Raw genomic sequence first — 72,089 nt, forward strand, 5'->3', positions numbered from 1 at the left:
GGAGCTTCCTGGAAAGAAATGCATTTCACAGGATGATAAGAAGAGCACAAATTTCATAATTAGATGATTGTCCTACCTCACAGAGGTAGGTCACTGAGATAAACTTTGGCTCTGTTAGTAACTCTTACTCTGGGAAATATACCTCAATTTAGATTCTTCTGTATGGTCAAGGAAGGGATAGTAAGGTTCTCTTGACCCTGCAGGTTCTCAAGTACCTTCATCTCAAATTATCCACAGGACACCGTGGCATATTGTGGCAGTAGGAGGTGGAAAGGCTGTCCTAAACCCCTTCCATTCCCCCCATATGGAATTTCCTTGGGAGTTTCATGTAGTAAAAGTTGATGTGATAGATTCTTTCATGTCAATGATCTAGCATTTTAATCATGACAATAGATACGTTAGTCAAACTCATTTTAGGAGGCAACGAGATAGGTATATTTTCCAAGTTAGCCCTGTGGTTCAAGTAATTTTAATAAATGATGCATTTATATGAAAACAAACCAAGAACATTAGATCAACAGTTAACCCAGTTTCTGACTTCTAAGGGTAACCAGTAGAGCAGATATCTAGATGTCAGACCTGAACCATCTTCAGATACAGTGAAGGCAGGCAGGGGCAACCTGACAAATCTTCCTGGTATAGTTCAAATGTCTCTGGCAATATAGACTAAAACTGTCTATATTTGAGCTATTACAGCAATTTCTTTAAAAATTTTTACTTTTTTTTTTTTTTTTTTTTTTTTTTTTTTTTTTTTTTGAGAGAGTGAGAGCAAGCCAGGAAGGGCAGAGAGAGGAGGAAACACAGAATCTGAAACAGGCTTCAGGCTCCAAGCCCGATGCAGGACTTGAAATCACAAATCATGAGATATGATCTGAGATGAAGTCAGACGCTTAATTGACTGAGCTACCCAGGTGACCCCGTGGCAATTTCTTTACATAAAATTACATATATTAAAGTTTTCAGAGCTTCAGGAAAAAAGTTTTAGTTCTCAAATGATTCCAAGTCAGAAAGGTAGGAGACAGGGGTGCCTGGGGGGCTCACTTGGTTAAGCATCCGACTTTGGCTCAGGTCATGATCTCGTAGTTAGTGAGTTTGAGCCCTGTGTTGGGCTCTGTGCTGACAGCTCAGAGCCTAGAGCCTGCTTCTAATTCTGTCTCTCTCTGCTCCTCCCCTGCTCACACTCTGTCTCTCTCTTAAAAATAAACATTAAAAAATTAAAAAAAAACCACAGGAGATAAATCAAATGTTACTTTGGGGGGTTTCACATGGGTGGCTCAGTTCATTAAGCATCTGACTCTTGTCTTTGGTTCTTGACTTTGGCTCAGGTCATCATCTCACTCTTCCTGGGATGGAGCCCTGCTTTGGGTTCTGTGCTGACTGTGGAGAGCTTGCATGGTAACCTCTCTCTCCCTCTCTCTCTGTCCCTCCCTCACTCCTGCACTCCCTCGAAATAAATAACCAAATATACTTTTTTAAATGTTACTTGGGGATCTGTAGCCAGGCATTGGAGGACACTAGAAGAAATCGGGATCTCATCCAGTTTATGATAAATAGTATTGAAATTATTATCTACAGAGAGGTGTTATTGAAACATTTTTCTGGGTAACAACCCCTATTCTTAACAAACATAGTCAAATAAACAGTAATTTGATTGCAAACTAAATTTAAGAAAAAACAACAACAACATAGCCTGCTTATTTACGTAAGTGCAGCAGAAACAGATGTTTGACCTATTGAGATTCTTTAAAACCTGCTTTATGGGAACTTTTCATAAGGAATCACTAGGTTGATTTTTTTTTTTTTTTTTTTATTTTATTTTATTTATTTTTTTTTTTTTTATACACATTTTGTTTTTATTTTTTAATATATGAAATTTACTGTCAAATTGGTTTCCATACAACACCCAGTGCTCATCCCAAAAGGTGCCCTCCTCAATACCCATCACCCACCCTGCCCTCCCTCCCACCCCCCATCAACCCTCAGTTTGTTCTCAGTTTTTAACAGTCTCTAATGCTTTGGCTCTCTCCCACTCTAACCTCTTTTTTTTTTTTTTCCTTCCCCTCCCCCATGGGTTTCTGTTATGTTTCTCAGGATCCACATAAGAGTGAAACCATATGGTATCTGTCTTTCTCTGTATGGCTTATTTCACTTAGCATCACACTCTCCAGTTCCATCCATGTTGCTACAAAAGGCCATATTTCATTTTTTCTCATTGCCACGTAGTATTCCATTGTGTATATAAACCACAATTTCTTTATCCATTCATCAGTTGATGGACATTTAGGCTCTTTCCATAATTTGGCTATTGTTGAGAGTGCCGCTATAAACATTGGGGTACAGGTGCCCCTATGCATCAGTACTCCTGTATCCCTTGGATAAATTCCTAGCAGTGCTATTGCTGGGTCATAGGGTAGGTCTATTTTTAATTTTCTGAGGAACCTCCACACTGCTTTCCAGAGCGGCTGCACCAATTTGCATTCCCACCAACAGTGCAAGAGGGTTCCCGTTTCTCCACATCCTCTCCAGCATCTATAGTCTCCTGATTTCTTCATTTTGGCCACTCTGACTGGCGTGAGGTGGTATCTGAGTGTGGTTTTGATTTGTATTTCCCTGATAAGGAGCGACGTTGAACATCTTTTCATGTGCCTGTTGGCCATCCGGATGTCTTCTTTAGAGAAGTGTCTATTCATGTTTTCTGCCCATTTCTTCACTGGGTTATTTGTTTTTCGGGTGTGGAGTTTGATGAGCTCTTTATAGATTTTGGATACTAGCCCTTTGTCCGATGTGTCATTTGCAAATATCTTTTCCCATTCCGTTGGTTGCCTTTTAGTTTTGTTGGTTGTTTCCTTTGCTGTGCAGAAGCTTTTTATCTTCATAAGGTCCCAGTAATTCACTTTTGCTTTTAATTCCCTTGCCTTTGGGGATGTGCCGAGTAAGAGATTGCTACGGCTGAGGTCAGAGAGGTCTTTTCCTGCTTTCTCCTCTAAGGTTTTGATGGTTTCCTGTCTCACATTCAGGTCCTTTATCCATTTTGAGTTTATTTTTGTGAATGGTGTGAGAAAGTGGTCTAGTTTCAACCTTCTGCATGTTGCTGTCCAGTTCTCCCAGCACCATTTGTTAAAGAGACTGTCTTTTTTCCATTGGATGTTCTTTCCTGCTTTGTCAAAGATGAGTTGGCCATACGTTTGTGGGTCTAGTTCTGGGGTTTCTATTCTATTCCATTGGTCTATGTGTCTGTTTTTATGCCAATACCATGCTGTCTTGATGATGACAGCTTTGTAGTAGAGGCTAAAGTCTGGGATTGTGATGCCTCCTGCTTTGGTCTTCTTCTTCAAAATTACTTTGGCTATTCGGGGCCTTTTGTGGTTCCATATGAATTTTAGGATTGCTTGTTCTAGTTTCGAGAAGAATGCTGGTGCAATTTTGATTGGGATTGCATTGAATGTGTAGATAGCTTTGGGTAGTATTGACATTTTGACAATATTTATTCTTCCAATCCATGAGCAGGGAATGTCTTTCCATTTCTTTATATCTTCTTCAATTACCTGCATAAGCTTTCTATAGTTTTCAGCATACAGATCTTTTACATCTTTGGTTAGATTTATTCCTAGGTATTTTATGCTTCTTGGTGCAATTGTGAATGGGATCAGTTTCTTCATTTGTCTTTCTGTTGCTTCATTGTTAGTGTATAAGAATGCAACTGATTTCTGTACATTGATTTTGTATCCTGCAACTTTGCTGAATTCATGTATCAGTTCTAGCAGACTTTTGGTGGAGTCTATCGGATTTTCCATGTATAATATCATGTCATCTGCAAAAAGTGAAAGCTTGACTTCATCTTTGCCAATTTGGATGCCTTTGATTTCCTTTTGTTGTCTGATTGCTGATGCTAGAACTTCCAGCACTATATTGAACAGCAGCGGTGACAGTGGGCATCCCTGTCGTGTTCCTGATCTCAGGGAAAAAGCTCTCAGTTTTTCCCCGTTGAGGATGATGTTAGCTGTGGGCTTTTCATAAATGGCCTTTATGATCTTTAAGTATGTTCCTTCTATCCCGACTTTCTCAAGGGTTTTTATTAAGAAAGGGTGCTGGATTTTGTCAAAGGCCTTTTCTGCATCGATTGACAGGATCATATGGTTCTTCTCTTTTTTTTTGTTAATGTGATGTATCACGTTGATCGATTTGCGAATGTTGAACCAGCCCTGCATCCCAGGAATGAATCCCACTTGATCATGGTGAATAATTCTTTTTATATGCTGTTGAATTCGATTTGCTAGTATCTTATTAAGAATTTTTGCATCCATATTCATCAGGGATATTGGCCTGTAGTTCTCTTTTTTTACTGGGTCTCTGTCTGGTTTAGGAATCAAAGTAATACTGGCTTCATAGAATGAGTCTGGAAGTTTTCCTTCCCTTTCTATTTCTTGGAATAGCTTGAGAAGGATAGGTATTATCTCTGCTTTAAATGTCTGGTAGAACTCCCCTGGGAAGCCATCTGGTCCTGGACTCTTATTTGTTGGGAGATTTTTGATAACCGATTCAATTTCTTCGCTGGTTATGGGTCTGTTCAAGCTTTCTATTTCCTCCTGATTGAGTTTTGGAAGAGTGTGGGTGTTTAGAAATTTGTCCATTTCTTCCAGGTTGTCCAATTTGCTGGCATATAATTTTTCATAGTATTCCCTGATAATTGTTTGTATCTCTGAGGGATTGGTTGTAATCATTCCATTTTCATTCATGATTTTATCTATTTGGGTCATCTCCCTTTTCTTTTTGAGAAGCCTGGCTAGAGGTTTGTCAATTTTGTTTATTTTTTCAAAAAACCAACTCTTGGTTTCGTTGATCTGCTCTACAGTTTTTTTAGATTCTATATTGTTTATTTCTGCTCTGATCTTTATGATTTCTCTTCTTCTGCTGGGTTTAGGCTGCCTTTGCTGTTCTGCTTCTATTTCCTTTAGGTGTGCTGTTAGATTTTGTATTTGGGATTTTTCTTGTTTCTTGAGATAGGCCTGGATTGCAATGTATTTTCCTCTCAGGACTGCCTTCGCTGCGTCCCAAAGCGTTTGGATTGTTGTATTTTCATTTTCGTTTGTTTCCATATATGTTTTAATTTCTTCTCTAATTGCCTGGTTGACCCATTCATTCTTTAGTAGGGTGTTCTTTAACCTCCATGCTTTTGGTGGAGGTTTTCCAGACTTTTTCCTGTGGTTGATTTCAAGCTTCATAGCATTGTGGTCTGAAAGTATGCATGGTATAATTTCAATTCTTGTAAACTTATGAAGGGCTGTTTTGTGACCCAGTATATGATCTATCTTGGAGAATGTTCCATGTGCACTCGAGAAGAAAGTATATTCTGTTGCTTTGGGATGCAGAGTTCTAAATATATCTGTCAAGTCCATCTGATCCAATGTATCATTCAGGGCCCTTGTTTCTTTATTGACTGTGTGTCTAGATGATCTATCCATTTCTGTAAGTGGGGTGTTAAAGTCCCCTGCAATGACCACATTCTTATCAATAAGGTTGCTTATGTTTATGAGTAATTGTTTTATATATCTGGGGGCTCGGGTATTTGGCGCATAGACATTTATAATAGTTAGCTCTTCCTGGTGGATAGACCCTGTGATTATTATATAATGCCCTTCTTCATCTCTTGTTACAGCCTTTAATTTAAAGTCTAGTTTGTCTGATATAAGTATGGCTACTCCAGCTTTCTTTTGGCTTCCAGGAGCATGATAAATAGTTCTCCATCCCCTCACTCTCAATCTAAAGGTGTCCTCAGATCTAAAATGAGTCTCTTGTAGACAGCAAATAGATGGGTCTTGTTTTTTTATCCATTCTGATACCCTATGTCTTTTAGTTGGCGCATTTAATCCATTTACATTCAGTGTTATTATAGAAAGATATGGGTTTAGAGTCATTGTGATGTCTGTATGTTTTATGCTTGTAGTGATGTCTCTGGTACTTTGTCTCACAGGATCCCCCTTAGGATCTCTTGTAGGGCTGGTTTCGTGGTGACAAATTCCTTCAGTTTTTGTTTGTTTGGGAAGACCTTTATCTCTCCTTCTATTCTAAATGACAGACTTGCTGGATAAAGGATTCTTGGCTGCATATTTTTTCTGTTTAGCACACTGTAGATATCGTGCCAAGACTTTCTGGCCTGCCAAGTTTCAAAGGAGAGATCAGTCACGAGTCTTATAGGTCTCCCTTTATATGTGAGGGCACGTTTATCCCTTGCTGCTTTCAGAATTTTCTCTTTATCCTTGTATTTTGCCAGTTTCACTATGATATGTCGTGCAGAAGATCGATTCAAGTTACGTCTGAAGGGAGTTCTCTGTGCCTCTTGGATTTCAATGCCTTTTTCCTTCCCCAGTTCAGGGAAGTTCTCAGCTATAATTTGTTCAAGTACCCCTTCAGCACCCTTCCCTCTCTCTTCCTCCTCTGGGATACCAATTATGCGTATATTATTTTTTTTTAGTGTATCACTTAGTTCTCTAATTTTCCCCTCATACTCCTGGATTTTTTTTATCTCTCTTTCTTTCAGCTTCCTCTTTCTCCATAACTTTATCTTCTAGTTCACCTATTCTCTCCTCTGCCTCTTCAAGCCGAGCCATCGTGGATTCCATTTTGTTTTGCAATTCGTTTAAAGCGTTTTTCAACTCCTCGTGACTGTTCCTTAGTCCCTCGATCTTTGTGGCAAGAGATTCTCTGCTGTCCTGTATACTGTTTTCAAGCCCAGCGATTAATTTTATGACTATTATTCTAAATTCACTTTCTGTTATATTATTTAAATCCTTTTTGATCAGTTCATTAGCTGTTGTTATTTCCTGGAGATTCTTCTGAGGGGAATTCTTCCGTTTGGTCATTTTGGAGAGTCCCTGGCGTGGTGAGGACCTGCAGTGCACTTCCCCTGTGCTGTGGTGTATAACTGGAGTTAGTGGGCGGGGCCGCAGTCCGACCCGATGTCTGCCCCCAGCCCACTGCTGGGGCCACAGTCAGACTGGTGTGTGCCTTCTCTTCCCCTCTCCTAGGGGCGGGATTCACTGTGGGGTGGCGTGTCCCGTCTGGGCTACTTGCACACTGCCAGGCTTATGTTGCTGGGGATCTGGCGTATTAGCTGGGGTGGGTAGGCAAGGTGCACGGGGGCTGGAGGGGCAGGCTTAGCTCGCTTCTCCTTAGGTGATCCACTTCAGGAGGGGCCCTGTGGCAGCGGGAGGGAGTCAGATCCGCTGCCGGAGGTTTGGCTCCGCAGAAGCACAGAGTTGGGTGTTTGCGCCGAGCGAGCAAGTTCCCTGGCAGGAACTGGTTCCCTTTGGGATTTTGGCTGGGGGATGGGCGGGGGAGATGGCGCTGGCGCCTTTGTTCCCCGCCAAGCTGAGCTCTGCCGTCCGGGGGCTCAGCAGCTCTCCCTCCCTTTGTCCTCCAGCCTTCCCGCTTTCCAAGCAGAGCTGTTAACTTATGACCTCCCAGACGCTAAGTCGCGCTTGCTGTCGGAACACAGTCCGTCCGGCCCCTCCGCTTTTGCCAGCCAGACTCGGGGGCTCTGCTTGGCCGGCGAGCCGCCCCTCCACCCCGGCTCCCTCCCGCCAGTCCGTGGAGCGCGCACCGCCTCGCCGCCCTTCCTACCCTCTTCTGTGGGCCTCTCGTCTGCGCTTGGCTCCGGAGATTCCATTCTGCTAACCCTCTGGCGGTTTTCTGGGTTATTTAGGCAGGTGTAGGTGGAATCTAAGTGATCGGCAGGACGCGCTGTGAGCCCCGCGTCCTCCTACGCCGCCATCTCTCTGGCCTCCCGCCCCGCGCGCCTCCGACCCTGACAACCCGCGCAGAGGGATGACGGGGGCCGGGGCTCCTGGCGGGTGTGTCTGGGCGAGTGCCGTTGTCGCGCGCTCCCCCGGAGTTTCGAACGCAGTTGGCCCTCGAGGCAGAAAAAAATACGAGAACGGCGGCCAATGGCGTGGCAGAAAGGACCCCTAGGTTGATTTTTTTTTTTTTTTAAGTTTGTTTATTTGAGAGAGACAGAGACAGCATGAGTGGGGGAGGGGCAGAGAGAGAGAGAGAGAGAGAAAGAGAGAGAGAATCCCAATCAAGCTCAGTGCTGACAGTACAGAGCCTGATGCAGGACTTGAACTGAGGAAACCATGAGATCATGACCTGAGTGAAAACCAAGAGTGCGATGTTTTACTGACTGAGCTACCCAGGTGCCCCTAGACTGAACTTACAATAGCCTCTCAAGGGCAGAAGTCCAGCCAAACACTTGCCATCAGACTTTGCCTGCAACACCTATAGATTTGGGTGAATTCCTGTATTCTTGAGGTTCCAAAATAGCCCAAAGTTAGTGAACCTACTAGGAAATGATGTTCTCGATTCACCTGGTAAGGCTGCTGGGAATTCTGTATCATGTTCTGTATCATGAGCAAGGTATCATGCTCATACTTCCAAGGGGGCTTTATTAGGTCCGTGAAGTCAATCAGAGATCCTTATAGCTGTCTCCTCATATCTGAGTCTATTCAGGTCTTTCTCAGCTATGATATTCTAGCCAAAGTCTTGGTTACCTAACAGTGTTTCCAACTGCATCTTGTCATAATGAGAACAGATTCATATTGAAATATGGAAATACATATATTGGCATAAAAGTATAAGAATAGTCACTAAGAGGTTTTGAATTCTGGAAGAACCAGGTAGGGAGGAAAGATGAATTTTTCAATTTGTTTACCAAGGTATATTTTTTTCAATTGCAAGTCAGAAAGATACCTTAATCTGTAAAAAACAGAACATTTTAAGGTTCTTATTTAAATTCCAGCTAACATACACTGTTAGTTTCAGGTGTACAGTATAGTGATTCAATATTCCATGGAACACTGAGTGCTCAACAGAAGGGCATCCTGATTCCCCATCACTTATTTAACCCATCTGCATACCCATCTCCACCCTGGTAACCATCACTTTGTTCTCTATAATTAAGCATCTGTGTCTCGGTTTGCCTCTCTTTTCTTTCCCGTTGCTCATTTGTTTTGTTTCTTGAATTCCACATATGAGTGAAATCATAGGTTGTCTTTGTCAGATTTATTTAGCATAACGCTCTGTAGCGCCATCCATTCATTGCACGTGAAAGATTTCATTCCTTTTTTGTAGCCTATTAACGTTCCATTATATACACACCAAATTGTCTTTATTAATTCAGAAGTCAAGGAACACTTGTTTGAATCAGAAGGGCTCACTGCCTCTCACCGTGAAACTGCTGCTCCAACAAATCTGAGCCATGGACAGAGCAAGAGTCCAGGACTATACTCATCGTGGAGCTGACTGGTGACAGGAAGGTCCCTCACAGCAATGAATTATCATTCCTGAAAGGTCACCCATCTACCCTGGATCTAACCTTAATTGAGGTTATATGCCAGGGACATTAGTGCTTGGGTACAACCACAGCACAGGTCCTACTAATCCTGCCTATGACAGTGTCCAGAAGTCTTCTTCATCTCCAAAATCTACTCCACCATGTGACATTTTAGAGCTATGCCCAAAACGTTTGCATCATCTAATACCCCTCCTCCATCCACTGCCACTGACCTAGCCTGGGAAAACCAGTAATCCTTGTCATCTGACAGCTTCTGGGCCTCAGTAAGACAAAGGAATTCAGTGCAATCATGAAGATAAAGGAGGACACCCCCAATCTTCAGAAACCCACCACATTTGCCAATTCCCTATCTCCATGACATTTATGCATCCAGTGGCCCAGTGACACCACCAACAGCTGCCTAAGACTTTGGGTGACTAAAGAGAGCCACCTCCAGTTACCTCCCTGCCTTGGAAAGAGTTCTTCATGTTTTCTTTCAATAGGTCTTGTCTTTCTAAGGATGATGACATCATCACGTTTTACTTATATTCCCATTCCCGCATCCCAGTGTTACGTGTCTAAATTCCATTGGCTTTACATCTCTAATCTCAATTAAGCAGTTCTTGAGGATGCAGAAGAATGTTTGTGATATCTATGTAGCTGGAACCAAAAGTGAAGAAAAACAACTGGAGATCTGGAGATAATTAGGAAATAAAGCAAATAGAAATTATGTTTCGAAATCCAGAGAGTCAGTTGTGCAACCCCAGACAGGTGTCCTCCTCCATATGAAGAATTCATTATGCTAATTCTTCACCTTGTATAGTTTCTATGTCTTACCTGGGCTACAATACAACTACTTCTGGAATATGTTTCTCCTACTGATGGTGTATCTGTTACCCAGCATTGTCAAAACTACAGGCTATACAAAGTAGTTGCCCGATAGAAGTAGCAGAGTACTTTAGCTAAAAGGTCAACAGTATCCCCTATATAATCTGTAATGTATCCATAATAATATCACAGTATTCACAAAGAGGAGAAAGTGGTACATAGATAAAACAAAGGGAAAATAATGACACATTATTTGAACCTTAAGGCCCCAGAGAAAATGGGTTACTAGGTATGTTATGCCGTTGCGATACCAAATAAGTAATAGATTCCATCAGTTACTTACAACCTTAAGTAAAAGGAGACAGGTTGACATTAGTGGTGCAGTCACACTTCGTTCATTACACATCCATGTTTAACACGTTAAAAACCATTACATTTTATTAATGAAAATTTATTAAGTTCACACATAGACTACTTTATGCATCTCAAATCCACTCTACTGAACAAATTCTTGTTCAACACACAGAATAAAAACATTAAAAAAGCATTCATGTGCTGACATAATGACAAGGGAGTAGTGATTTCCATAAGTGTCAGGCTGGAGGTAATTGTTGAGAGATGTGGATGTACAATTTATGCCATTTGGGGGAAGAGTTAGCTAGGCTCTGGCTGCCATCTGTGAAGATTTCTTCATTGCAGACACATCAACTCATGTACTCTATTGCTGTTATAAAGATCTATCAGTTCACTTGACTACCACCTCTTTTGCCTTTAAAACCATTTAGTAAAACATTTTATTTCAATCTTCAGGCAGTTATTTAGTATTAATAAACGGAGAAGAATGGTATTCTGAACACCTATTTCATGATAACTTACATCAATGTTAAAACCAGAAGAGCATCTCCATTTAGGTTTTTTTTTCATAGCTTGTATATCATACTATCCTTTATCCATGGCAAATTAAATATGCATGAGTCCCACCTAATGAAGAAGGGCATCTCACATCTTCTGATGCAGCAACAATCAGCCACAGAGTTTCACACACCCACTAGGAATAAATGAGTATTCTGAGGTGATTTGAGAGTAGATTTGAGAGGTGATTTGAGAGGTGATTTGAGAGGTGATTTGAGAGTAGAAATACATTAATATTTGCTAGTCACAAATTCCAAATAGGGTTAATGAAAAAAAAAGCACTTAGAAAAATTAATTATACCTATGCAAAAATCCATCCACTAAATCTTTTGAAACATTAGAGCATATCTGTTTTCTACGTATTTAACTTTGTGTTATTCAATGTAAGTATTTTGATGTAATGTCTGAATAGAGTGACTAATGTCCTACTTTCTACTTGATCTCTGTAACATTTACTGACATTTGATGCTCCATTAAATACTTTTCTAGATCTATCTTTCCAGTTACTTCCTTTTATGCACTGTCCGGTGTTGCTAAATTGTATATTTAAAATGAGGGTCTTTCCTCATTCGTTACATTTCTAGGGTTTGCATCTAGTGTGCATTTTGGGATATTGAGTAAACACTGAATTCCAGTTAAAGGCGTGGCCACTTTCTTTCCATTTCACAGTTTTGCTCCTGTGTGATAAGTAGAATGTGGAGTTAGTTGTGACTTGCAGGGAGAGCTTGCACATTCTTTGCATTTGTACGGTTACTCTCCAATAGGAATTCTTCGATGTCTGGTAAGGGCTGAGCACAACTTAAAGGCATTGACACATTCGTTTTACAGTTTTAAGGTTTCTCACCTGTATGAATTCTGTGATGTTTGGTAAGGTGTGAGTGCTGGTGAGAGGCCTTGCCACATTCTTTACATTGGTAAGGTTTCTCTCCAGTATGAATTCTGTAATGTTGAGTAGGGTTTGAGTGCTGGCTAGAGGCCTTGCCACATTCTTTACATTTGTAAGTTTTCTGTCCAGTATGAATTCTGTGATGGCCAATAGGGATTGAGTGCCTGGTAAAGCCTTTGCCACATTCCTTACATTTGTAAGGTTTCTCTGCAGAATGAATTCTGAGATGTAGAGTAAGGTTTGAGTGCCTGGTAAAGGCCTTACCACAATCTTTATATTTGTAAGGTTTCTCTCCAGTGTGAATCCTGTGATGTCGAGTAAGGTTTGAGTGCTGTCTAAAGGCCTTACCGATTCTTTACATTGGTAAGATTTCTCTCCACTATGAATTCTATGATATTGGGTAAGGTCTGAGTGCCCTTTAAAGGCCTTGCCACATTCCTTATATTGGTAACGTGTCTCTCCAGTGTGGATACTGTGATGTCTAGGAAGGTAGGAGTGCCTGCTAAAGGCTTTGCCACAATGCTGACATTTGTCAAATCTCTAATATGGATTTTCCCATGTCTATTTAGTAATGAGCAGTCCTTAAACGTTTTACCAAATTCTTCACATTTGTATGATTTCTCTCCAGCATGCATTCGCTGATGTTGACATAGTGCTGAGTGCCAAAGAAAGACTATGTCACAGTCCTTGCAAGTGTACCTTTTCTCTCCAGGACCGATTGTCTTATGTATATTTAATCTTGGTGACTGACAAAACATTTGCCCAGGTTTATTACATGAGTATGCGTTTTTTCCCTCACAAATCGTCTGATGATCACCAACACTGGAGGACTGCTTCAGATCTTTCCCACATGCATTATATTTATAAGGATTTTCTCTCATATGCGTACTCTTCTGTATAATACGTTTAGATCTTTGAGACAAAACTTCCTCACCTTTATCACATTCAAAATGGTTGTCTGGCAAGTGAGTATGCAGACATTTGTTAACATTTGAGCCCTGGTTAAATTTTTTCTCAGATTCACTGCAAGGGGCAATTCTGTGTCCATTGAAAATACTCTCGTAGGTTTGTAGGGTTGACTTCTTTGTGATGTGCCCCTCAAATTGACAACCCCTAACACTTTGTTCTTCATTTTTAAATCTATGATTTCCAGAAACAGTTGACTGAAAGGTCAATCCAATCCTATTTTCAAAATTGGTTCAAATACTTATTTTCCACCTGAATGAGGTAACTTTCCAGATTTTCCAAATTTGCTTTCAACAAATATTTGTATGAGTTTTTGTTTACTGAAACACACTGCTTTGTAGAAGTAGCTAACTTAAAGAGGGAGGTTTTGCAAAATACTTTATACCCTTCACCATATGGGGAAGTGAGATCCTCCTTATGGGCAGTTGTCTCCATTTGGATATGTCCATCAAGGTATGTTTGATGCCCTTCACTCTCCCCATCGTTATCCCAGTCTATCATTAAGTGTAAACTCTCACGGGTACTATGTTCACCCATTGACACTTTTTGAAGAGAAGGTTCTAAACATGGCTTTAGCCTGAAACTCTGGGTGCATTGTGAAGATACAGCTGAAATATACTAAATAACAGAAAAGTAAAATCATCCTACTTACTACTCTCAGATGAATATACTGAATATTTCTATTATACAACCTTAAAGTCAATCAGAAAACATCAGCCAAATGTTTGAGAAGGAATCATCAGGACTTCATTCCTCCATGGACACATAAACTTGCACACAACACACTGACCATATAGCCTAATCGATAATTCTGTAGTATTGTCAGGCTATAGTGCAAATCATTCTCCTATACCTCAAATAATCAGGAAAAGTACCACATGAGTCCCAAAATTACCACAGAAGGAAAGTTAAACATCAAACTGAAATCAACAAAATAGAATACAGTAAAACTAAGACCATATCAACCATAGAAAGTGTTGGCTTCGGAAAAGATAAAAAAAAAAAAAATTGATAGTCCTTTCAATCAAGTAAGAATGAAAGAGAAAAGACCAACTAAAGTCGGCAGTGAAGTGAAAGCAGACACATTATAACTGATACCGTTGAAATAAAAATAAGCATGAGAGGCAAAAATGAATAACTATATGCCCACAAACTGATACCAATAGATGAGAATGAATGCGCAAAAAGGTATAACCACCTACACTCCATCATGAAAAAAATGTAAAAAAATCACTCCTGCCTACGACTAAGTCTACTGAAAAATTAAAAACAAACAAGCAAAAAAAAAAAAAAAAAAAAAGAACTCTAAACAAGGAAAAGTGCTATGTCCGATAAATTCAGTGGATCATTCAAACAAGCATTTCATGAGAAAGTATTTTAAATCTCAAGTATTTCCAAGGAGTGAAGATAAGGGAAAATATGAAAATACTCTCTGTGGTACCAGCATTACCAGGTTACCAAATGAAAGGAATAACTACTATAGAGAAGGCTACAAACTCCTAAAAAAAGTTATCTCTGTTCACAGATGACACGATCTATAGAAAACCCTAAAGGATCCTTATTTTTATTTTGTATCATTTTGGTCATCGCTTGAGTTATTTCTGCTAAGTTTTCTACTGCTTTCGAGTTTTCTATTTTTTAATGCCATAAATACTTCAGTTAAGAAAAACATTGAAATTAACAACATTACACAAAAGGAACTAGAAAAGGAAGACTTAGCTGAAATTTAGTAGAGGAAGAAATTACAAAGCAAAATCTGAAATTATTTTATTTAGAAGGAAAAATCAGAAGAATATAGAGACCAGAATAAAAAATAACATAGCATTCAAAGTAATGCCCAGTTTAATGAGAAAATAACAAAATTTTTAATGCTTCAACTACATGTACAATTATATCCTAACAAATTAAATAACTTATAAAAGAAATCCACTGGCGTGCCTGGGTGCCTCAGTCACTTAAGCGTCTGACTTTGTCTCAGGTCTTAATCTCAGGGAGAGTGAGTTGGAGCCCTGTGTCTGGCTCTGTGCTAACAGCTCAGAGCCTGGAGCCTGCTTCCAATTCTGTGTCTCCCTCTGTCTCTGCCCCTCCCAGGCTCATGCTCTGTCTGTCTGTCTGTCTGTCTCTCTCTCTCTCAGAAATAAACATTGGGGCACCTGGGTGGCTCAGTTGGTTGGACGTCTGACTTCAGCTCAGTTCATGATCTCACGGTTCATGAGTTCAAGCCCTGTGTCAGGCTCTGTGGTGACCGTTCAGAGCCTGGAGCCTGCTTCAGATTCTGTCTCCCTCTCTCTCTGTTCCTCCCCCACTCACACTCTCTCTCTTTCTCAAAAATAAATAAAGATTAAAAGATTAAAAAAAAGGAATAAACATTAAAAATATTTCCACTTAATTGCTAAAAATGCACAAGTTACTAAGATTGAAATAACACCCTTACACCCAAGAATTCAGAAAACTTCTTATACCCAAAGAAGAACGAAGTTGAATTCAAAATCATAAAACTCTCACCACAGAAAAGCGCAAGATCACATGCATTCATTGGTCAATTCTAACTAACATTTAAAAAATAATAAAGATAATCTTTTCAAAATCCTACAAAGGGTGGAAGAGCAGGAACACATTCAAAACTATCCTGTGAGGCCAGCACTACTCTGACACCAAGCAGGATAAACACAGTAGAAGAACAAAAATGTCTGGTTTGTCTGATACAAGTATTGCCACTCTCACTTACTTTTGACATCTAGTTGTATGGTATGTGTTTCTTCATTTCCTCATTGTCATCCGGCAGGTATCTTTATGTCTATGAGTCCTTAGAGGTGCATACAGTTTTTTGGTTTTTTGTTTTTGTCTATTTTGATACTCCTGGATCTGGAGGTCTGTTTCCTTCCAGGATTATGGAAGATTTCTGCTAATATTTCTTGAAATAACGGTTCTTCCCTCTTTTCTCTCCCTTTTGCTTCTGAGACTCCTATCATGCAAATATTATTACATTTGATGGAGTCTCTGAGTTCCCCAAGTCAATACTGTTGCCTGATTCTTTTCCTGTCTTTTGCTTAGATTCATTATTTTTCTTTATTATTTTTCTTCTAGGTGACAAAGTCATTCCTCTGGTACTTCCAGCCTGCTCTTCACTGCTAAGTCTGTTTCCAATCTTTTTTTTCTTTATGTAAAACAAAAAACAAAAAACAATTTATTTTCTTAGATACAGAGAGTGAAAGCAGAAGAGAGACAGAGAGAGAGGGACAGAAAATCCCTATCAGGCTCCATGCAGTCACTGCAGAGAACAAGTTGGCGCTCTATCTCCCAAACCTGACTTCATGACCTAAGCCAAAATCCAGAGTTGGATGCTTAATCGACTGACCCACCCAGGTGTCCCTCGATCCCCTTCATTGCTTTGTTCATCTCTGTTTGATTCTTTTTTAACTTCGTCAGCTCTCTGGTAAGGTTCTCACTATTCTTTTCTCAACCCAGAGAGTATCCTTATGAATGTTGCCTTCAATTCTCCATCAAGCATGTTACTTATAACCATTTCACTTAAATCTCTCTTCAGGGCCATATCTTGTTGTTTAACTTTGGGTAAGTTCTTTCCTCTTGGCATTTTGTCTAAGACTCTGCCTTCCTCTTTATGTTAGAAAAGACAGTTATGTCTCCTGTAGATCATTTAGGCCAGTGGCCTGCAGATGTTCTCCTTGACTGTTATGCAGTGTAGGGTCCCTAGTCTGAACATGGTAAGCTATAGCTAGGTGTGCTGTGAACTGAGACCTGACATCAACTCCACCAGAACTGAGGCCCTGCAGAACTGTCTGGTCAGCAAATGTGGTGTGGGCAGCAGCTTGTGCAGGTCTCTTGGGGCAGGGGCAGACCTTGCAGGGAATGAGGCAAGCTTGACAGAGAAGGACAGTCCCAACAGAGCATAGGGAGGTGGGAGCTTGGAGTAAGCAAGGCGACATCCAGGGTCTCTACTGAGCTACTTCCCACAGGTGGCTCTGTGTTTATGCTGAGGGGCAGGGGAGAGAAGGGGCTCCAGCTAGGTCTTTAGTTCCTCTACAGGCATCTCAGTGAGCATTGCCTGTCAGGGCACTGCTTCTAGTGTAGTGAATAGTCTCCCGCCTTATGTGCTCCAGGCATTCTTAAGATGGATTTGCCACATTGACTGACCTCAGGTTGTTTGCCTGTCTTGTGTCAAGAAGCAGCACACTACATTCTTGACACTATCCTGGCCAAGTCTGATGATCTTTAAAACTCCAGGCTTTATGACAGGCTAGTTGCCAGAACTCACGAAATTCAGTCCTTCTCATTTTCCCAGCCAGTGGCTTTGGGGAAACTTTCACCATATGCATTCTCATGTGTGCTCCTGTCTCACATGACCTTCTCCTTGACCACTGCTCCCTGTCTTCTGCAGCACTGCAATCCTTCTCTCCTTAAACCATGTCTCTAAACTTTCTACCATTTTCAGTGTGGCCTCTTCTCACCCTTAAATTGGGGATTTTGTTCTGTCAGTGTTCAGGCTCATTTCTGGGATTTTTAGAATGATTTGTCAGTTACCTAGTCGTATTCATGAGATATGAGGAGCCTAGGGTCCTGCTACTCCACTGCCATTTTTCTCCTCTCTGAAGAATGCCTATTATAAAACACACACAGCTCACAAATTTGGATAATACAAACACAAAACATAAAAACTAGCTGTGTTTCTCTACAAAAAAAATGCTTACAATTCAACATAATGATCGAAGTCAAAACTAGTTTGATTAACACTATGAGATATTGTGCAGGAATTGAAGGAAGAAACAAATGGAGGCTTGTGGACTGGAATACTTATTATTATTGAGTTGTCAATAGTACTCAAAGTGCTCTACTCATTTAATGCACTATCAAAATCCCAATGTCATTTTTGGCAGATATATCAAAATCCATCCACACATTCACATGGATGACACAGGGTAACATATACCCTGAATAATCCCAGAAGGGCACCTTGGTGGCAAACACTTCCTAATTTAAGCATACTACAAATCCATAATTATAAAAATAACATCCTACAGATATAAAGACAGGCATAGAATAATGGACAAGTGATGCTGAGCTAGATGTGTACTTCACCAATGTTAATGTGTAGGACAATGAACTGAAGATCTCATTAAATTCATATTCTGACTTGGATTTCAGGCTGAGGTCTGAGTTTCCACATTTCTCTCAAGTTGCAAGTGATGCTAATACATTTATTTCAAAGACATGCTTTTAAATTCTAAAACAAAACAAAACAAAAGAAACAAACAATAAAAAACAAACAAAAGAAAGAAAACAGAAATCATGATGACTTTGAACTTAAAGATTGCTGGGGAAATTACAATTTGTAACCTCAACAACAGTAACAACAAGTGTTCTTGAACATTTACTACACACTACAAACCATTGTAACACTTTTTCATAAATTCCCCAATGAATCCACGGTGACTAATGAGAACGTTAGATGTGATTTTCATCTTTCCCAAGAATGTCTTGGAAAAACTGTAGTCATAGTGGAGCTTGAGTTTTAGCTCAGATTTTCTGACTTTGCATTTGTCTAATGGAACACACTGACCACTATACAGATGAAACCCTTAAAAGAAGGTTCAGAGCAGGTCTCAAAGTGAAAAAGGTAATAGAAACACGACCAAATCACACAACTCATCAACTAAAAGAGGGGAGTAAGGAAACACAAAATATGAAAATTACAAATCTAATAAAAAAACAAATGTGATAGAATTAAACTGTTTTGGTCATTGAAACCAAGAAATGTTTTCAGGGGCTTAAAATGTACAGATCTATTTGTGGTGGAAGCTTTTTGTGTTCCCCAAACACACCACAGAGAACAACACTCACATTGATATAACCCACATAGCTATTATTTGTGAATTCCCTAGGGTTTTCAAAGTTCTCGCCCCATTGATCTTTTCTGCTGAATTATATTTTACATATTTAAGACAGTTGCGTATATATGATGCATTTTTTTTCTAGAGCAACAGAGAACTGATAAGGAACAATATATCTGTGACATGAGTATAGAATCAAATGGAAGCTTTCAGCAGCAAGGCCTGATTTACAATTTCCACTTCAAACACTAGTATCTCCATCAAACATAAGAAAGAGCCTTCATTTTCTAAAGAGACTAAAAACAATATGACACATAGAAGCAAATTTCCAGATTAAATGGGGTGATTTATGCACATCTTTCAGTAAATCCTCCCAAGGAATTTAATGTTGTACGGGAAAAAAATATTAACCTATTGTGGAGGGAACTTGCAGATAGCACAGAGAAAATGAAGTGCAGGGACCCGTGATGATTCACAAAGGTGTCAGATGCCTAGCATTCTTGAAAGGACATATAATAACTGCTGGGAAATACATGTCCAGAGCCGCAAGTAAGTAAATCACAGTCTAAAAGTAAACATGAAAACATGTTGACAGGAGCCCTAGTCCTCCTGCTGACTGATGTCCTAACTTTTTTTCTTTCAAGGATGATGTTCTTGTATTCCTTCCCGAGAGTGCCCAGAGCAAGGTACCTCTCCATACAAACGTTATTCATCCAGTAAGGTAGAAGAGGGACAGGCAGAGTCCCCTACCCCATTTATCTCTAGGAAAGAATGATAAAAATGTGAATCCTTTCGAGGTGGTAGAAAAAGAGAGGGAAGAGGAGGCACACCTCAAGTGGGAACCAACAGGTTGAATCAAGTGTCCACAAAATCCAGCTTGAGTTCAGTCAGAGGCACTAAGTGTATTTTCAAAATGAAACAAAACCACACAATACTTCTATAATCGAAAGCACACTGACCCTTCTAGGCTGTAGAACGTATGCCCCAGGTAAAATTCCAGGCCTGCCTCACAGGAAATGAACAGTTTCAAAGGATGCTTAAACACAGGGAAGAGGACAAAATAGGTGAGCCTAAGGCCCTTCTCTCTCCTCTTTTCATTCAAGCTGCCTCCACCCTTGCATGGAGAACTTGGTCAACCACTTTTATTTCTCCTTCTTCTAGTCACCATTCCAAACATATTCTTGGGAATAGTTGCCTCTTTTACCCGTAATGCAGGTACAACTGCTTCTGATTGCAAAGTTGCATTTCTTAGCTCGGCACCCATCGATTCCATAGCCTTTAAAAATATCAAGTTTTCTCTGTCCTTTTAGTAACTCCCACAGCTTCATGCTACAGGATGTCTTGTGTTTTCAACTCAGGTTTCTTCCCAAAATCTGACTTTGACTAAAATGAGCATAGACATGAAGTTTAGTTGCTCTTTGGCATTTTCCCAAAAGGACCCACTTATACAGAAAAGCCTTCAGAAGACATGTACCCATTATTACAGGCACTTTAGGAGAGTAGAGATGAGACAGAGCACACGTCAGGGCAAGCAGTTTGAGAAGCTCTCACAGAAATGACTGTTCTTCATGTATCTCCTGGGCTGATCAGCCAGTGAGGACTCCAGACTCCTCTAGATGGTCCTATTCACCCTTCCACTCAGCTGCGCACACTCTCCTCTCTCCCATGTCCTACCTTTCCTCCAGCAATTTACCTTTATCTCCATTTTGATAAAGATAAATTTGCCTTCCTAAGTCTGCATCTTACTATAAACACCTAGGATGAGCATGATTTGGAGAGGTCAGCTTTCGTTACAGGCAACTTCTTAACAAAATAGTTTAACCTGTACATGTACATGTGGATTGGTATCTAGTTTTTCTCTGTTTTCTCTTCAAGTATACTTGACTCACAATGTTACATCAGTTCAATATACAACTTTGTCATTTGACAGCTCTACAGGTTTAATTATGCTCACCACAAGCGAGCTGCCATCTGTCACCATACACTGCTGTTATAATACCACTGAATGTATTCCCTGTGTTGTATCTTATATCACCATGACTTATTAATTCCCTAACTGGAAACCTGTCCTTCACTGTCCCATTAACCCATTTTGCCCGCTCTCCCTCCCTGTTCCACCATGGTAACCAGATGTTTCTGCTTTTGTTGTTCTTTCTTGCTTTTGTAACAATGTAGATAGACTTAGAATGTATTATGCTATGTGACATAAGTCAAAGAATGATAGTATGTGATATCACATAAATGTACTAATAAATAACAAAACAAATGCACAAATAAAAGGAGAAGCCAACCCATGAATATCTACTTTATTTTGATAAAGTCCATGGATACTCTCAAGACCTATAAAAATTGTATGATTCTGCACATTCCATTATGTAACAAGTTGGTGTGTAACATTTTTCCAATCTTGGCTGAAGATAGGAGACTCCTAGATCAATATCCAATGATCTTATGGTTCATGACACGGCAAGTACCAAAACTTCTTGATCACTCTAATATCACTTGTCAGCCCCCATCCCCAACTCCTACAGGTAGATGCTGCACATACAGTGAATTTGTGAGACCCTGGACATAGGAAACCCCAGTATGTTCAAGGAATATCTAGCATATCTGCTCAAACCTTTGCCGACAAAGGAGACACGTGTTTTTGTGTCCAAGAAACCAATCTGTCCTGTATCTAAAAGCAAGATACTATCACTATATTCCAAAGCTTTTTTTATACACAAATATAAGTGGAATGGCATAGAATAAGAACTTTCAATGCTTGTATCCATGACATATGAAAAAACTTAAACCCATAGAGAATCATCTAACAATATTTTCAGCCAATTTGACCCTGGTTTGGCTCCTGCCTAATTTTCCCTTGTGTCCACCACCTCGTCAAAAGCTCATGAATCAGACACAGAAAATGGAATAAAATCAATTCATGTCAGGAAGTATTTCTAAGGCTATGATTGGCATGATTCAATGCAGAAAAATCAGGTGACCTGTAGCATTCACTTCTGCAATGTCCCTGGGGGGGGGGGGGGTCTTACACTCAACTGGGTAAAGAAATCCTAAGACCCATGATGGTCTACCTTAAATTTTTATAGTGAACTTTCTAAGGGAGATGGGTGAAGACACACCTAAACTGTGCAAAAGCGTATGATATACATGTATTGGAGAGGATTGTGTACTCCCTACCCAGGCAAAGCAGGTCCTGGATGCCATGAAATCACAGCTCATTGTAATGAAAGAGCTGCTAATTGAGAAACGGGTAGGAATTAGCAGGTATTCCAAACCATCAACAAGGCATATTTAAAAGGGCAACCCAGAGATAATAGATGGAGGAGAGTATATAAAATGAAACAGAGGGGTGATCACAAGGACAAAAGTACTTTGGATGGCTCTGAACTTAAGTGAAGGTATGGAGGAAACATTGATCTTATGAATGCATGTGACACACTGCTTGGGCCTGTACTTGATGAAAATCACAGAAATTCTGGTCCAGATCATAAGCTGACACAGTGATCTCAAGAAATAGTAACAATGCTGTGTAAAGCAAATGTATGATTTCGTTTGGATATCCAGAACAGTACCCAAAATATGTGTGCCTTCATGACGTTTTGCTGCTCATTTAGCAATGACATACAGAGGAAAATTAAAAAATGTATCTAGAAGCTTTTAGTTTAAGCTCCTTCCATACAGGGTCCATGGGGCTAATATGAATGGTCTGGAAGTCACCAAAGATGCACATTGTACCACAATGGATATACCCCTGACCATTCTACAAAGAACCCAAAATTTGTGTATCTAAAGTCGTGGCAGAAATCTTTTTACCTAAAAGCTATCACTGTGATTGAGACTCCTTTAGAGACAATGACCAGTTAGTTGGCTATACTCATGTGTTTGGCAAAAAAATAAATAAATAAATAAAAAATCTGTAGAACTTAACCTACACTCAGTAAAGTAAAGAGAGAGATAATGGGAAACAGCTATCAGCTTGCCAATATTCTACATATCCTACAGTCTGTAACATGAAATTATTGCTATTGCCAAGACCCTGCAGGCCTTTTTGCTATAGAAATAGAGGAATAAGCATTCATCTGAGCACAGAGGCACCTTGAAGGTTTTTGATATCAAAACTGACATTGAGGGTGTAGTCTTGTGAGATTTCTCAACATCACTAGAGGCAGAAAAAGAGAACTGACATAAGTCTGTTCCAAGATAACAATGAGGTTAATCCATGTGAAGAAATGACTTGTTCAAGCAAATGAAAAGAAAGCATGCTAAAACATTTTCAGAATACACTGCAATTTGTTAGCCATGTTGGGAGAAAGATAAAGAATAGAAATCTCTGTACAGAAACCACACTAGGCAGATTTTTTAAATACATTTCTGATTGGAATTGTAAAGATAATAATATGTTTTGAAAAAGAAAAAGTTTTGTGCCTGTGGTCTCAATATAAGAGAAGATTTCTAAAACAGCCATGAAAAGGTAGTATAGAGGACCAGCATTTGTGTTTCGTGATCTCAATGGCTTACTGAGATGTGATCAATTTGTGAAATTCCATTGAGATGTTCCCTTATGACCTGCACATGTGACTTCACTAAACAGAACGAAGTCCTCATAAAAAAAAACAGCAGTAAATAAGTATCTATGTACATATAGTGACAAATGGAAATTAAATGTAGAAAGTAATGTCATGCCATGACTAGATTTTAAAAGCATGCTTCAAAAAAAAGTATGTTTTAATTTCTACCTAAAGAAATATGTTACTGAGTACACAATGTCCACAGAAATAGAAAGAAATGTACAACTTCTGAATATGAAGACGGAAAAACACAAGAAACAAATAAAAAATAGGTAAGGCATAAGGAAAAAACAAACATGGTAAATCCAAACCCCAATAACTTCATTAGAATATTAAACATAAAGAAAAATTATGTTCCTGGTAACACGAAACTTTGCTTGAAGATAATACTTTGGAATTTTTCTAGAACTCTACCTAAAAGAGGGTGACAAAACTGGAAAAACAAAAAAACAAACAAACACCATGTAGTCATAACCAACCAAGCAAACAGCATGGCAATATATCATATAGAATAATCCTTAAAAGGAAGGACTTAATGTTATTTTTTTCAATATCAAGGTTACATTATTTGAAAATTCTACTCCATGGATAACAATTTTACTGTGTGTGAATATTTATACACACACATATATTTGTATATAAGTACCCAAATATAAATACACGTATATAGGGAAAACTTTCTTTTTTAGCTCGTGAGACATAAAAACATTCATCATGGAGGATTGACAGATTGGTATCATAAAGATGAGAACAGAGGTAGTTCCCACTTGGTACTTCAGAGTAAGCTCAACTGGCAACTATTCATATTAGACATCACTGGGCAAATCTCAATACCCCAAAATAACAAGTACTGAAAATGAATTCTTCTCCTTCCATTGAACCAATGTAAAATATGAGTAGATCATGCCACCCTACTTTATCTTATTGGGTTCTACAACTGATAGAAATCCTCTTCCCACTCAGGTCCAAATGGGTTGAAGGACAGCCTAGGCCATGAAACAACATCGGGACATCTAGCCTAAAAACTGGGCAGGCTGTTTTGAGCAGAAATATGCTCAGGGCCCATGACTGGTGACCAGATTCCCAAGGAATCAGTGCTGTGCACACAGTTCAGAGCAGAGGACTAGACTTATCATAGGGCTGTGTGGATGTGAGGGAGGTCTCTGCCAGCTGTGGAAGGTCACCCATCAATACTGGACCAGACCTATGTTGGGCTTATATTCCTCTGATGCCAGTGCTTTGAGGAACTTCCCATACACCCTGCTCATTCTATCAGTGTCCAACAGCCTTCTTCACCTTCAACCCCAACTCTGTCATGTGACGCCTTCAAACAATGCCCACAATATTCCCCTCCCCATCAACTTCCACAAAACTGGTCCTGGGAAAGTACAGATATCTATGGCATCCAACAGCATCTGGTCCACAGTATCACTAGGGAATTTAATAAATCATGAGAAAAGGATCTGACTTCCCTCGATCCCAGAAAACCACCAGGTTGGTTCCCAAGTCCCCATCTCTGTCACATTTGTTTATCACAAGAAGTTTTCAAAGACCTTGCAGTCTTGACCAAAGGGAGCTTCTTGTCAGAGCTTTCATCACATTTCAGGAGTGTCCCATATTTGCTTTCAGTAAGACCTATCTTCCTCTCAAAGTGAATTATTGGCATGTCTTCATTGACAGTAAAACAGGAAAGTATTCATTAAAATCATCCATAAAAGTGGGAATGCAAGCTGGTGCAGCCACTCTGGAAAATAGTATGGAGGTTCCTCAAAAAACTAAAAAACACTACCCTACAACGTACTAATTACAGTACTAGGCATTTATCCAAAGGGTACAGGTGTGCTGTTTTGAAGGGACACATGCACTCCCATGTTTATAGCAGCACTATCAATAATACCCCAAGTATGGAAAGAGCCCAAATGTCCATCTATGGATGAATTGATAAAGAAGATGTGGTGTATATATACAATGAAGTATTACTTTGTAATCAAAAAGAATGAAATCTTGCCATTTGCAGCTACATGGATGGAACTGGAGGGTATTATGCTAAGTGAAATTAGTCAGAGAAAGACAAAAGTCCTATGACTTCCTCATAGGAGGACTTTAAGAGAAAACAGATGAACATAGAGAAGGGGAAAAAAAATAATATAAAAACAGGGAGGGGGACAAAATATAAGAGACTCAAATAGGGAGAACAGAGCATTACCAGAGGGTTTGTGTGTGTGTGTGTGTGGGGATGGGCTAAATAGGTAAGGGGCACTAAGGAATCTACTCCTGAAATCATTGTTGCACTATATGGTAACTAATTTGGATGTAAATTTAAAGAAAATTAATAATACAATTTTAAAAATGTAAAAAAAAAATTAACCATACAAGGCTTTAATGAAAAATTTTACAATAAGCACTTAAAAGATATTAAAAATATATTATTTTCTTAATATATTCCTCCTCTTACACAGAGTGTAAGGGTATAATCCATTCTTTAGAACCAAGCTAACAAAAAGCTTTCCTTTCTGAATAAACAAACAGTGCCAAAGTAAAATATACTGACAATCACTTTATAAACAAATAAATACTTGGGATGAAATTCAGATACGTTCTAAGGAAAGTAGAATGATCTTATGATTAATTTTTTTCCTGAAGTAAAATTACATTTATGAACAATCCCTTATTATATATATGGAATTTTACTAATTATCTACATTACTTCCTTCTTTTAAAATGTTTATTTATTATTGAGAGCAAGAGAGCACATGGGCAGAGGAAGGACAAAGAGAGGGGACAGATGATCTAAAGCATGGTTCCACCTGACAGCAGAGAGCACTATACTAGGCTCAGATTCACCAACTGTGAGGTCATGAACTGAGCCAGTCCAATGCTCAATTGACCGAGCCACTCACGTGCCCCTATACCTCATTTCTTATAGGGCACATACACATGTCATATAGAAGTTTTGATTCAAAACAGAGATGCATCTCCTATACAATTAATAGAGAGTGAAACACATATGAAAAAATCACAGGAACTTCCTACAAGATAAAGTTACAAAATGATGCAATTACTAGGAAATAAAGGTAATGATGGAGACTTTATTATAGGTTGTGAAATCTAACTTCTAAAGGTTCTAGCTCCCTTATGGCATTAATATGTAGGAATGCTAGGATACACATAGATACATTAAATTATTTCACCATTGAGCAATGGAACACACGGAGTGGAATTTTCAAATTTTAGTTAATACAAAGACAAATTAACTTTTGATGTGAAAAAAAAGGATTATATTTTCTCATTTGAGGGACATGTTCTGTGATCTTATGAGATTACTGAGCCTCAATTGTGCACAATTCAGATAAAATCCTCTGGAACTTTGGAAATCCTAAACCAGAAAACATGCGATCTCTGTCTCCAGTGTTCCCAGGACTTCTGCATCAAACCCCAATGTGCCCACCACTACCTTGACACAATTGTCACAAGAAGCAAAACAGAATTTAGAAATGACTTAGCATAGAATTCCTCAGAACTACAGAGAGATCCTCTAGGGCTCTCACAGCAATGGAGAAGCTCTCAGATTATGGAGGTCCTCACCGTGGATATGGCGGACCTTCCCTGGAGCTGAGGGAGAATCCTTGAAGAATCAAAAAGCATGATGTGTTAGTTAGCAGATGTCCCTCTGTGAGAGGGAAAGACATAAAACTCGGCTTCACAAATGAATTTCTATTCAAGGAGAGCTACATGAACAACATTTTAAGATCTACCTTCCTCCTTCACATTTGGACCTCACCTGTGTCATGTGCTTCACTTCCACCTACCTGAGTGTGAGGCTACTGTCTCCTTTCTCTTCACACCCCACAGCTCCTTCTCTTGCTCCAAAACGATGACCAGGTCTGGTTTTGATACAATGAGACCTGTTTATCAGAAGAAAGGAATAGAAATACTGCTGGAGAGTCTACCTTTCAACTCAGTATTGTACTCAGCCGACAAGAGAGGACAATGAAGAATTCTAAAAAATGATTTCCCAAACACTGTTGCCCAAGAAAGAGCCCCTTTAGAACATGCAGGAGGAGCTTTAAATATTCACATCGTGACCTGCCTTCCAAGTGCTACCAACAAAATAAGCAGTAAAAGTTGGAGTTTAAGATGTGGGCCATACTGTCTTCTGCCACTCAATGTTTTAGAATTGCCATCAATCTATAGAAATGGTGATGGCATCTTAAAAAAGGGAGGCTGAAGCTGAAAAGGAAACATCCTGAAGATATTTCTCTACATCTACAAATCCCTATTTCTCTCCCTTATTACAGGTATATAAATACCAGTCATACAAAGAGGAAGCTTCCAAGAGAGACTCTTCAAGGGAAGGAACAAAACCTGAGCAGGGTTTGGGAAATGTAGAAGGAGATATCCTCACCCACGAAGAGGAGGTGTCCATAGGTCTCTAATATCATCCCTGAACAGTTCCCTCTGACTGTGATTCAGGCATCCCCACTCCTCCTGAGAGAATTCGATGGCCACGTCCCTGAAGGTCAGCAGTGTCTGCAATAAAAACCACAGTTATGAAGTGGCCATTGGCAGAGTTCATAATGGTACCTAAGATGCAAGAGGGAGTTAATGTCACCAGCTAGACTCCAAGAGTTGTTCTTCACCGCTTACCTACTTGTACCCACGGACCATACTCCATCATTTTACTTCACCTCTTTTTTCTACCTTATCTTTTACTTCTGGCAAAACACCCTATGGGCACAGTCTCCTGTCATGGAAACAGAAAACATACAACAAAATGTAACGACCGCCCTAAGGAAGAGCTTGGGCAGGCCAACTTTGCGTGTAACCCCCGACTCATACCTATGCAGATGGATGACTGGGTTAACTCATGGAGTGAGGACTGTTACCTTGACCCCCGTGTAATACCAAAATCTACACCCAAGGGGAGCACAAACCTCATTTACATAACACACAGCCTATGTACGGAAGTGTTTTCTTAAGGCACGTGTGCCACCTTATGCCCAGTTCAGAGAAAATGACATGGCTCCACTTCCTAATTGTCCACCCAAATCTTAAATAAAAGGAAATTATCACGCCCCTCCCTCTTGCTCTGTGCATCTCTCCTTTGGAAGTTATTCCCTCTGATCTGCTTATTGGCTGCAAATCAAGGTTCCTGTATGTGACAACCTCAGGTGCTGCACTTTCTATCTACGACTCTATTACATTTGAGGATTTTAACACACAAACATGTCAAGTATGTGAATCTTGTTTTCATTTTCTGAAAATATAAAGCAGTAAATAGAAGGGTATTTCTGTGACCAAAGTGTGGAGGTAAATACAAACTTCCTTGGGCTTTCTTTCATTTTTTGTCATTTTATCATGTTTTGCTGTTTTCTCCTTTTTTTCTCCACCTGGTGATGAGACCCTTTCAGTGGCAGAACTTCAAGGGGACAGATGACTCTTTCTAATCACAGAAACTCCCACATGTCATCAACTCTAAAGACAACTGCCTTGCCTTTCCAACTCCTACTAAATTCTCAACTGGCCAACCTTCACTCATCGGTAGGAACCGATTCAGCAGGAAGAAACTACTGAAGAGGAGACCCTCCATCTTTAACAACCTTAAAGATGTAAGGGTGTAATTTGTTCAAGCGGGAAATGTAGCGTCAATTAAATTTCCTTACACCTTGCAGCCAATGATAGGCACCTGAGACATGCAGAATATGCCCTTCCTCAAGGAAATAACTGCATTCATGCCTCAAAGTTTACTTTTTATTAAATACTTGAGACATGCAGAATATGACATTCTTTCATCAATGGGCATCAAGGTAGGTGTAAGGATATTTAATTGATGCTACATTTGTTTTGGCTTTGTTCTCCTCACCAGAAACTACAAGCAAAGAGAAACCCAGAAGAATGAAGTTTCCAGCTAAAATGTGATGGCTTCTGCACATTGCTCAGTAAATCTAAGATCCTTAGCAAAGATAGGGGGGAAAAGGATGAACGTTATAAGGGAGAGATCTGGCAGAGAGAACCAGGCCAGTTAAAGAAGTGAACACGAAGTATAAGGAAACAAACTGCTATCAGTGCCTAAGACACACCAAAGGACACATGATCCCTGGTGTGTTCTGTTGGCCCCCAAACAGTGAATCTGATTGTCAGTCTAATTATGAGAGAATACAGTGGATTTATACAAACTTCAATCACATATACTTTCAGTAGAGGCTGCTTTGAGGCAAACAGGCTTGAGCACCAGGTAGTAGAGGAGTCCACAGGGCCCACCTGGCTGAAGAGAGGCAGGCCCAACAGGTGACCTGCCTTAAAATATCTATAGGCCCTAACGAACTAACAAATGGGTACTTACAACCAGGCAGCATTATCACATGAGGGCAAATTCCAAAAGTCACCATACAAACTCATCTTCCCCCAGCAAAATCAGCCCCAAGTCACTGCCTCAAGGCAGGAGCCTCTCCTCTGCTGTGCTTCCCACCACTCCCTTGAGGTGTATTCATAAATCTAATGTCTTATTCTGCTAGAGGTGAGTTCTTTTCACCACTCATGCCCTCGGCTTCCACAGGATCAGTGACCCATATTTGGGAGCCCCCATCTGAATGGGAGAAGCACCACATTTAGACGGCTGTTTCCCTGTCCTGTATGTCTAGTATATTTTAAACAGTTTCTTTTTCACATTTTAAAAACCAAGACTTCCCACCTCTTCCCCCCCCCCCCCACCCTTATGGCATTATGGCATAAGGAGAGGACCTGTGGGCACCAAGAGCCACAATGGGGTTATGAAGAGTGGCTGGTTATATACTATGGAGCTGGGGGAGGGAAAGGCAAAAGGGAGACTCTCATATGCTAAAGAGGACTCATAAGATACTGGGGGCCTTGTATTGTTCATTTTCTTAATCCTGCTCTACAGACAGGTACTAAATGGGGAACTAAAGGGGAACGGTTCTTCTCGACTGAAATCCCACCACCAGACCCCATCAGCAACAGGAATCTTGGACTCAACACCTTCCCCTTTGGATCTGTCCTAAAGGGAATGTTTGCAATACTTGCAGGACTTTACCTCAAAGTGACAAGTGTTGATGTCCTAGTGAAAGCCTGGTTGGAGAATGTAGAGAAGACTCCTGGTTATAGGGGAGAAGAGTTCTAAAGACCTAACCTTGAGTATCGTTCCTGAGAACGTTTTAAAGCTTTGGTGAAAACATAAGGCAGAAACACCAAACACATAAATCAACATTTGCGGTTTCTAAATGCATGGAATTTTAGGGGGAAAAGATGACACGGCCTATGACCTGGAACACCAGGCTTACCTGAGAGCTGGCCATTTCTACTTCTTTCCCCTAGTCCTCTAGACTTCTTTCTCAGAAGGTATCGGTGGAGAAATCACAGCTGCATCAGGAGAAAATACCCTTAAAGGCACCAACAGAACGTCTTCACCAGAAAAGTGCTCACTGGTAGGCGGGACTTTGAAATGCAGGAGGACCAAACTTCCTAGTTTTTTGTGTCAGGAGTTTTTCAGAAACGGAGACTACGTACTTGGAGCCCAACCTCTGAGTTTTCCTTCTATAGTTTCAGTGGCTTCTACTCCCACAGACACCTACAAATTCTGCTACAGCAGAACTGTAGGAAACTATAGGAACAGTGTGCTGGGTGGACCTAATCCTCCCACACTCATGTAGAGGAGACCTTGTTACCTCTCCTTGAGCAAAAGCCTGCACTCAAATCTCATAAATTAATGGGAAGCCTTGCCGACTGACTCTGGCCTCATGGAGAATCACCTGGAGCACTGAATTAAGTCGACACTGTTGTTTCAATCCACACCAATTGACAGAATCTGAGGAGGGGGGCAACAGCATGGGTGGGTTTTGAAACTCCACACGGGATCCCTTTGGGAACCATTTGGGGAAGTAAGGAAGGCTATGGTTATTATCCAGGTTTAAACCTATTTCTTCTCCAGTGATCAGAGTTTCTGGACATTGGAAAAAAGAGACTTACAAATTTAAGAGCCAAACACACCTTCAGCTCTTTAGCCAGCCTTTTCCATGTCTTCCTAATTCCCAATGACAGAGCTCCAAGGAACCACAGGCATCTTCCTAGTCCCCCCTGTCAATTGGCTTGGAGAAACTACTCTGTGCCTTGGGCATAAACCTGTCTTTGTCCTTATTGACATTTGGGCTACACTCTTAGTGCTCAAACCCAGTGCTACCAGCAGCCCCTGCCTCAGAGAACTAAAACAGTTAAAAAAAAACATGGGTCTCCCATAAATAGCAATGGGTCCCAGTCTATGAACTTATTTTTTGTATCTAGGCCTGTTGAGCATTACACACCCATTTATCCTTAGTTCACTTGCCCCAATTCATTTACTAGACTGAGATTTCTTTGGAAAATGTCATGCCAGAAGTTCTTTTTGCCACCAAGGGAAAATATCTAGAATTTGACAGTAGTAACCATATTTGAAAAGAAGGGGAAATAAATGACATTTCAACATGTTTTCTAAGCTCTGTCTCTGATGGCACTTTAGCTGAGATTAGTGGTACTGATCAAATGATCAGTCCTATTGGATGAGCTACCAACCTTCTTGTGAGGAAGATGTTCAACTGATATTGGCACAATCCACAGTGCATCACTCATCAAGTTTCAAATAGGTCCTTCAAAATCTCTGCCCCGAATTACTCCATGAATATGGAAACCCAACAGGACATCAAGCACATAAGAGAGGAATACAAGGCTTAGGCCCTAGATCAATGGTCACACTCAAGCCATCTTGGGCCAGAGCTGCATCGAAGGCCAGGACTTTGGACCATGGCAGCCATGGGGGGCAGGGGCTGGAGAGCACAGGGTGGAGGTCCTGGGGGATAGGAGGTTCCTGGGAAGGAAAGTCCTGGCAAGGGAAGGGGATACCAGTCCCTGTATGACCCCTATTGTACCTGTGAGAAAACCCAAAGGCTGAGGATGGAAGTTTGATTAGGACCCTTGAGCAATAAATAACATTGATATCTATCTATATCTTTTGTTCCCAACATTCACGCACTAGTGATGTCTATTCCCATTGAAAACCGATTTTTCCTTGAAACACCCATGCAGTCCTTTTCAATATAGTCCATTTGATAAGGAGAGCCAGTATCTTTTTACCTTCTCTTGGGAGGAAAGGCAATACACCTGGTCAGTAATCCTCAGGGTTCCACAGAGGGTCCATCCTGTATGTGACAACCTTAAAGACTATATTGGATGATAGGAAGTTTTCTGCAGTGTCTCCCATGTTATAGTATGTACATAATTTCATTCTCTGCTCCCCTTCTGAAGGTTCTTTGCATGACACCAGTATACACCTGTGAAAACGTGTGGCTTTAAAGAGACATAAAGTGCCCAAAGAAAAATTGCAGTTTGCTCAAAACCAGCCTAGATATTCAAGGCATCTGCTGTCAGAACAAGGACTACATTTCAAGACATCCTGAAAATCAAAAACCTAAAACTAAGTACCAATTTTGAGACTCTCTGGGACTGTTTGGTCATTTCTGAAGTTTGATTCCAAAATTCTCTCATATAGTTGAAAGTGCATATGCTTTATTTAAACAGGACAAACCTTACCCTATTATTTGAAAAGAGGGATGACAGAGTAATTGAAACTTGAATGCAAAGTCTAAATCTATATAAGCTTCTCAAAGTCAACACCCATAAATCAAATAACACAGTTAACAAATGGGCAAAAGACATGAATAGACCGTTTTTGAGAGAAGATAGCCAGAATGCTAACAGACGCATGTAAAGATGATCAACATCTCTCATCATCACAGCAACACAAATCAAAACACTGATGAGGTATCACTTCCCACCTGTCAGAATGGGTAAAATTAACAATACGAGAAACCACAGGTGTTGGTGAGGATGAAGAGAAGGGAAATCCTGTTGCACTGTAGGTGGGAAAGCAAAGTGGTGCAGCAGCCATTCAGGAGAACAGTATGAGGTTTTAAAATAACTAAAAATGGAATTAGAGGTGCTTGGGTGCCTCAGTTGGTGGAGGGTCTAACTCTTGATTTTGCTCAGGTCTTGATCTCAGAGGCATGGGTCAAGCCCCACATGGGGCTCCAAAGTGAGTATGGAGCCTCTCTTCCTCTCTCTGCTACTCCCACACTCACACTTGCTCACAATATCCCTCAAAAAAATAAACATTAAAAACAAAGAAAAACTTTGTGTCAGTCCATGGTGGCCAAAATAGGAAACTTGTATGATTTAACTCTTCCTAAATTTCTTAAGACGTTTTTTTGCAGACTCGGCACATCATCTATACTGAATGATGATCCTTATACGTCAGATGTTTTGCGTTTAGCACTCATTGATGGTTTCAGCTGTGCATGCACAAGCTGAGGGACCAAGCTACTGATAGGAAAAGTATCACAAGTAGATAGTCTCCTGAAATAGCTACCAAACATCCTTGTCCTAGGGAGTGTCCTTTATACCCGGTAACTTTTTATACCCTGTATTCCATCATTACAATTTTTCTCTTTTTCAGTAGGGCACCTGGAAGCAAGTAAACAACTGGGGCTTAATCAAGGCATTTCCCCCAACTGTCAGGACATTTATCTTGAGAGACAATCACTATGTGTTCAGGCTCTTCTCTGTAGCCTGGAGAAATTACAAAACCTCCCCATCTCATGAGGAAAATATAGTCTGTTGTTCTTCCTGTCAGTGATTTATATATTCATGCCTCCAAGAGTGTTATGTTCAATTACACATCAGTGACCTTGTAAGTAATACTGTGAATAAAGTAATCTATTCTAGGGATGCCTGGGTGGCACAAGTCAGTTAAGCCTCAGAGTCTTGATCTTGGCTAAGGTCCTGTTTTCATGGTTTAAGTTCCAGCCCCACATCAGGCTATGTGCTGATGGTGTGGAGCCTGCTTGGGATTCTGTCTTCCCTTCCCTGTCTCCTCCCCCTCTTTGCTCTTTCTCTCTCTCTCTCTCTCACACACACACACACACACACACACTGAATAAATTAATTAAAATAAACAAAAATGTAATCTATTCTAGTAATAAATAATAAATTACAGGCATAAAATAAAACCTTTTATAATTATCCTATAAACAGCTGTTCAATTATGTTGTTAATGGTCCTAGAAATAAGGCCAGAATCTCATCAGTAATATAACAGTTTGTCCTGTAATATTGAAGAAATACTTTAAATTATCTTTGAATGCATAACTTTCAATATGAGAGATTATAGTTGCCCAGCATTTATCTGGGCATGGGGTTTGAAGACTGTTGCACAAAGACACTTTAAGTGTCCTTCAAGAAATACGGTTAAGGGAAACTGTTTCTGAATTTTAATGTGACTGACCACAGGTGAAGGTGTAGGGAAAGCTGGGTTTTAGGGAATGCAGGCATTCAAGACCAAGTGTTGAACATTGTGCCTTGTGTCCTAGGAGAAATGTTGACGTCTTGACAGAAGAAATACTTAAGGAAATCCATTAGCATGATTAAGTGTTTTCAGTTATAATTGTAATAGTGAACTGCCTAGGACAGAAGAAAATGCAGGTGATGTGTCAGCTGATACATATAAAAAGAATGGTGGTAGGTAGTCAGTAATGAATAGACATTTCCAGTCTGAGGAACTGAAATGGATAGATGTGCTGAAGTTCACTTGGTCTGTATTGAGCTTTGATGTCAATTGACTCTTTTGAAAATAAACAGGTTACAAGGATTGTGTTTGCCAGTCTCAGTTTTATTAAAAATGTTCACTTACTTGAGAGAGAGAGAAAGAGAGGAAGAGAGAGGGAGCGAGAGAGCGAGAGAGAGAGCAAGTGAGAACCAGGGAGGGGCAGAGAGAGAGGGACAAAGAGAATCCCAAACAGGCTCTGTGCTGTCAGAGCAGAGCCTGATGTGGGGCTTGATCTCACAATCCCTGATCTCACAAACAAAATCAAGAGATGCTCAACCAACTGAGCCACCCAGTCTCATGTCAATTTCTTAGTTCAGCCTGAACAACCGGAAAGGGACAGGAATTCTGACACCCCCAAAAGGGGATAGGACATTCTTGCTCCATGGGAGTTTCAGGAGCCAACCCATTCATCACCCTGCTTTCCATTTCTGAACATCTAGAAGTCAGTCAAGTTTTGAAAAGTAACTATACATAGACTTTGTGAAATGGAAAGAGGACCCAGCAGTGCCTTCAACTGTCTCTCTTTTGACCTTCGTCTGTACTTTCTAGCTGATTCCATTCTTCTTTCTAGGTCAGCATTTAGCTCAGGAAGAAGCCCCAGCAGGTAAAGCATCCCAGGATGGGAAAGGAAACTACCCCCTCCAGCACCAGGCACTGCCCTGAGCCAGCAGGACCCCACATGCCTCACAGCAATGCAGTGATTGGCCTGACCTTCATCACCTGCATGTACCACCACCCATCCTCCTACATTTTCTTTATATAAACCTGGAAGGATTTTCAGCAGGTTGGGGACAGTGTTTGAGATGTTAGTTACCTGTCTTCTCAGTGTTGGTCTCCGTGAAGAAAATCTCGTTTTATCACCATTCATCTTGCCGGTGTTCTTGCTGGCTCCGGGGGTCCCACACAGACCAGGTTTGGCCACTTGCCACTGACGAAATCCAAAGGCAGAGAGATGAGAGGTGGCGAAACACGAGAGGAAGTTATTTCAGGGAGGCTGACACTGCAAAGATGGCTGAATAATATCTCAAGGCCTGTCTCCAAAGTGCTGGATACACTTCCAGGTTTATGGAAGGGAAAAGGGGAGAGGTGGGTGGAGGGGCAAAAGGAGTCAGTATCAGCAGGTAGACAGTGAAGTCTGTCATTGTCCTGGAGTCAATCCAGGGTGGGGTCTTTCTGGCTCAGGGCAGTCCTTGAGGCTTAAGGGGTAGTTCCAGTTCCCCTGAGGGATACTTTGTCCTCAGGGTCTTCCTCCTGGGCCAGGAGACAAGCTGGAAGGAACCCAGTGAGGAAGTTTGAGGTCAAAATTGAGGCAGCAAAAGTCCTCTGTCTTGCCCTTGGATTTGGTCAGCCATGAGTGGCAGAACTGGGTCTGTCTGGGGCCACTGGAACCAGGTGCTCCTGCACCCTTGGGTCTTGCTTACAAAGTCATTACCACAATCTATCCAATAAACATATCCCTCATCTCTCATAGTTAAGATTGTGTGTGTACGTGTCTGTGCCGAGAACACTTACAATAGCCTCTCTTAGCAAATCTTAAGGGTATAATACACTAGTATTAACCATACTCACTGAGCTGTAAACATTCACTGCTTACACATCCTGCATTATTAGTGCTTTTTGCCACTTGACCAACATCTAAACATTTCCCCCATTCTCAGCCCCTGGCAACAAACATGCTAATCTTAATAAATAATTTGCCTTTTTAAAGATTTGCATGTATGTGATTTCATACAGTATATATTTTTCTGTGTGTGGCTTATTTAACTTAACAAAATATCTTCTAGCAACCTCTAAGTTGCTGGAAATGGAAAAATGTCCTTCTTTTCTGAGGCTGATACATATACCAAGAATAAATTAGATGAGGGACCTCTACTAGGAAGGAGTTAATAGCAGAGACAAACCTTTAATTTTTATTTATTGTAAGTTTTATTGATTTATTTTGAGAGAGAGAGAGAGAGAGAGAGAGAGAGAGAGAGAACGAGCAGGGTTGGAGCAGATAGGGAGACAGGGGATCTGAAGTGGGCCCTGTGCTGACAGCAGAGAGCCCGATGTGGGGCTCAAACTAACCAACTGTGAGTTCATGACCGAAGCCAAGGAGGGACACTTAACTGACTGAGCCATTCAGGTGACCCCAGCGATGAACATTTTATAGAGTTATCTGCCTGGCAGGGCAAACATATGTTTGATAAACATTTGCTCTTTCCTTTTTCTTTGAATGCACTTCCTACTTTTTGAGATGTAAAGCCCTATCCCCTCCTCCTTAATTCAAAATGGTATATAAGTATCAACTGCCTGACTTTGAGTCTCATCATCTTTAAGTTTCTCATAACTAAGAAATTGTTTTTTTTTTTTTGTCTTGTGACCATGCCTTATATCAGTTTAATTGATAGGCTGGCCAAAGAATAGAGAACAGATGAAGGAAAATGTTTTATTCTTGTACACATTCATTCTGCTGTTAAAAACGACCTCTGTTCTTCAGAGCTAAAATATAATGGGAAGACAGAGTTTGGGCAAAAGAGGAATAATAGCTTTATTGTTTTGTCAGGCAGAAGAGGCTGAAGTAGGTTAAAGCCTTCAACCTTGCAAGCCCACCCAGAAGAGGCTGGGGTGGGGGGCGTTTATAGGGAAATACACGATCCATAGATTTTGACAGGAATTGTGTTTGTGTTGCCAGCCTTTGTCATCATATTTCCAGTGTGGGCCTTGGTTCCTTAAAGAAAAAAAAAAGGGGGCGGGGCGTAAGAAGGGATAAGGAGGGGTTTCTACAAGAGAAAAAAAAAACCCAACAGCAAGGCTTGCTGTTGGTTTCATGCCACCATTTTGTTCAACTTGATGTTTCTAAGGGGCTTCAGTTTCAGGCAACAGGACAAACGAAGTTAGACCACTTTATATTTTACTATGACAAACCAGTCAATATTTTCTAGGATGGCTACAATAAAGACAACAGGATAACACCAAATTTCAGTGAAAATAATGAAAAATTAGAAATCTCATATATTGCTGTAAGGAGTTTGAAAATACATTCACTTGGGAAAACTGTTTGGCAGCGACTTGCAAAAATAAGCTTTGCTACTGAAGGGGAGGGTTTTATCCTTCCAAAATGTGTCTTTTTGGCCTAAGGATTACTTTAAAGGAACAGACAAAGGAAAAGCTGTGGACCCAGTAGAGGTTTGCTTTTGAAAGAGCCATTTGCTTTTATAAAGAAAAGCTTCATTTGTGAGGGTGCCTCCCTCTTTTGCAGGGGAAAGAGGAAGAATGTGTAAATCTCCAGAAACTCTGGTCAGTGGAGAAGGCATGGATTTAAATCTGGAAAACGACCATAGCCATGATACTCTGTCTGGTCACCTCCCCAAAACCTTCCCAATAGGATCACTTGTGGAATTTCAAAAAATGATCAGATCTGGTGCCCTCCCCCTCAGATTCTGTCAATTGGGGTTTGTTGAAACGATGATGTTTTAGTTAAGTGCTCCAGATGATTCTAAGTGAAGCCAGGAAGAAGCACGAAGGTTTCCCATTAATTTAAGAGAGGTGAGTGCACGCTTTGACTCTAGGAGAGGTACCAGAGTCTGCTCTATGGGAGCTGCAGAGGATCAGGTCCATGTAACAAACTGTGCCAATGCTGTAGCAGCATTTGTGGGGGTCTGTGGGAGGAGAAGTCCTGTGACAACAAGGAAGGAAAATTCAGAGATTATTCTCCAAATTGGAGCTCAAAGGTTTTGAATAGCTCCTGATACAAAGAACTAGGAGGTTGGGCCTTTTCTGCATTACAAAGTGCTGCCTGCAGGCGATCAGTTTACAGGTGGAGAGGCTGTGTTCCTGGCTTGGAAGACATTTTCTCCTGATACAGCTGTGAGATCTCCAGCAAAATCTTCGGAGGAGAAATCTAGGGGACCAGATGAAAGAAGAAATGGCCAGTTCACAGGTAAACTGTGCGTCCGAGGTCAGAGCCCGTGCCCTCTTTTTCTCTTGAAAGTCCATGCTAACTGAAATTGCAAGTGTTGGTTTTTCTAGTTCTGAGATTTCTGATCTATTTTTTCACCTAATTTTTAATCTTTTCCGATGATACTCAAGATGAGGTTTGTAGAACACTCTTCCATTGCATCGCTGAGCCTTCTCCCCCTTCTCCAACTCCAAATTAAAGTTATGCAAGTATTGAAAATATTCCCTTTGTGAACCAACTACAGGGGAAGGCGTTGAGTCCAAGATTCCTATTGCTGATGGGTCTGGTCCTGGGTTAGCACTCAAGGAGAATAATTCCCATTAGGTCAGATCTGGATGCTTTATCACCTCTCTGGAGACCAGGAGGAAGAAAGTGCACAAATACACAGGATGGATATGAGGCCCAGATTAACTCCAAAATTGTCTGATAAAAAGAAGACTTTTGCTCTTTAGAATGTAAAAAAGATACCCCATTTTCAGCTTATTTCGTTACAATTGATTTCATTACTGCTGATATGAAATGCTTTAACTTGGCTTTGTGCTCTCTGCTAGATTTCTCCTCTATAACGTTCACATTTCCCTTCTCATTTGTAAGGGTTTTAGGTATATTTCCTGAGTGATGTGCAGAAACCATCCCATTTCAACTGAAAACCTCTTCTGAGTTTCTCTTTGCCTGTAGTTATTGATGAAAGGAACAGAGGCAAAAGAAATACCGATAGGATTAAATTTTCTTACAGCTTGCCATCCATTGATAAACACTAGATATAGGCAGAGTATGACATTGCTCAAGGAATTCACAATTGCCTTCATGTGAATGCTTTGCTAGAGGCAGAAGGGAAGCTTAGCTTGAGGAGAGTCAGACTGGCAGTATTCTGTCTTCTTGACTATCTGGAAATGCTTTAGAAACTTCTTTTATCTCTATGCCTCCAACTTAAAGCATATCATCAGTGTCTCCTCACAATCCTACTGCAGCCCTTGGTGCCACAATTCCTCTCTCTGTGCTTTCATGAAAACAGCTTTTTTGACCAAAGAGGGCTCCAGAATCCTTTCTTGACCCTTTCTCCCAACCCACATCCCAGCAGTTTCCACTGGACAATGAAGGCCCTCACCTTTGTGTAATAGAGATATTGACTTCTGGGAATGGAGGTTCTAAATCACTCAGACCTCCATCCTGTAGATTGTTAGTTTACTCCACGCTCTTGATGCAAATCTATTCATCTATTTACTTTGTATTTTCAGAACAAGGAAAGAAGAATCCCATAGTTTACATGCTTGCACCTTAGAATACTGAAGTAGAATAGAACAGAAATGAGGATTGAAACAAAAGCTTTTAGTGAAACAGCATATGGTGAGATCATCAAGCACAATGGTCAAGAAACTATTCAGATGTTGGATGATGCAAGACAGTTTATTGGAGTAGCACAGAGTCTGGACCTGTGGGCAGAGAGAGCTATACTGTGGCTTCATGAAACTTATATGTCCTGGGGAGGAGGGTACATGCACGCAGTATTAGATCACAAATATTCCTTTGAATTTTTTTTAAGTTTATTTACTTATTTTGAGAAGGAGATAGTGCACATGAGGGGGGAATAGGGAAAAATGGGGAGAGAAAGAGAATCCCAAGCAGACTCCACACTGTAGCAGCACGGAGCCCTATTCAGGGTTCGACTCAAACTATGAGATCATGACCTGAGCCAGAACCAAGAGCTGGAGGCTTAACCCATTGAACCACTCAGGTCCCCTTTCCTTTGAATTTCTAACTGTAACACTGTTTCTGGAGGATTTCTCTGGTGATTACCGTTCACTTCAATGTTAGTTATTGAGACATGTATAGGCAGTCAGGAGACCCCTTCAGAATGTAGCAAGCAGCAGTTACTGGATGCTTATTAAGACCATGCAGGCTGTAGGTCAATCTTCTGGGCTAAAGGTGAACATTTTTCTGTTTGTATCCCTCATCATACTAGACTCAAATAATAGCTGTTTTATGTATATCATTCAACGTGTTGGTGTGAATAAAAGACCTAAGCATCAGTATCCAAAACTAGATTTATGAGTTTAATGTCACTGAAAATGTTTCTTAGTTACCATGACCATTTTCTACTCTTCACTTTTTTTTTTTTTTTTTTTTGGTTTATTTATTTTGTGTATGAGTGAGAGTGAGATCGAGAGAACACAAATGGATAAGGGGCAGAGAGAGAGAGAGAGAGAGAGAGAGAGAGACACAATTCAAGCTCCCTGTTATCATTGCCAAGTCCAATGTAGGGCTCAAACTCAGGAGACTTGAGATTACAACCTGAGCCAAAATCGAGAGTCATATGATTAACTACCTGAGCCACCCAGGTGGCCGTGCACTCTATCACTTTTATTGTGTATGTAACTACTTTCTAAATGTATGGATATGTGCATGAAGTGTAAAAAGATCAACTTTGTGGGGACACATTCTTGTTTCCATCATTCGTTTCAGCTTTGACACCTGGTATGAACATTGCTTTAGGATCCCATCTGGATATCAGCCAGTGTGCCATTTTAGATCAACTCTAGGTCAGAGAACCTGGGTTAAAACCTAGTCTCTTCCATGTACTGGATGCTTGACACAATACTCAGAGAAACAGAAGAATAACGTGTTCGCTCTCATAGGTGATAATTCTTTATAATTATCATTTATTTTCCATTAATATATGAAAAATGGGTAGGTGCCTTCTACTAAGTAGGAAATGCTCAGAAAGGCTTGTTGTTGCCTATTTTGCTATTCTAGTAGAACCTGTGTTTGTTATAAAACCCATTTAGTTCCAAGTATTCCAAGAGTTCTTGCCTTTGAGTTCTTGCTCTTTGTTATTTAAAGATCTATTCCCTGGCCAATAGGCTAATACCTTGTTAGAAATGCAGAATCTGGGGGCACTTGGGTGGCTCAGTCAGTTAAGCATCTGACTCTTGATTTCGCTTAGGTCAGTAGCTCATGGTTCCTGAGATGGAGCCCCAAGTCAAGCTCTGCACTGTCAGTGGGGACCCTGCTTGGGATTCTCTCTCTCCCACTCTGTCGACCATCTCCCCTCTCTGTCTGTCTGTCTTTCAAAATAAGTATATAAACTTAAAAAATAAAAAGCTTTCCAATACACCGTTGTGAAATTGTAATTCATATTAGAATATGCTACGTACATTGTAACACACCTTGACTTTCCATCTAAGAAAGAGACACCAGGTATACTACGTGATGTGAATATAGTATTTAAAAACGTGGATGCCTTTGTTGATGCCTTCATTTTATGAATTCGCTTGAATAAACACAATATTCATACTGGTTCTTACCTCAAAGTTAGAAAATACATGAAAGCATATTATTGTGTTGAAAAAGATCTTTCTGCAGAAAGCAGGAAACCCCGCTAAGTCAGAACCAGTTTTCCTAAAGTACCTGAAGAAACAGGAATTCACTTCTTGGTGAGTCACAGATAGATTCTATACCAGCTGGGGTTGTCACACAAAGGAAATGTGAATTTTAACAATTAAGGAGATCACAGGGAATCACTTCCAAAGCAGAGACCCCGGGAAGGGAATGGTTTCATATATAGTCAGGGTGGAGAATTAGAGGGAGAGCCCATCATCTTATGTAAAGGTGGGGATAAGGTTGCACTTAGGCCTGAAGAAAACGGTTGTATACAGGGGCGCCTGGGTGGCTCAGTTGGCTGAGCATCTGACTTCAGCTCAGGTCATGATCTTGCAGGCTGTGTGCTCGAAATCTTGCGGTTTGTGAGTGCGATCCCTGCATTGGGCTTTGTGCTGACCACTCAAAAGCCTGGAGCCTGCTTCTGATTCTGTGTCTCCCTCTCTGTCCCTCCCGTGCTCATGCTCTGTCTGTCTCTCTCTCAAAAATAAATACACATTCGAATTTTTTCTTTTTTAAAGCAAACACTTCTTTACATACTCTGAATGTTACATAGTAAATGAGGTTTGTGCTTACCCTTGGGTGGAGAGTTTAGTATTATAATGAGGTCATGGTAACAATCCTATTCCCTTGGTTGACACCACTGTCTACCTGCTTAGGAGTGAGTCAGGGGATGAGCTCAGACAGGGTGGGTATAAGCTCTTTCTCAGAGGACATTACCTTTTGTTGTATACCTTCTGTTTCCATCACAGGAGACGATGGCCCTGGGGTGTTGTTGCCTGAAGTAACAGATAAGGTTGAAAGAAGAAGTGAAATAAAATGAGGGCCTAAGGGCAGTGGGTATCAACAAGTAAGCAGTGAAGGTTAGGTCTTGGGGTCCAGCTGGTGACATTAACTCCCTCTTACATCTAAGGTACCATTATGAATGCTGCCTATGGCTACTTGGTAACTGTGGCATTTGTTGCAGGGACTGCTGACCTTCAGGGATGTGGCCATAGAATTCTCCCAGGACGAGTGGGGATGCCTGAACCAGAGTCAGCGAGAACTGTACAGGGATGTGATGTTAGAGACCTGTGGACACCTCCTGTTCTTGGGTGAGGATAACTCCTTCCAGACTTCCCAAACCACACTCGCGGGTTTGTTCCTTCCTTTGAAGACTGTCTCTTGGAAACATCCTCTTTGCATGACTGGGATTCAGATCCCGGCAGTCAGGGAAAGAAGTAAGGGTTTGTAGATACAGAGAAATATCTTCATGAGGTGTTCTTTTCAGCTGTAGATTCCCCTTCTTTAAGGTTAGGTAAGAGCATCATCATCTATAGATGAGTGGTAATTGTAAACATTGAGTGGCCTAAATTGGTACTGCCCACGTATGCTCCCAACTGCTACTCATTCCTGTAGTGGTAGTACTTGAAAGTGAGGTCATGATGTGAACACTGGAAATTCCTGTTGAGTGTACTAAAGGGGCTGTTGGGCCACAGCATTTGGGAAATCATTTTCTAGAATTCTGCACTGTCCTCTCTTGTGTACTGAGCACAATATTGGGTTGAAAGGTAGAATCTGAGAAATAGTTACATTCCTTTTTTTTCTGATAACCAAGTGTCACTGTGTCAAATCCAGACCTGGTCATTTTTTTGGAACAAAAGAGGGAGCTCTGGGATGTGAAGAGAAAGAAGACTGTAGCCTCACCCCTAGGTTGCTGGGCATGAATGAAAAAGATGACAAAGGTGAAATGTAAACAGGGTGAAGCTAGACTTTAAAATGTGGTTGGAGTAGCTCTCCTTGAATGGAAATTAGTTTGAGAAGCCTAGTATTATGTCTGTCCCTCTCATGGCAGGACATCAGCTATCCAACACATCATGCTCTTACATTCTCTAAGGATTCTTTCTTCAGTTCCAGTGATGGTCCATCATCTCCACAGTGAGTGCCAGGAGACTCCCCTTGGAGCTTGAGGGTCTCCAAAGTCTGAGAGCTTCACCATTGCGTTGAAGAGCCTGGGGAATTCTCCATATTTCTGAGACATTCTATCCTAAACCATTGCCAATTTCTGTTTTGCCTCCTGTGAGACGGGTGTCAGGGTAGTGGTGGACATACTGTGTTTGGTGCCCACATCGCAGGAACACTGGGGACAGGGATCACGTGATTTCTGGTTTATGCTTTCCAATGCTACTGGGGCTTTAATTCTTTTCTTAAATTTTTATGTTTATTTTTGAGCGAGAGAGAGAGAGAGAGAGGGAGGCAGAGCCATTGTGGGGGAGGGGCAGAGAGAGAGGGGCACAGAATCAGAAGCAGGCTCCAGGCTCTGAGCTGTCACCACAGAGCCTGACGTGGGGTTCAAACTCACAGATCATGAGATCATGACCTGAGCTGAAGTCAGATGCTCAACCAACTGAGCCAGCCAGGCGCCCCACTGAGGCTTTCATCTTCATCGTACAACACTGAGATTGAGTACTTTCATCAGATAAAAAAGCACTTTCTAAAATGAGAAAATCTCATCCTCTGTTTCACTTCAGAAGTTTATTTTTCTTATGAACGATAAGAAATTTCCACTCTATGTGTTCCATTCCTCAATGGTGAACTAGTCTATGTGTATTCTCGCATTCCTACCAACATTAATGCCACAGGGGAACTAGAACATTGAGAACTTAGAACTCACAATCTGTAATGAAGTCTCAATGGTTACATTATTTCTTAGTAACTTCATCATTTCCAACTTTTTTTCTTGTATAATAGCAAATTCCTGTGTCTTTGTCATAAACGTTTTTACTTTCTGAGGGTTCTTCATGAGATTCATTTCTGATTCATTAGATCGAAATTCTGACATGGCATGCACCTCATGAGGTATGAGGTAGATCATTTGGGTTGACCTGTTGGTCGTGCAGAGTTTTCCTGATATCATTTAGTTACGTGTTCCCTCTTCTTCCTCCAGGAGTCTCTCTAAGATGATCATTTGAATTGTTTGCCATGCTTTATTGGCTTGATATTTGAATAAAATGGATATTTTCATGTTGGCATGTAGACACTGATTACATATTTGTTCTGGACGTTTATTTCACAGCTGTCATATGTGGCCTTTGAAGAATGTTAGGCACTTGATCCCAATGTGACCCATTACAGGTTCCTTATTTCCTGTGTGCTCTATGCTGGATCCCTCCACTAGAAGGTGGATATATTTTCTCTGTTATCATTAAGTATCTTTACAGGAAGATGTACATAATCATCTCATTTATTCTGGAAGCTTCCTCCTTCATTTCTCTTTGTTTCTTGTCTGCTTTGGAATGAAGGATTTCTCCTATGTGTGCTGTAGGAATTGCTGTTTGAAGTAGAGATTGTGAATCAGGGCTCAGTCCTGTAAATTTCCATTGTATTCTGCCTGTGTGACCCATATATACTCTTCCTTATCTCTTTTCTGTTGCTCCAGAAAAAGAAAATATGCATCATATATGTTCAAATGCCTTCAAATTGTAAAATGTAATCCAGCACAAAAGAGAATTGAGACCTAGACTTTCAATGCTATAAAAGACTCAAAAACAATACCTATTTCTATTTGTGAGTGTGTATGTTTGTGGTGTTAGCAAGTCACAAAACCCTTCTCCCCCAATAGGTGTATAAGCTTTAGTCATCGAAAACATTTCTTAGTTTTAAGGAGAGTAAACATTTTATTCTATCACTTTTATTCTTTTGTATTCAATTTGTAATATTCGTATTTTATGTGGTATCCTCACTTTTCGCTTTATGTTACTTAGTTTGGTGGTTTTATCGTATTTGCATTACCATTGTCATGTTGAAACTTTCTGTGAACCTTCTTATAGGATTATCTCTTTATAATGGTTGGTGTGTTTCTCTTAGATGAATTAAGTCAGATAATCTGGATAAAGACACATACTATACTATTACTGCAATATTGCCACATATTCTTTTGAAAGATGAAAAACAATACTATTGTTCTCATAAGTTACTGGGATCGGTGGGTGAATTTATGCAAAACTGTTAGAATGGTCTGTACTGTGTAGTAAGTGTTCAAGGAGAATGGTTGTTTCTGTTCCATGATATGAGGAGTAGTAATTTGCTCATTATTCTTCAAGTTCAAAGTCCTCCATGATTTCTTCTTCTTTTTTTTTTTTTTTTTTTTGTTTCTTCTTGGAATATAGAAGTGTGGCTCTTGAAGTGAGGATGTTGGCATGAGTTTTAGGCTTGTGAGAAATGTAGAAACTCAGGCCCCACCTAAAAATCCAAATCAGAATGTGAGTTTTAAGAAGATGCTCTGTTTGTTTTCATACACATTGACATTGAAGTGCACGTGTAGGTCACCATCACTTTTTCCGTATTCTATGTCTCTGTTTTCTTCTGTAGTACATTATTTTGATAAGTGATTTTATAGTATGTTGTAAATCAGGAAGTGTTGTGCCACCAGAGTACTCTATGTTTCAAGATTATTGTGGGTATATATTATCCTGCAATACCCATGTGAATGTTCCATTTGGTTGTGATCTTTCTGCCAAAAATGTCATTGGGAATTTGATGGAGGTCGCAAGAAATCAGTAGATCACTTAGAGTGTACTGACAGTTGAATAATTTTAAGTATTCCCATGTAAGAACATGGATGTGTTTTCACTTCTTTCGATTCTTCACAATATTTTATAGTTTTCATTTCACTAGTTTTGACCTCTAGCATTATTATAAGTCTTAAGAAGTTTATTCTTTGTGAAAATAATGTAACTGTAATTGTATTTTTGGGGGAATTGTTCTTTGTTGTGTATAAGGAATGAATTTTTGTGTGTTGGGTTTGTAATCTCCAATTTTATAAAATTTGTGTGAGTTTGAATAAGTTTTTCAAAATGAGGAATCTTCAGGGGCACCTGGGTGACTCCATTGGTGGAGTTTCTGACTGCTGATTTTGGCTCAGGTCATGATCCCAAGGTCATGGGATCAAGCCCTGCCTCAGACTTCACACCGCATGGAGCTTGCTTGAGAGTCTTGGCCTCCTTGTGCCCCTCTCCGTAGTTGCACAAACTCTCTTTCTCCAATAAGATAATTAAAAATAAAAAAAAAATAGGGATTCTTCAGAGAAAAAGAAGATAGTATCGTGACAACTAGGAGTATCCTACCCTCATCACATCCCACCCACACACATGTAGATAACCACCAAGCTATCCTAAGTATCCCAAAAAGCAACCTTAAGACTGAAAGAGGAACTACTCAGCTAATGAGAGAGAAGAGGCACATCGAAGATTGTAGGAAGTATAGAGATTTGGTTGGGGAAGCAACAGATTATAGTGCTGCTGAAAGCAGGAGCTGTGGTCCTGGAGTAAGGTAGGAGAGTGGAGCCCAAAGGAGAATGCACAAGGAGAACATTTCCCTAGTGTCATTGTCTTGGAAAATGAGAAGGCCTGCATTTTTTGTGTTCTTGCAAGCAGTGTGGCTTCAAGCCTCGAGTTTTCAAGATCAGCAAGCTTGGCTGAGAAAGATCCTAGAGGGCACTGCACTGCTCCTGAACAGAAGGTAGGCCCACAACCTGAGGGTAGACAGCATGGAAACAGCAATGTGAAGAGCACTTGGGGCACACATGAGTGAGATTATCTGATATCCTAGGGGCCCTTCAATGAGGTGCATGATGGGAACAAATGAGCTGGCTGGTTCTATTTCCTTCCCATTCTCCTCAGCAGGAACACAGAGCACCCTGAGAGAAAGGGCACAGTGGGGACACTGGCTGTCTGCCTTGCTTACAACAAGCCCCAAGCCCCTATCCTCTGGTGGGACTGCCCTTCTCAGTCAAGCCTGACTCAATCCCAGCAAGGCTGTCCCCTCCCCAAGAGATTTGCTTAAGCTGTTTCCCACACCTCATGTGACCACACAGTTCTGTAGAGCCTCAGTTCTGGTGGAGGTGATGTCAGGTCTCATCTCACAAGCAGCCCATAGCATAACTAGTTAAAATTCAATCCATTGAGGACAGGGTCCAAACCCTGGAAAGGAGAGCCTCGGCAGACCACTGGCCAGAACGATAGAGCAGGAGACATAACTGGATGTTTTAACATACAGAGGGTGCCAGAGACTTAGACAAAATGCCAAGATGGAAGATTTTATCCATAATGAAAGAACAAGTTATGGCCACAGCCAGAGTTCTAAGTGAAACCTTTGTCAGTAACATTCTCAATAGTAAACTGAAGGAACTACATTATGGATGCTCACTGGGCTTGTAAAAGACAACAGCAGTGAGGCTCTTAACACAGAGACAAGAGGCTCAACAAAGGATGAGAGATGCAGAATGCAATAAATGAGATTAGAAACACATTGATTCAATGAACAGCAGGTTGGGGGAATTAGAGCAGCAAATTAGTGACCTTGAAAACAAAATAATGGAAAATAGTGAAGCTTAAGGTGGATAGAGTGACAGACAGACAGAGAGAGGAGACTTAGGCACATGTAATAGACTTAGGAAATCGGGCTCCATCAAAAGTGATAACATTTATATTACAGGGGTCACAGAAGACGATGAGAAAGGGGGTTAGAGAAGTTATTTCAGGGAACAGTAGCAGAAGGCATCCCTAATCAGTTGAAGGAAACAGACCTACAGACTCAGGAGGCACAGAACTCCATTGAAATCACCAAAAGGAGGCCAGCACCAAGACATCTTGGAATCAAGTTTGCAAACGATGAGAATGACAAAATCTTAAAAGCAGCAACGTGGATGAAGTATTTCACCTACCATGAACAAACCATAAGGTCAGCTCAAGATTTCTCAATAGAAACTTGGCAAGCCTGATGGGGGGACAAGGTAGATTCAAAATGCTGAATGGGGAAAATATGCAGCTAGGAATACTGTATCCCGGAAGACTATCATCCAGACTAAAGGGGAGAGAAAGCGATTTCTAGTCAAACAGAAACTAAAGGAGTTTGTGGCCACTGGAAAAGCCCTCCAAAACATGTTCAAGGATAGTCTTGAAATGCAGAGGAGTCAAAGGGGCTCAGACTCACAAAGTGTCAGATCAGGAGCCACTTGAAAACCAAGAGTCAGACAATTAACTGACTGAGCCAACCAAGCGCCCCAATTTGGTCTCCTTTTATGTATTTTTTCTTGCCTAATTGTGAAGAGTCCCAGTACTGTGTGGAATGAAAGTGGGAGAGTGACTTCATTACCTTGTTTCTGATCCTATAGGAGGAGCTTTTGGTCTCTGCATTGAGTATGTTAGATTTCAGCTTTTCACACATACATGATCTCTATTAGGTTGAGTAAGTTTCCTTTGATTTCTCCTTTATTGAGTATCTTTAATCGTGAAGTGGTGTCCAATATGCTCACTTCCTATCCTGTATCAATTGAGATTATCCTCTCTTTGTGATCTTTAGTCTGTAATGTGCAGTCCCAACTCAATAGTTTGCCATATGGTGAAACGTCCTTGAATTTCAGGAAGAATTCCCACTTGATTATGTTGTAAAATGGTAAAATGTGATTTTGATTCAGTTTGTTTTTTGTTTATTTGTTTTGAGAGGGAGAAGGAGGAAGAGGAGAATGGGAGGGGCAGAGAGTGAGGAGGAAAGAGGATCCCAAACAGGTTTCACAGTCTGCAATGAGCTGGACATGGGGCCTGATCTCCCAACTGAGATCATGACGTGAGCTGAGGTCAAGAGTTGGGTGCTTAACTGACTTAGGCACCTAGGCTCCCCTATTTGCTTATTTTTATGGTGGACTTTGCATGAATATTCTCCACAGATAGTAATTCATATTCTTGTATACTTGTCACATCTTCCTTTGGCTTTGATAACCTGTTAATGCTCATATGATCAAGTGGTTTCATAATCTCCCTTCTCTTCCCTCCCTGGAAATGTTTGGGGAGATTTCTAGTACGTTGTCATGTGTGTCTATGAATGATCCTGTGAATTCATGTGGCACAGGACTTCCTTGTTGGGAGTTTATTTATTACAGTTTTAATCTACTTAGTAGTTGTAGATCTGTTGACTTTATTCTTTTTTTCTTTTTTTTGAGTGTGAGAGAGTCAGTGAGTGGGGGAGCATCAGAGGGAGAGAGAGAGAGAATCTTAAGCAGACTTCTTGCTTAGGGCAGAGCCTGATATGGGGGTCCATCACATGACCCTAAGATCATGACCTGAGTCAAAATCAAGAGTTGGACACTCAACCAATTAAGCCAACCAGGTTTCCCTTTCATCATGTTTTTTAATCCATGATGATGTCACGTAGGTTATACCTTTTTTGAAATAGGTACTTTTATATATTTTTTGGATACATATTTTTTAGCATGTTATTATCCTTTTTCCCAATTATAATTACTTTTATTTTGTGATATCACATGTACTGTGTCTTGTTTTACTTCTTCACTTCTGATTTTAGGTGAACTTCAATTTTTCATCCTTAGTTGATGGTGGTATAGGTCTGTAAAATTTTTGGGTTATTTGTAAAAACAAACTCGTCCTGTTGTTTTATTCCTACTTTTTCTATATCGTATTTTCATCATTTCTGTTTGAGTTTTAAATTAAATGTCCTTCTAAATTTTGGATCATAAAGTACTTTCCTGATTCTTGTGGCATAGGAATGTGATTTGTGCTACACCATTAAACAACTACAGAAGGATCTATTAGGCTATGTCTTCAGCATGTTGTGTGTAAGTTTCTGTGTCAAGGAAGAATGAAGTCCTGATGAATCCTTCTCAACCATCTTCCTGACATTCTCTGACTGATTTGAAGGTTGTATATTAGAAGTTGTCAGTACATTCATGTGAGAGTAGTAATTGGAATGATGTTCCTTTTTTTGTTATTTGCTATCTTTCAGCTATATCTTCACATGGCACCCAGAACCTCCTGCCAAAACCATGCATAGAAACCTCTTCACAAAATATGTCACTGGGTACAGGGAAACATCATGCCTTTGAGAATTTACACTTAATGATAAACTGGGACAGTAGTAGAAAGAATGAAGTGCATCAGAAATTTCATGAAGGACGTGGTCCAATTGAGAGGACTGCCCATAACAAGAACTTCACGGCCACAATCAGTGAAGGACATAAAACATCTTGGAAAACCGCCCTTTTTACATCCACTATTTGTGCAAAGCAGTGTGCATCTGTAAGCAGAAGTTCCAATCAAACATGCAAACATACATATTTGTGCAACGAAAATTTGGAACATTTGGAAAGTTACCTTGTCCACGCTGAAAACAATGCTTTGAACCATTGTGAAAGTGGGATTGGATTGACCTTTCAGTCAAATAGTTCTAAAACTCAAAGATTCAAAAATGAAGATGAAAGGCCTAGGACGTCTCAATTTGGGAGGTGCTTCACAGAGGAGGTGACCCTACAACATTACCAGTGTGTTTTCATTGGAGATACACTGGCTCAATACAGTGGATCTGAGACACAGTCTAACCAGGGATCCCATGTTATCAAATGTCTGAGGACTCCTCTGCAAGAAAACCATTTTGAATCTAATAAAGATGAGGAAGTCTTTTACCCAAACTCCAAATGTACCAATAGTAATAGTACACAGAGGGGAGAAATTACTTCTAAATATGATGAATGTGGGAAAGCACTGAAGCAGTCCTTCAGTATTGCTGATCATCAAAGGATTCATGTGGGGGAGAACCCATACACAGGTAACGAATCTGGAAACATGTTTAGTCAATCATTAAGTCTAAATACCTGTAAGACAAGTGGTACTGGAGAGAAAAGGTACATTTGCAAGGAATGTGGCAAAACCTTTGACAGGCACTCAACACTATCTCAACATCAGCAAACACATACTGCAAAGAAAATTGACAAATGTGAAGAAGGTGGTCAAACCATTAAGGATGGGTCATCACTTCACGCACACAGTCAAATCCATACTGCACAGAAACCTTACAAATGTCAAGAATGTGGCAAGGCCTTTAACCAGCAATCATCCCTTACTCAGCATCACAGAATCCACACTGGAGAGAAACCTCACAAATGTCAAGAATGTGGCAAGGTCTTTAGCCAGCAATCATCCCTTAGTCAACATCACAGAACGCATACTGGAAAGAAACCTCACAAATGTCAAGAATGTGGTAAGTCCTTTAAATGGCACTCATACCTTAATCAACATCACAGAATTCATACTGGAGAGAAACCTTACCAATGTCAAGAATGTGGCAAGGCCTTTAGCCAGCAATCATCCCTTACTCAGCATCACAGAATGCATACTGGAGAGAAACCTTACAAATGTCAAGAATGTGGCAAGGCCTTTAGCCGGCAGTCATCCCTGAGTAAGCATCATAGAGTGCATACTGGAGAGAAACCTTACCAATGTCAAGAATGTGGCAAGGTCTTTAGCCAGCAATCGTGCCTTAGACAGCATCACAGAATGCATACTGGAGAGAAACCTCACAAATGTCAAGAGTGTGGCAAGGCCTTTAGCCAGCAATCATCCCTTATTCAACATCATAGAATGCATACTGGACAGAAACCTTACCAATGTCAAGAATGTGGAAAAGCCTTTACCCGTTCCTCACTACTCACTCAACATCACAGAATTCATACCGGAGAGAAACCTCACAAATGTCAAGACTGTGGCAAGGCCTTTAGTGAATACTCAACCCTGACTCGGCATCACAGAATCCATACCGGGGAGAAACCTTACCAATGTCAAGAATGTGGCAAGTCCTTTATCCAAAACTCACACCTTAGTAAACATCACAGAACTCATACTGGAGAAAAACCTTACAAATGTCAAATGTGGCTAGGCCTTTAAGGTGTATTCACAGTTTACTTGACATGAGAGAATTCATGCCAGAGAGAAACCATACAAATGTCAAGAATGTGGCAAGGCCTTGAGTGAATACTCAATAATTACTCGACATCACAGAATTCATACCAGACAGAAATCTTACCAATGTAACAAATGCAGCAAAACCTTGTTTTCTGTTCTAGCCTTATTCTGCATCACAGAATCCATACCTGAGGGAAACCTTACAAATGTCAATAATGTGGCAAGGCCTTTAGGTTGCAGTCACCCTTATTGACCATCACAGAATTCATACTGGAGAGAAAGCTTACCATATAAGGCATGTGGCAAGGCCTTTACCAAACACTCAAAACTTACTCGACATGACAAAATTCATACTTGAGAGATCCTTACCAATGCAACAAATGTGCAAAAGGTTTTAATCACCAATCACCCTTTATTCAATATCACACAAATCATCTTGGAGCAAACGTTTAAGACAGAGTTTAAGACTGTGAGAGAACTTCTTTTTATTTTAAAAAAATTTTTTTCTTAGAATGAGTAGGAGGGAGCAGAGAGAGAGACACACAGTATCAAAAGTAGGTTCCAGGCTTCGAGCTGTCGGCACAGATAGCTTGGAGCCTGAGGCAGTGTTCGAACCCACAAGTCGCGATATCATGACCTTAGGTGAAGTTGGATGCTTCACCGACTGAGCTACCCAGGAGCCCCAAGACTGTGAGAGAACTTTTAAGGACTGCTCAATGCTACTCCACATCACAGAATCCACATTGAAGATTAACGATTCACAAGTAAACTATGTGGCAAGAGTTTAACCAATGCTGATCCCTGATTTCTTGTCAGAGAATGTGTTATAGAGACGATTTTACACATAGAAAGAATCTGGGAAGCCCTTTAATGGTGCTTAAGCCTCATTCCGCACCACCAACTTCATACTTGAGAGAAACTTTAGAATTGTAGAGAATGTGGTGAAACGTTTCACATGGCTCAAGCCTTACTCACCATCACATTGTTCATACATAGGAGGAACATTGCAAATGTGATGTGTGTGGCAAACCCCTAGGTGGAAGTCCTAGCTTATTCAACATCATAGTTCCCATATCAGAGGAAATCTCTAAAATGTAAAGAGAATGACAAAGCTTTCATCTGGAATTCAAATGTTTAGTCAATATCTCCAAATGCATGTTGAGTTGAAACCATACAAACCTAATGCATGAGGAAAGCCCTGCTTCATAAATACGCCATTTGGAAAACAGCAGAGAGTACCAAAAGGAAAGTAAGTTGAAAGAAGTATTTAAAAATATATTTAACTGAACATAACATGTCAACACGTGTTACCGGATTCACAGCAGAAAGCAATAAGTCAGTGTGCTCAGACATTATATCAAAATACTTATTATGAGGAATAATACAAAGTTAAACATTTAGATAATGTATACGCTATTATGCTTTAAATGATAAAAGGGATGGAGTTTTGCATAGGTATAATCTCAATGTTTTTACATTAACCTTTTTAAGATTTGTGACTAGTAAACATCAATATACTTCTTATTCTCAAATCACTTCAGGAAATTCATTTATTCCTAGTGGGTGTTTGAATGTATGTGGCTGAGTGTTGCTACATCAGTGATATGAGTTCCCTTCTTTCTTAGGTGGGACTCATACATATGTAATTTTCCATGGAAGGTGAAGGAGAAGAGTTGAATAAAATCTAAATGGAGATACTTTCTGTGCCTCTAACCTTGCTGTAATTATCATGAAAGAGGTGTTCAGGACACCATTGTCCATTTATTTCAACTAAAAGTGTGTATTACAAATAACATGTTGTACTAATTGGTCTTTAAGGAAAAAGAGGGTCAGTCCACTCAAAAACGTGAAGCAGCTTCATGATAGCAATAGCTACAAGTACAGAATATCGACTGATATGATTGAAAGGAAGAAATCTTCACAGATATAAGAAAGAGAATAGCAAAACCTTCCTAAAATGGCTAGGATTCTACATTCACATTTTTGAAGAGTCAACTCAGGCCTGGAATAAGTTCAGTAGGCAAAATTACGCTGTACATAACTTAAAATAGACTGTCATGTCTTCTGAATCCTCATGGTAACCACTGAGCAAAACTGGTAATTGATACCCAAAAGATAAAGAGGAAAGAATCAGGGTTTACTATTCTTGAAACTCATCAGATCACAAAGGTAAAGAGAAAATGGATAAGGATGGGAGGAAGAATTCTAAAGTAGCAAGAAAACCATGAAAAGAATGACAACAGAAACTCCTTGCCTGTATCAATACTTCCTTTAAATATAAAGGGATTAAATTCCCCAATCAAAAGATAGACATTGGCTGAATGGAAAGGAATCCAAGATTCAGTGCTATGCTGCCTTCATGAGACTCACATCAGCTCTCAGAACGCACTCAGCCTGAAAGGGCAGATATTCAAAACGATATTGCATACAATCGGAAACCAAACAAAATGGGGTACCTATGCTTCAGACAAAATAGACTTGAGTGCAAGGACTATAATAAGACATGGCAAGGGTCAGTATTAAACAAAGGGGTCAGTTTGTGCAGGGTTTTTAGTTAATGTTTGGCATTTAGTTTTGTTTGGCAGAAGGCAATAAAGTTTGCTCCCGTTTTGGTTTTGGAGGGCAATAATAGTATGGTTTTTTAACTCATGTACTGACCACATTGAAAAGAAACACCTTTTCCCATAAGTGTTGGTGATGTTTGTGCAGATGCCTGAATTGTAGTTGGTGTAATGTTTCTGAACATCTGTATCTTATGACTCCTTGAAATGGCTACTTGTTTTTCAAAAACCGATTGCTCTGTTTAGAGGGTTGTGGAAAAAAAAAAAAAAGAAGGCTAAATGACAAGTTGGAAAGGCTAATACTTCAAGATTTTGATGTGTGTGGGAAAATACTGTTGCAATGAAAATCTTGGTAATTTACTGCAAAAGCAGCCAATAGTTGATCGAAACCAACTTGTACAGGCTAATACATCCTTCCCAGAGTATTCACTTTTTGAACATTGTATTATTATACCTTGCAATTATTTTCACTCACATATTATTTAATTTTCGTTGTTATCTGCTCTTTTAGGCCATCAAGCAAGTTATTTTTTGTTTCAGGCAGGGTACCATAATACCTCACAGTAAGATTTCAGATATTTCTGGGCAGTTGTTTGTGTACATTTGCAATGATGGGTTTTTTATGGATCACTGTGTCAATATAGTGGATTTATTTAAGTTGAGTTCTTTCTGAAATGTGCATCTTCCCATAAGGTAACCTTGCATTTAATTCACTTTGTTCACACTTGGTTCACACTTTTTAGACTACCCTATATGTGACTAAAGTTTTTATACATTCTATGTCTATTTACTACATAGAAGACATTCAGTCCTTTAATGTAAGAGAAAGGTAGCTATCCCATGTACTTAGGATTTGTTTGTGTTGCATTACAGCTGTAGGTTTGTATATGTGTGTAGAATTTGTATTGACAAAACATTTAGTTGTGTGTTGCTTTTTGTTCCACGAGTTACATAATACTCTTATTGTGCAGTGAATTGTTGTGTTGATTTGGTCACATTTGGATACATACGCATCACTTTTTAAAATCATTTTCTTTTATAGAGATATAGTAAACGTTTATAGTTTTTTGAAATAAATATAAGCTGCTTTTGCTAAGAACAAAACTGAAAAAATAAAGGAGTCAATTCCACCAAAGGAAAGAACTTGTATAAATATTTATCCTCCCCCCCCCCATAAAAGCAGCTATGTATGTATACAGCATGTATTAAGATGTGCAGGACTTCAGCACTGAACTTTCAATAACGGATTGAGTATTCAGACACAACATCAATATAGAAACATCAGACTTCAAGGACATTCAGCAGACGGACTTACAACGTTGCATCCAACAGCAGCAGAAAACACATTCTTCACACATGCACATGGAACATTCTCCAGTATAGATTATATGTTGGCACACAAAACAAGTCTTAATAAATTTATGAGTGAAATCCTATCAAGCATCTTTTCAACCACAATGGCATGAAACTAGAGGTCAGGTAACAGGACAAAACTAGAAAACTCACAAATATGCAAAAACTAAGCAACATACCCCATTATTCATAATAACTAAGACATGAAAATAACTTGTGTCCATAGTTGCGTAGATAATATGCTGCATATATACAATACAGACTGGCTGAAATGAGCAATGCTGCAGTGGTCTCTTATTCTAAGCACACTGAGGAATTACTGTCTCACAGTTCTGGAGGTTCTTAGAAGTCTGAAGGGAGCTGTTGGCAGCTCAAGAATTGAGTCTTTGTTCTTTCTAACTCCCGGGGACTGTCAGCTGTCCTTGGCCTGGCTTGGCTTGTCGATGTATCTCCATCATTGCCTTCATCATCACACCTTGTTCTGTGTGTGTCTTCATTTTTCTTTTCTTATAAGGATACCAGTCATTGGAGTAAAATTGACCCATATCTAGCATGACCTCATTTTAATGTAAAGACATCTGCCAAGAGCTTACTGCCAATAAGGGTACAATTACAGGTACTGAGGGTTAGCACTCAGGCATATTTATTTGACGCACACTATGTAACCCACACTAAGGCTAAAAGGCACTAAGTTGTGAAATGTGACAGAGGGGTTAAGGTGCACTACTGGTTTTAGGTTGGGAGTGGAGTGTAGGCAGGGAGAGTAAGGCTGGGCTATATGTGTTGCAAGAATAAGATGGTAAAAGAAGTCCTAGGAAGGAGGGGAATAATGGATGACAAATTAATGGGCAAATGGAGTGAAGTGACAAGTTTGGGTAGAGAGCATAGAAACTTTTTGCCAATGAAGGATTAAAGAAGATAGGGATGGAAGGGAGATAGTTGCCTGTGACTGGAGTACTGGGAGTATTCAGTGCTCCAACCAGAGAGAAAGAGTGGAAAGAAAAGATGATGCCTAGGAAACATCATGGGCACAGGGAGTTAGCATGGGTGGGTGGGGACCTTGAGAGCTGGGAGAACGGTGGGCATCAGGAGGCTAGAGGGCTCACGAGAAAGAGTCAGGAAGTGTAGAGTTGGGGATAATAAGTGCAGGGTCATGAGGAAACTAAGGACTCCTGATAAATGTTGGCTGGCATACGAGAGCAGTGGACATAAAAGACACAAGAAGTGGGCTGACGTATTGGAATGGGGAAGGAAGAAAGAATGGAGAATGTAGTATTTAGGGGCAGTGGAAGGGGAGGAAATTCGGGATGAGGGCTCTGGGATCACGTGAAACGTGCTTTGTTGGTATAGAGGTCTAAATACACCTGATGGCATAGGGCTCCCTGCTGTCATGCAGAGCCAGCTTCGGATCCCCTGCCACTCTCTCCTTTTGCCTCTCCCTTGCTCATGCTCTCCCAAAAGCAAACAAACATGCTATTTTATTTTTTAAAAGAGAAAGAAATACATGTGTCGGGGTTCCTCAGTAGGTGGAGTGTCCAACATCGACACAGGTTTTGATCTAATGGTTCACGGGTTTGAACCCCACATCAGGCTTGCTGCTGTCATGCTGAACCCACTTTAGATCCTCTGTCCCTCTCGCTTTCTTCCCCTCCTCTGCTCACACTTTCTCAAAATTAAATAAACATATACCAATTAAAAGAAAGTTCACCTGGAGGTCTGAGAATAGCAATGAAGAAGACTAGAAGTGTCATTTGCAGGGAAAGAGTCAGGTTACATGGATATCTAGAGACTCCAGGAGTGGAGAGATTGAGGTCACAATGTGGGACACAGAGGAGAAGAGGGGTGGAGCTGGGGGAGATGACAATTGCAGGGTCCCTTTGTACATCATGGATTCATTCTCATTAAGTCTGATTTGCACTTGATTCACAATTGTGAACGGTTTCTAAGTTCAGCCCATGAGACAAAAACCTTACTTCTATAAAACACCCAGTAATCCTTTCAACTGAATAGACAGTAAAGGACCACAGTTGAAATCTTGAGTAAACAGTGAGACTCAACACTTTTTCTCTTCTTCGGACATAATACGCATAAGGTGTGGCCATGGAGATCATGTGGAAACCATGGTAACAAAATGGATTCTGCCAACAACCTGAATGGTCTTGGAAGTGACTGCGCTTGTAGAGGTTCCCAAATAGATCCAATGCCTCATGAACCTTGATTTTATTTTATATATTTTTATTTTTATTTTTTTAATATATGAGATTTATTGTCAAACTGGTTTCCATACAACACCCAGTGCTCATCCTAAAAGATGCCCTCTTCAGTACCCATCACCCACCCTCCCCTCCCTCCCACCCCCCATCAACCCTCAGTTTTGAACCTTGATTTTAACATCAGAGTGCCCTCCACAGAAAGGTGAGCCAAGTCCACTGAATTTCAGACTTATTAACGACAGAATTATGTTTTTATAGTCCCTAAATGCATGCAATTGATTGTGGTAGTGGTAGAACACAACTACACCTAGGCATGCCATTAATTGTAAAATGAAAATGATAAAATCATAAAATATTTAAATCAAGTAAAAATCTCCATTAATTACCTACATCAATAATAGATCGATCTTCAAACATAACAATTTCAGGTTGAGGTGGATCCTGCCTACTATGCAGTTTCACAGTGTATGTAAATTGCATTTGCAATTGTATAACACAAAGACACTAAAATAGTTTGCACTTGGTTCAATGTTTACATAAGTATTGTCACATCGACTTAATCCAATGCTTTCCTTAACCATGCTACATGAAGGTGACATTTTCACACAGGTAAAAATGGATCTACTGCAACACAGAAACACCTCATATCCCAAGGTAATTGTAAAGACAACCTCCATGTGGAAACATTCTTTTTTATACAACTGCATGGTTGAATGTATCTGTCTTCTGTTATCACACACATCTTGAAATGTGGATGTTTGGTTTGTATATATGTGAATTAATTGGGTGGTTCTGGGACATGGGATTGTTGTACCATAAGAACCATTCTTATAATGGGTGGACAATTGCTAAATCACACTGGCAAATGGATTTAAAAACAAACAAACAAACAAACAAACAAACAAGGTGCCCTAGTGTTTCAGTCAGATGAAAAACTCATTGGAATTTGGAGCCCAGCTCATATTCCCAGGGTTGTGGGATCCAGCCGTGAGTTGGGCCCCACTCTGAGCATGGTGCCTGTTAAGACTTTCTCTATCCTCTGCCACTCTTCCACTGCTTGCACTATCTCTCTCAAAAAACAAACAAAAAAAAAAAACAAAAACAAAAACAAAAAAAAAAACGAAAAAAGAAAAAAGAACAAAAAGAAAAGAAAAACAAAAACCACAATGACAGCAACAACAAAAAACATAAATCTGGTAGTATCCTACCAAATGTGTTTCCACTGTGAAGTAAATTACATAGGGAGGCCATAACCTGAGGAGGCTCTAATGCCATGGCAGCCTCTGTAATGAAACCACAACTTAATTCTCAGTTATTGCACTTGAATGGAAAAAAAAAAATATGAGCAAATAATTGCAGTCAGTTAGGACTCCCAAAAAGAAGGGAAATGCCTAAGATATATCCAATCAACCACTGCCCTTGCTTTGTTTCCACATGGTCTCTGTAAAAACCTTACTACCATTTCCTACAGATGGAACATGTCTATTTGCATACAAATAAGAAAGACAAATTAAATGGTCAAATTAAGTCTTGAAAATTGGAATGTACATCAGTTCATCTTTTAACCCTACACAATACCCCTTTTCATTTTGATCGCTTTCCCCACATGGCTTGAACACCTTGCCCCCTTGCAACTTGGGCAGAAGACTCAGCATGACACCTTTCCTAGCCTCTCACCATCGTCTTTGCACGTGCACCTAGGACACCAGTGTGACTCTGCCCTCCCTTGCCCAGATTTCACCCTTGGGTACCTCCTGCACAGAGTTTCCCCAACAAATGATGCACACGCGCACAGAGGATGGTTGGCACCAATAGATCCTCCAGGGCCAAAACCTGCATTCATGTGCTCCTTTTCCCACCATCCCAGGTCTCCAGGCACTAGCCTTGAATCCCATCTCAACCAAGCCCACACACCTGAGTTCACATTTTTGATAAACTGACACCAGAGTCTGTCCAGACCAGTCCTCCCTCTGAACAATGTTGTAACCACACCCAGACTTTTTCTTCTTCTTCTTTTTAATGTTTATTTATTTTTGAGACAGACAAAGACAGAGTGCACGTGGGTTAGGGGCAGAGAGACAAGGAGACACAGAATCTGAATCAGGCTCCAGACTCTGAGCTGTCAGCACAGAGCCCCAAGCAGCGCCCAAAGCCACAAACTGCTAAATCATGACTTGAGTCAAAGACGGATACTCAACTGACTGAGTCACCCAGACCCCCTTATCACACCAAGAGTTTTTGATGCCCTCTCCCAATTCTGTCTTTCCTGTTGCCAAAACTTCCCACATGTTCACAGAGAGAATGCAGGTGAAGCCCTCCAGGACCCGGATGAGGCCCTTCCCGCAATGCACAGGACCACAGAGAAGGATGGGGAGTGGAATCTGGTTACCCAGGACCACATTGTGTAGTAGAAACTCATGAGCCAACCGTCAGTCCCACCTCTCCAGTGGAACTTCTCACGTCCCCAGTTGCCGGTTTCATACTTCAGGCTTACTGTTGTGGGTACACAGCTCAGCTGCCCCAGATTATGAATTGGGAATAGTACCTCTGCCTACATGGGGCCTGAAGACCCTAACAGAGTTTGTCCCTTCAGATTCTGTCAAAAATTACCTCTTACGCCACAAAATTGTTCTCCACAGCTCCACTGCTAGTCTCTGATCCTCCCTTTTAAGAACAGAGTTCCTGACTTTTCTACCTGCTGGGCCGCCCAAGTTGGCATTCATACTTTCCTGACATTCAGACTCACATAGAGGAGAGAAAGGACTTACAGTTTGGGGAGGCAGTTTCACCTTTCTGGTTCAAACTTTGCTCCCAAGTTAATATGTTGCATCTCATCTTCTGGTTCTGGGCTGTCCATTGACAGTCACACATTCAAATTGACCAAATACACAAATGCAAATGATTGACCATCAAATTTTCCTCAGAGCCTCTATTTCAGCCTTCTTTACTATCTCCCACTCTGCTGTGTATACTTGTGCCCTCACCTCCAATATTATTTGTAATATTATTTTTAAGATAATGCAAAAGAAGAGAAACAATCTCTACTCCCAGGAAGGCTCACCCAGCAACCAAACCCTCCTCGATAAATGAACATACCATACTCATTTCCCAGGGTTTTAGAAGGAAGAACTCACATAAAATAAGATTACCAACCCAAGGTAAAAAAAATTACCTTATATTCAAAAACCTGTTTGCTTCTCAAAGAGAATATAAACTCACCCACAAATAGGTAAAGACAAGAATACCATATGACAGCCTACCCAGGGTGAAACAACCTTTGACAAATTACCATGAAAAGAAACAAACAGGGTATGTCATATACCAAAAATGTACATTTAATATTGACACAACAAATACACATATAATGTTATTGACAATTGACATATGACTGATTCCTATTTGGATTAAAACTGATACAGTCTTCTGGGTGCCTGGGTGACTCAGTTGGTTAAGCATCCCAAGTCAGCTCAGGTCATGATCTTAGAGTGTGTGCGTTTCAGATCCACACCTGCATGCGTGCTGAGAGCTCAGAGTCTGGATCCTGCTTTGGATTCTGTGTCTCCCTCTCTCTCTCAAAAGTAAATAAACAACAACAGAAAAAACCCCTACAGTTTCTTCAAAAGCACTCAGTTGAAAATTGTTATCCAAAAGCATAAAAAATAGTTGAAATCTAAAAATACAATTAATTAGTATAGTGGCTACTATCATTAAAAAGGAAGGTTTATAGAGAGCATTTGACAAAATATAGCATCTTTTCTTGATAAAAACCTTCAAGAAAGTAGGGATAAAAGGAACATACTTTAACAATCAGAGAGGCCATATATGAAAGACCCGCAGATAACATCATCCTTACTGCAGAAAATCTGAGAGCTCTCCCCCTAAGGTCAGGAACACAACAGGGATGTCCACTCTCACCACTTGTTCAACATAGTACTGGAAGTCCTAGCCTCAGAAATCAGACCACAAAGAGAAATACAAGCCATCCAAATTGGCGTGAAAGAAGTGCAACTATCACTCTTCACAGAAGACATGATATTCTATGTAGAAACCCCAAAGACTCCACCAAAAAACTGCTAGAACAGATACATGAATTCATCAAAGTTGTAAGATATAAAGTCAAAACACAGAAATCATTTGCATGACTATACACCAGTTATGAAGCAGCAGAAGGAGAAACCGAGAAATCGATTCTAGAGCGCAAATGTCCATTGATGGATGAATGGATAAAAAAGATGTGAGGTATGTACACACACACACACACACACAGTGATGTATTACTCGTCAATCAAAAAGAATGAAATCTTGCCATCTGCAACTACATGGATGGAACTAGAGGGTATTATGACCAGCGAAATTAGCCAGTCCGAGAAAGGCAAATATCATATGACTTCACTCATATGAGGCATTTAAGATACGAAACAGATGAGCTTAAGGGAAGGGAAGCAAAAATAATATCAAAACAAGGAGGGGGAAAACATAAGAGACTCTTAAATGCAGAGAACAAACCGAGGATTACTGGAGGGGTCGGGTGGGGGCATGGGCTAAAATGGGTAATGTGCATTAGGAAGGACAATTGTTGGGATGAGAACTGGGTTTATCATAGAGGATGAATCACTTGAATCTATTCCTGAAATCATTAGAGCACTATGTGCTAAACTGGATGTAAAATAAAAAATGAACTTAAAAATAAAGAGATAAATTCTATTTAGAAGTACACCAAAAACCACAATAAACCTAGGAATACACTTAACCAAAGAGGTAAAATATTTGTACTCTAAAACTATAGAAAACTTCTGAATGAATCTGAAAATGACACAAAGAAATGGAAAAGCATTCCATGCTCATAGCTTGGAAGAAAAACTATTCTTCAAATGTCTATACTCTGCAAAGCAATCTACGCATTCAATGCAATCCCGAACATAACAACACTGATATTTTTTTCAGAGCTGAAAGAAACCATTCTAAATGTGTATGGAACCAGAAGAAAACATAAATAGCCAAAGTGTTGTTGAAAAAGTAAAGGAAAGCAGGAAGCACCACAATTCTGGACTTCAAGCTATGTTATAAAGCTGTAATCAGCAAGACAGTATGGTATTGGCACAGAAACAGACAAGTCGATGAATGGAACAGAATAGAAAACCCAGAAGGGGACCCACAGCTATATGGTCAACAAATCTTTGACAATGCAGGAAAGAATACTCAAGGAAACAAGACAGTCTCTTCAATAAATGGTGTTGGGAAAACTGGAGAGTGACATGCAGAGAAATGAAAGTAGACCATCTTCTGGGGTACCTGGGTGGCTCTGTTGGTTGGGCATCTGAGTCTGGATTTCAGCTCAGGTCATGATCTCGCCGTTCACGGGTTGTAGCCTTATAGCCCTGTGTCAGGCTCTGTGATGTTGGCGTGGATGATTCGTTTGGAATCCTGTCTCTCTCCTTCTCACTTTCTTTCCCTCTCACTGCTCCCCTGCTCATGCTCCCTCTCGCTCAAAGTAAATAAATAAACTTAAAAACTGGACCCCTTTCTTATACCATACACAAAGATAAATTCAATACAGAAGAAAGACCTAAATGTGACACAGGAAATAATCAAAGTCCTACAGGAGACCACAGGCAGCAACCTCTTTGACCTCAGCCACAAAACTTACTAGACATGCTGGCAAAGGGAAGGAAGACAAAAGCAAAAATGAAGTATTATGACCTCATCAAGATAAAAAGCTTCTGCACAGCGAAGGAAACAATCAGCAAAACTGAAAGACAACCTAGAGATTAGAAGAAGATACTTGGAAATGACAGCTCAGATAGTGGGCTAGTAACCCAAACCTATACACGTTATCAAAACCAACACTCCAAAAATAAATAACCCAGATAAGAAATGAGAAGACACGAACAGACATTTTTCCAAAGAACCCATCCATAAGGCCAGCAGACAAATGAAAAGATGCTCAACATCACTCATCATCAAGGAAATACAAGTCAAAACCACAGTGAGTTGACACCTCACACCTGTCAGAATGGCTAAAGTTAACAATTCAGGAAACAACAGATGATGGTGAAGATGCTAAGAAAGGGGAACCCTCTTTCACTGTTGGTATGAATGCATTTGGTGCAGCCAGTTTGGAAACAATATGGAGTTTCCTCAAAAAGGGAAAAATAGAACCCCCCTACGACCCAGCCATTACACTGCTAGGATATACCCAAAGAATACAAAAATAGAGATTCGAAGGAGCACATGCACCCCCATATTTATAGCAGCACTATCAACAATAGCCAAATTATAGAAAGAGCCCAAATGTCCATGGAGGGTTGAATGGGTAAACCAGATGTAGTATATATACATAATGGAATATTACACAGCCATCCAAAAGAAGGACATCTTGCCATCTGCAATGTTGTGCATGGAACTAGAATTAATTAGGATAAGTGAATTCGGTCAGCCAGAGAAAGACAAATGAATTCCCTCATATGTGGAATTTAAGAAACAAAACAGATGAACATAGAGGAAGGAAAAGAAAAGTAAAATACAGTAAGAGCAGAAAAAGAGGCAAATCTTAAAAGGCTCTTAAGTATAGAGAACTGAGAGGTGCTGGGAGGTGGTAGCGGGCTGGGCCAAATGGATAATGGCATTAAGGAAAGGACCTGTAATGAGCACTGGATGTTGTATGTAAGTGAGGAACCACTGAATCCAACTCCTGAAACCAATACTATACTATATGTTATGTAACTTGAATTTAAATAAAAACATGGAGTAAAAAAAGATATTTTAAAATAAAGCTATTTTCCATTCCCAAAAAAGGAAGCTTTCTTATTGAATCACAAAGCAAGAATAAGGGGAATTGTAACAAAAAATCTGAATAAAACATATACTATTTTAAAAGTATCCTTTCATATAAGTATAGACTGAGACTGTACACTCAAAAAACCCATGCATTTGAGGCACTAGCATATGTTATATGACGCGAATTGCTCAGAATGGGGTGCCTGTGTGGCTCATTAGGTAAAGTGTCCAACTCTTGATTTCTGCTCAGGACATGACCTTGTGGTTCTGGGGATTAAACCCCACAGCAGGCTCCTCACTGAGAGGCTGGAGTCTTCTTGGGATTCTCTCTCCAACACCCTCTCTACCCCTCCCTGCCCTCTCTCTTAAAACAAAGAAACATTAAAGAAATAAATTTCTCAGACAATCCATTATTACTGAGCAATGGGTTGTAATAACTGAGACTGAAATTGGAAGTAAAGAAATGGGTGGTAAGAAAATTTTTATGATAAGCCTTTAAATGACATTAGAGAATTTTTTATTAAGAGATAATCTCACTGTTACACAAAATGCCAAGGGTGTTATTCATACTTTGCAAGCAACAGCAACAACAGTAAGAAATTTCTGCATAAAGAAACACTATGATTGTTGTTAAATATGCTGAGTAATATATATAGAAGACAGTCACAGGAACTTCACAAAATAAAACTAGAATATACTACTTGTTAAGAAATACGGTAAAAAGCAACTTCTGTCGCTTTTGCTGAGGGCAAAATGGAACTTAGAAAATGGCTAGTGTAGAGTTCCTCAGAAAATTGCACAAATTTCCCCAGACCCCCAAGAGCCATAGAAAAATAGACAGATCCTGCCAGAGGCCCTCACTGGTTGTGGAAAGTTCTTTGCCCCTCACTTTGAATATGATGGAAAAGCAGGGGAGAAGAACGAGAATTTCATAGGATGTAAAAGTTAGGTGTTAGGATTGTCTGTTGGTGACAGCAAGATCAATGAACGGAAGCTTCTTGAAAATCATTTCCATTCAAACCACATGGCAAGGTGCAGTCTCCTCCTTTGCCTTTGGACCGAACCTGTGTCATCTGCTGATTCATTCCCACCAATCTGGATGTAAAACACTTTGTCTTTACATCCCAGGGCTCCATCTTTGCTCCAAAATGGTGACCAAGTATGGTTTAGATAGAACAAAATCCATTTATTTTAAAAATAGGAATATGAGTTGTGTTGGAGAATCTTAAATTTCCAGCCCAGCATTACCCTCAGTAGATAGAGGAGAGAGGGCAATGTAGAATTCTGGAAAATTATTTCCTAAAAAAACTATTACTTGAAGAATTTGAATTGAATGCTTTCATGGCAAGTACAAGTTCTCCTGGTATCTGAATTATGACAACAATCCATTTTAAACATTAAGTAGTCACTAGACAGCCTTGTAATAATTCTTTATAAGTTAATACAAAACAATAAATACGAAAATAATTTGAGACCAAATATATAATTCCTTTGGCTTTTATGACAGTATTTTGCCAAACAACCAACAAATGGAAAGCAAGCATTTACCAAGGTTATCTGACCTAGAGTTTATTTAACATGATACACAGCTCTGTATGCAGAGAATACCTTAAAGCAATGTTCCCTAGGGGCCGAGGATAGGTTGCCCCAAGATGAGTAACTTTGGCATAAAGGTTTTTTCGGCCAAAGACAACTGATACACTGTAGGCCCAAGAGAATTTTTTTTTTTTTTTTTTTTTTTTTTTTTGGTGTTTAAGTAGATGCCCAATGTATGGCTTGAACTCGCCACCCAGAGACCAGGACCGGAGCAGAGAATGCACACTACAGGTCATATGTGGCCCCAGTCCCAGCTGTGCCAAAGAATATGCAGCCAAAGCTCAAGAGATAGCAATGTAACCCCACTAGCTTACAAGCAGTTAATCAGCACTACCCTACAGATTGAGCTACCAGATGCACCTAATAAATCCTTAAAGAAAAAGAAGAGAGATAGGTTTGTAATTCAAAGTCTTTTGAGATGGAATACACCTCTGGGGTATCAGGTAAAGTGGCAGCAGAAGTTATCAAGTAACATCTGCTAACATGGCCTCACGGGTCTCCAATCAAGGACATCCAGTTTCTCAGTGTTCCTCAACCAAACCATGCCCTTGAGCCCTCTAAGCAACAGAAATTGCTAAGAAACAAAATCAAAGTTTCAGGCAGGTTTTTTTTCCTTAGTGTCAGCAGGCTAGGATTATTCTGTTTCTTAGATGTTCTTGAAAAGACTTCATGTTTTCCCAAATATTCAAGAGAAATGTATTGCACCTCTGAGCTCTACACAAGCATGTATGTGCTTTGCTCTTGAATGAAGAATGGTCAGAGTTGAAGATTTATTTTACATATTTATGCCATCTGGACAGCAATGGCCTGAAGAGAAGTCACCAACCTAAACAATATTTGGTATTAAAAATGGACTCAACAAAATTTACTAGGAAATGCAGACATACTTTATATATACAGATTGTTTTTTAAATATATCCCATTATATTGAGAACCAGAAATAATGCATTTATAATGCAAGGAGTTTTTAGGACCCTAATAATTGTGACTCTTTTACATTTGTTGTGATATAGACACATCACAAATGTCACCTGTCCAAAACTTTACGCATCTGGTTTCAACCTACAAATATATATGTCAGGAAAATTGATGTGAAAACAATTGTTCTATATTAAAGGCACACAAAAAAATTTAGAATTAGGTTGTTATGAACACACACAAGGGTAGTTTATTTTTATAATTTTTCTAAGTTTGTTTCTTTATTTTGAGAGAGACAAACAGTGCAAGATGGGGAGGGTTTGAGAGGGAGAGAGAGAATCCTAAGCAGGCTCTGTGCTGCCAGTGCCGAGCCCAACTGGGGCTCAAATGCATGAAACTGTGAGTACACGACCAGAAATGAAACCAAGACTCAGACTCTTAACTGACTGAGCCACCCAGCTGCCCCACAAAAGGTTAGCTTAAAATGACAGAGCCTATCAAAAAGTTACCTTTGAGAAGACTATGAAGGAAAATGTGAAATGTCTCTTGACTATGGTGCTTTCATTTTGGAGAGAAATAAGGAATCTGGCTGGAAGGACTGTCTTGGTAAAGAACTTTTTAAATTACTTGGTTGTTGTTTCATAATCAACTCATTTTCCTGAGGACTAGTCCTCTTCTGTTTATAGCAGGTTTAAGAATCTGAGATGTTTTCTCCTTCTGGTTCTCTTTGTGTGATGATTCAGTTGCTTCTTGGCTAGCAATGGGGAAGTGTTGCTGATCTAGCTCTCCTTGTGCAGCCTGTGAGGCTGCATGTTACACAATTGACTGGTGTTCAGTTAAGACCCTACTAAAAGAAAGATGATTTTCCTTTGTAATAGTCCATGGCCACATTACACTTTACAATCAGGAAAAGCAAAGATTGCAGGTCTGTGGCAGAAATGACTTTTCCTCCTAGAAACTTAACATTCTTCACAGTGTTTCCAACATAAATGCTTGATGCATTCTGTAGATGAGATTCTGACTGAATCCAAAGACAAAGGACATTAGCTCCATCATTAGACGGGGGCAGAGTCAACACTACCCAATAGCCATCCCACAAGAATTCCCATTCACAACACAAATAATTTAGTTGCACTCTCACAGGAAGGAGAGACGAAAGAGCCCTTTAACATACATAACACTGTGAATTTAGGCTGGCTAAGTCCAGAGAAAACCAAGACACAAAATACAATCAACCGACTCCAGAAAGATACCTGAGGGAACAAGATAATTCACAGGTGAAAATCCTTAAGTAGTGCTGAACATCTAATTGCACTAGGATTCAAAATAAACCATCACAATGGGGAAAAAGGATGGGGAACCACCTTCCAACAATCTGGTGGGACTCGTGTTTAACACACACCGAGGACATGTTTGCAAAAACTAAATAAATAGAAAAGGATCCTAAGGATGATTTCAATGCTCAAGTGGCCTAAGTGAGGTCCCTTGAAATACTTAATCTGTGTACTTATGCAACCCACCTTCAGAGAGCCATCTAATCAGCTAGACAAATGGAGCCGGATACATATTTTGAGTGCTCCTTAGAAGCTTTTAAGGAAAACACTGACAAGATAGTATCCACACAGGTATTAAATAAGGAATCTGCTGAAATAGTGACAAAAACTTTCCTCAAAAATATCAACCCCTGTGGAAGTACTTTCTACTGCCCCAGCATCTTTTTATATGTGAAATGGAATGACAGGAAATGAGGCACTAACGTCAAACCCTGTGTCAGAGAACAAGAATTCTCGTCTCCCCAAAGGTCCTTCTAGCTGGATGAGAAATCAAATGGACATGAGACAGATTGACAGGAGAAAATCTAATTTAATACACATATGTACAGGAAATCCACACAAACATGGAAATTCCAAAGACTGTCTAGCAAGATGAGGTCCAAATATCATGGGGAACTAAGGAAAAAGGGGTGGGGGCCTGAGGCTTTAGAGGAAAGCAGTGCACTTCACGGGGCGATCAGAAGAGCACATACTGGGTAATTAGATGTTTGTCCCACCTTACAGATGGGTCACTGAGGTAACTTTGGCTCTGTTAATAACTCTTTTTCTGGGAAGACTCCCCAATTTAAACTCTTCTGGGTGGTTAAGGGGGAAAAGCTTCTCCTGAACCAGCAGGCTCTCAAGTACCTTCATGTCAAAGTATCTGCATGACAAAGTGGCCATCCTGGGGGTGAGGGGACTGGAAAGGCTGTCCTAAACCCCTTCCATTCCCCCATATGAAACCTCCCTGGAAGCTGCACATATTAAAATTGGCCTACATTGTTTCACGTCACTCATCTAGCATTTTAGTCCTGACGATGGATCTGTTTAGTCAAACTCGTTTTAGGAAGCCACGATGAAGGTGCCTTTTCAAAGTCAGCCCTGTGGTTCATGTAATGTTATTCAATGAGCCATTTCTATGAAAACCAAAGAAGACAACCATGCTTCATGATGAGATCAACTCTTAAGCCAGTTTCTGACTTCTCAGAGTAGCCAGAGGCACAGATGTCTAGATGTCAGACTTGAATCATCTTCAGATACAGTGAGGGCAAGTAGGAGCAACCCGAAGGATCTTCCTGGTTTATAGTTCGAATGCCTCTGGTAATCTTTTCAGTGGCTCATACAGCCACAGCACAAAGATTCTCTATACATGAGCTATTATGACGATTTCTTTCCATCAAGTACTTATCTGAAGTTTCCAGAGCTTCAGGACAGAAGGCAGTTTTGTCCTCAAATGATTCCAAGACAGAAAGGTAGGAGAAAATAAAAATGTTACTTTAGGGGGTGGCAGGCGCATGGGTGGCCAAGTCCATTAAGTGCCCGAATCTTGATTTTGACTTGGGTCATCACTGCACAGTTGCAGGGATTGAGCCAGCTTTGGGCTTTGCCCTGACTGACAGCAGGGAGACTGCTTGGAATTCTCCCTCTCGCTCTCTCTCTGCCCCTCCCTCACTTGTGCATCCTAACTCTCTCTCTCTCTCTCTCTAATTCAACACAGATTTAATAAAACGTTCTTCTCAGTATTTGTAGCCAGGCATTGGAGGACACAAGAAGAAATATGGATCTGGTACAATTTATGATGAATACTATTAAAGTCTAAATCTACAAAGATGTGTTACTGAAACATTTTTGTCTATAATCATTCTCAGTTTACCAAGTAGAGCCAAATTAACAGTAATGGGATTGCAAACTCAGTGTATTTGGAGAAAAAAACTTGACCTCCTTATTTATATAAGTGCAGCCACAATAGAGGTTTGACTGATAGATTCTTTAAAACCAGCTTTCCTGGAATTTTTCATAGGAAGTCACTACATTAAACTTTTAATAGCCTCTCAAGGGCAGAAACGAAGCCAAATACTTGCCATCGGTTTTGCCTGCAACACTTATAGATTTGGGTGACTACTATATTCTTGAGGTCTCCAAAACATCCCAAGACTATTGAACCTATTAGGGAATAAAGTTCTTGATTCACCTGGGAAGGCTTCCAGGGATTCTGTAAGCAAGGAATCATGCTCATACTTCCAAGGGGGCTTGATTGGGTCCATGGAGTCCATCAGAGATCCTTATAGCCATCTCCTCATTTCTGAATCGATTTCGGATTT

At 40.2% G+C, this 72,089-nt stretch overlaps 2 protein-coding genes and 1 pseudogene across 2 annotated transcripts; 1 reads left to right on the plus strand and 2 right to left on the minus strand.

Annotated features, from left to right (window-relative positions):
• Positions 1-11,634: 11,634 nt before the first annotated feature.
• LOC122208813 (zinc finger protein 678-like) lies at positions 11,635-17,367 on the minus strand. Its single transcript, XM_042920270.1, is given in 4 exon segments — positions 11,635-12,305; positions 12,308-12,473; positions 12,554-12,700; positions 17,281-17,367. Coding segments are annotated over 4 exon segments (807 nt in total). The 3' UTR covers positions 11,635-11,898.
• Positions 17,368-27,138: 9,771 nt separating this feature from the next.
• LOC122208814 lies at positions 27,139-30,656 on the minus strand (annotated as a pseudogene).
• Positions 30,657-38,851: 8,195 nt separating this feature from the next.
• Positions 38,852-53,104, plus strand: LOC122207962 (zinc finger protein 345-like). The gene is made up of 3 exons (XM_042918414.1): positions 38,852-38,911; positions 43,275-43,401; positions 51,086-53,104. The coding sequence occupies exons 1-3, from the start codon at positions 38,885-38,887 to the stop codon at positions 53,017-53,019; spliced, it is 2,088 nt and encodes a 695-aa protein (XP_042774348.1). The 5' UTR covers positions 38,852-38,884; the 3' UTR covers positions 53,020-53,104.
• The last annotated feature ends 18,985 nt before the right edge of the window (positions 53,105-72,089 follow it).

The sequence above is a fragment of the Panthera leo genome, chromosome E2 (assembly GCF_018350215.1).
Source record: "Panthera leo isolate Ple1 chromosome E2, P.leo_Ple1_pat1.1, whole genome shotgun sequence".
Lineage (NCBI taxonomy): Eukaryota > Metazoa > Chordata > Mammalia > Carnivora > Felidae > Panthera > Panthera leo.

Bases quoted from the DNA above. Each gene is read 5' to 3' on its own strand.
- LOC122207962 (XM_042918414.1), top strand. From the start codon at position 38,885: ATGAAAGAAGAAATGGCCAGTTCACAG. The intron at 38,912-43,274 runs GTAAACTGTGCG...CATTTGTTGCAG, and splicing joins AAGAAATGGCCAGTTCACAG to GGACTGCTGACCTTCAGGGA. The intron at 43,402-51,085 runs GTGAGGATAACT...GCTATCTTTCAG, and splicing joins TGGACACCTCCTGTTCTTGG to CTATATCTTCACATGGCACC.